This window comes from Strix uralensis, chromosome Z (assembly GCF_047716275.1).
Source record: "Strix uralensis isolate ZFMK-TIS-50842 chromosome Z, bStrUra1, whole genome shotgun sequence".
Lineage (NCBI taxonomy): Eukaryota > Metazoa > Chordata > Aves > Strigiformes > Strigidae > Strix > Strix uralensis.
In genome coordinates this window covers 48,854,675-48,926,599 of record NC_134012.1, presented here as the reverse complement: position 1 = coordinate 48,926,599, position 71,925 = coordinate 48,854,675, and the positions used below count along the sequence as shown (strand labels likewise).

Genomic DNA, 71,925 nt, shown 5'->3' with positions numbered 1-71,925 from the left:
GCCTCTTCTTACTCACTACCCCTTTCTTATGCAACCACTTACCAACTGAACGCTATGAGCTTTTTTTTATTTTTACATTTGAGACTCAACGCTGGAGGATCCCAGAGGCCTTGATGACAGGAAGGGACCCCTGTGATTTTGTCTTGCGGTACCTGGACTCACAGAGCAGTAAAGGCTGATAGATCATACTTACAGGCTGTATTCAGCGAGCCCACTAAGAAAATGGGGATCACACTGGCCTGTTGAATCCGGTCAACAGGTACAAATGGCCTCACCATGACTGAGCACAAAGCTCGGAAGAGTATTTTAGGTACGGGATTGGGCTTTTGGTTGTTACGCCGGTTTTGTGTTTGTATGGGAACGTGTGTGTGTGCGGCTACAGATGCACATAGACATGAATTACACGTCATAAACGTGTTTCTATCACAAACACCTCACCTTCATCAGAAGTTTATCTATAACTTGTTACTTTTATGCACATTTGCGACCTTCAGAACTCTTGGACCCATCCGAGCATCCTGCAGCTACAAACTGTGGTTTCATTAGTTATTGGGATGCAGGCAGGTGTGTCTGGTCAGGTGAGAGGAGATGTTCCTACGGTGTTTCCAATGTTCTGCCTCTTTAAAGGTACATGCGCCTGCCTCCTCCAGCAGGATGGCTTGTCACTCTGGCTTTCCAATGCTACTTCCAATGTTGCAGAGAGTAACTCTGTCTTAATTCTCCAGCCGGCCAGCTCTCCAGGCCAGGCAGCCCCCGCAGCGAGCCCCCGCCGTGTGGGCTGCGCAGGCACCAGGGGGGCCTCGGGGACCGGGGAGGGCTCGCGTCAGTCTCTCCTTTCTTTTTGGTAGTGGTTTCTTTTTTTAACTTTGTACGGGTTGATTTCCCTTGTATTTATGCGAGAGAACTTCACAATCCCCCCCAGCTCTGCCTGTGTCGGGTTTCCGTGCCCTCTCCCTCCCTCGGGCAAGCCTGATGCCAGGTCTGGGCAAACCAGCTCTGCAGCTCTTGGGGACACCCGGAATGTTCTCAGGGCGCTGGTGCTGGGGGTGGTGGCGGTGCCGGTTCCGAGCCACTGAACGCCCCGAGCGCGCTGCCGCTCTGCTGCGGCAGATCTCCGGTGCCTTCTAAGGGAGCAGAGGCGAGGCTGATCCCTCTGCTCCCAGAGGCTCCTGCCACAAACCAAACGCCCTCTCTGCCTCCGCCGGCACCCCAAAATCCTGCCCTCGACCCCAGCCTGTGCACACAGGATAAACCCCCCGGCCTGCGCACAGCTCAGACGGAGTGAAGCACCCAGTTGCTGCCACTGAGTTAAAAAAAGAAAAAAGAAGTTTTATTCTCTTTTTTACGCTGCGGGTGTCGGTGCCGGGGGCGGTGTCTGCGTCGGTGTCAGTATCGCTGTCACTGCGGGTGTTGGTGCAGCTATCGGTGTCGGTGCTGGAGGCAGTGCTGGTCTTCAAAGTTCTTCCACTGTAACCAGGTGCCTTCCATCTCCATTTGTGTTCCCGTGCAGGTGCTCTTAATCCAATAATTCAACAAGTCAGACTGTTACTGAGGCTTCAAAAGTGTGAAAAAGCTCCAGGTTCTCACCCACCTTAAGGTGTAGCTGTTTCCCATCTCAGCCACTGCAAACCCTGCCTAGCGTAGCGTACCGCCTCGGGCACGCTGCTGTTCAGCGCCAGAGCGCATGTCGCTGTGCCAAGTTCAGCAAAAAACTCTGGAAAAAGGGGAGGGAGGGAGGGAGGGAGGGAGGGAGAAAACATTTGGTTGGTTTCACACAACAGGCCCATCTGACAGGCGAGGGGCAGTGAGCAGCGGCAGCAGCACCCTGCCAGTCGGCAGGTCCCGCTAAACACATCGTTAATGCAGAGAGCTCAGCGCTAGCCGAAGGCCGGGCAGCGTCACAAGCACAGAGGGCAGGGCACGTGGGAGGAAAACGCACTCACACAGGCACACACACGCTGAACCGCCTCCCCGGGCTCCGGCTTTGAAAGGACACCGAGACGCCGCGGTAGGTGGGCAGGAGTTTGGGTGTTCACACCCCAGTCCCTACCGTGCGCCTCCCCCGGGTTTTAAACCGGCCAAATTTGGTGTCTTTCTGAGCGGGGCCTGGCAGCACACACCGCTGTCACCGGGCTGGTCCCTTTGCTTCACCCATCCTCAGACCTTGCAGACATCAGGACTTCTCAGCTGAACAGGTTTCACAATCTGTCCAGCTGGCCAGGCGATACAGCTCTGACTGGGGCTGCTCACAGCTGGGCACGTCAGGCAGATCGGAGAGAGCCCTCCTCTCCTGCCGCCAGCTCCAGCTCTGCACAGGTGCCTCCAACATCAGTTACAACTAACTGCTCTCCACTAGTTTTCAACTTCCCTCTTTAAGGGATCTCTGAAGGCCACTGCTCCTTCCTCCTCCTCTTATTCCCTCTGAATTGCAGAAAAGAATCAAGGATGTGGCCTTTTTTTATTTTTACTTTGAGGTACTCGCTCTCTGTACCTCTGAGCATCTGTACCTTACGCTGAGTATCAACAAGCTCCAGGTCTGGAACTCCTCCACCATCCTCAACAGCGGCAACAACTGCCAAGCCCACAGGAGTATTTACTGTTGTCCTGCACAGATCCACTCCCCTGGGAGTACTTACTACCCCCGTCATCATTCCCCTCCATTCAAACAGCAACAGAGAGCCGGTTTTGTCCTTCTCAGTGACAGTCTTTTACCAGCCTTTGGAGGATATAACCCAAAATACTACACGCGCATTGCTGCTGCGAGCACAGATTTGCTCAGAGGACACCCAGCAACTGAAGTTGCTCTCTTCAAAGGGGATTTGCAAAGCCTTTTGAACTTCAGCAACTGCCTCAGTGTGAGGATTTTTACAGCCCTCCAGCAATTCAGCCAGGCTCATCGTGATTATTTGCTTGTGCCACTTTGCCAACAGACAGCGGCAATACATCCTGTCGCCCACAGCAGCTCACAGCACTGTGGGTTTTAAACCACTCCAGGGCTTTTGCTTATTCAGCGCTGCTTGTACCACAGGACAACACAACACTTTTAACCACAAAAGCGTAAAATATAAAAGTAGCACAAATTCAGGAAATGCTACTAACAAATACTGCTCACGTGCCCAGCAGGGACTCCAATGCAAGAGCTGCTCAGCTTCTCTGTTACGGAGAGAAGCCAGCTTCACCGTTTTCAAGGCCAAAATACCTGCAGGTTTGACAAACCAACTGAAACACGAGGCTACAGGCCAAAACCCTGTTTTTAAAGAAGGGGAACCAACTCAGAAAAGCTAAGCGCCCCCAAGGGAAAAACAAACCACAAAAACCCCCTTATGCTTCTCGTGTTACCCTGCAGCAAGTTGGCTGCTTCCCTGCACTTGATACCCTCATCCCATAGCTCTTAAGACCTCTGAGGATGCCAAGACAACCTGTTAATTGGAACACTCATCAATTTGTCACCATCGGGTATCTCTGCCAATAACCTGCCGATGTGCCACAGCTGTCTGCTTCAACATACGTGATGCTTTGATCAGCGTTTGCTACGCTGAGCGTTAGGATTGAAGCAAGTCCATACACACAACCTCCACCCATGTGACCGAAAAGCCAGAGGGCAAAAACTTACCTGTGTTCTTCCCGGCCAGTGCATCGGCCTTTTCCCAAATATCACAGGCATAGAGGATATGGGAAGTGATGCTGACATAGGCAGAGGTGATGTTTGGCATGTCGTAGGGAACAGGGACTGCAGAGCCAATGCTGTTCCCGCTGTAGCTGCCAGCATAAGTCATGCCTGTGCTTCTGCAGGAGAAAGAAACGCCATCATGAACGTTTAACTTCAGAGTGAAAGACATCAGACTATTTGATGCCGGGAGCTATTTGGTACCATCCAGGCCTGCAGGATGGAGTGGAGACTCGAAAATTGAGATGTGTTCAGCTACGTAACAGCTACGTAACTTATGTGTTCAGCTACGTAACAAGTAATTGTCCTTTGAGTGCAAGGCCAAGGTTTTTGAAGCAATATGTGACTCAGAAGACTCCTCTTGATGAAAAAAAATGTGGGTCCAGACATCAGAAAGGGCCACCCATCCACCTCCTAACATCTACACCTACTTGGGGAAGCCTTCACCAGATTATCAGAATGCTTCGTCCAAACCACTTCCATTTCAGACACGCTGAAGCTCCCCACCGATGGAGGCTGGAGCTTTCTGACAGCTGGTCACAGCAGCCAGGTCAGCCTACACACACTTCTTCATAGCCCTAGGGCCAGTGAATGTGGCCAGCTGCCCGCCTTCTCACACAGGCTGGCTTCATCACAGCACTTCTTCACCCAACCCAGTTTTAGTCACTGGTAGGACAGGGCTTCCACCGCTGCTCTGGGGACACCACTGACTTCCCAATAAACTGTGCTGTGCAAGGTGCCACAAAAATAACTGGAATTTCAGCATCACTCTTAAAGACCAACCAAACCTCTCTCAGCCACAGAGTTTAAAAGGGACGGGCATGGAGCCGGGGAGCTCTCTGCCAAATGCAATTGCCACCGCACACAGAAAAACTCTTTCTTGCTCCCTGTCATTCAAACACGGGCCCAGTCTGCTGGGCACCGGGTCAGACACTGTTACGTCACAGCTTGACTTTGACTCTTGCTGCCACACACACAGCACCACTGCTACAGGTACACAGGAAGGACAAAATGCTCAACAACTCCGAAATTAGAAAATTAGCTTCTTTTCCTTAAGTGGTGACTGAGCCAAGGAGAACACTATGCAAGTTCTGCTACCACAGGGTGAAGGCATAACTCTGGACTTCGTAACAAAAAAACCCTTTCCAAGGAGAAAAGACAGGAAGGAGAGAGCAGAAATGCTCCTGCCCCTAACGGTATGATTTCAGGGGGCAAGAAGGAGCGAGTGGCGAGGCACTCCCAAATGCAGGCAGCAACTCAAACCCTCCAGCTCCTGTTTTCACTCACACCCTCGTGTGAGAAACATGACAACGTACGTATTTTTAAATCTTACCTTGCAACACACGGAGAAGGTGCTTGTGTAGATCTGGAGGAACTCTGCAGCAAGGAACAGAACTTTTGTTAGGTTTGTGCTATTCAGCCAACATCAGTAAGTCCCGCAGCCACCCAGCTGGCAGCTCAGTAACACGCGTGCCCTACCTTGAAGTGGTCATTCAGGATCCTGGAGTACTTCATGGCAGAGTCTTTTTTGTAACGGAACATTGCCATGTGCAGAAGGGACTGGCAGCGCATGCTGTGAACAGAAACGCACCCAAGCATCAGTGCTGACGCTGGCTGCTGCCTGCTCAGCAGTCACCAGCCTTGTGGGACAGAGGCAGGCACACGTCAGCTGCACTGCAACGGCAAGGAAGCGCCGAATGTCTCCTCCTCCGGCTCAGCTTCAGAAAAGACTCTTTAAAAACATCCCAAGGGAAAAAAAGCAACTGAGGAAGGGCCATGCCTGGTCTTTTATATAAACATGTGCCCAGCCTCCCGTAGGTGTCACAGGCTGAGCAAGCCCCCGTCCAGAAGAGCCTTCGCTACGTTCAGCTTCAGCCTCAGTTACGCACCTCAAACATGGGCAGACAAATCCCATTCTTTCACCTTTGGAGAAAGCCCTTATGTGCTCTCCAGTTACCAGCAGATCAAATTTTAGAGCCTGTGCCTTCCACATGTGGTCCCCTGTGATATCCCGACTCGCTTTAGAGATGTTCCAGTTCATTCTGGCTTTTATATTGTGATTTCTTTTTCCTTGCAGAATTCCAATTCCCATTTAACTCATTCCTTTGCCCCTGAAAGTAATGGGTCTTTCACTCTATCGAGTCTAAAAACTGAATATGAAGGCACAGAAAAACAGTTACGCACCATAACACAGCAAAGATTTTGTCCTCTGAAGATGCCGTGGAGTCTGTAAAAGATTTCAGCGTCATGGCGAATCTAAGGAAACAAAATGAACAGAATCTTGTCAGCCATCAGTGCTCTGAAGTCCCACCGTTTACGAAAAATCAGCGCGTGCCATTATCTCAAACACCGGTCCAAAAGTCAGGAAACCTGCCCCGAGTTCTTAGTGCTGGCACCGAGTGGTTTGTGCGATCCTGAGCAGAGGACTGTGTCTCCAAACGCCTTGTTTCCCGGGCAGCAGGAACAGACGTGGCCCCTCACTCTGCTCTTACACTGATTAACGGGCACCATGCCTACAAGGAGAAGCCCTCCATGGGCCACCTCTAGGCCTGGGGCCCAGAAGAGGTGCCCCCGCTACTGAAGGTGAAATATTAATTCAAGTGTTTCCGGACAAGACAGACATCTTAGTGGAAATGTTGCTTCTGGCAAAAAACAAGCAAGCCAATCTCCTTTTTGAGAACAAAGCAACAAGAGCATCTTGGAAATACAGCCCATCAAGACCATCAAGACCAGAAAGCACAAACTCTTCTTCAGCACACAGTATAGTTGCTTTGCTTTTCTTAACTGAAATACTACTGAGCTCACATGCAAAAGCAACACCAGATCTGGATGAACTAAAAACTCCTTCATGTCCTTGACTGTCGTAACCAGTGTCCTCTGGTGTACCTCAGCTGCGCGGCTCAGGTGCCGAGTAGGACACGGTGCCTCCTTCTCATCAGCAGTGCTGGGACATGCCAAAGGATTTGTCTCTGGTGCCTGGCCATGGGCTGTCTCGTGCAGCAACCCGGGCGCTGCTCCGTGGGAGGAATCCAGAGCTGCCAGTTGCAAACAACAACACAACTCCCCCTCCCGCTCCAAACACGCTGCCTGACCATCACGCTGTGAAAACCGCTTACTTGAGGAGATCTATGGTGCCTCTGAACACGCTGGAAGCACATTTTGGGTCTCTTGGGTCCAATTCCAAGGCAAGGCCATATTCGATGAAGGAAAGGGCAGCATCTAGGTATTGGAAGGCCCTTCCAGTCTTGTCGGTCTATTGGGAACAAAATTCTCCTGTTTAGACTAAGACAAAAGCTACTTCTCTCAAGTGTACCTGAATTCCTTTTTTCTCCCTAGTTAGGCAGGATTTGAAGAAAGACAAAGATGCAAGTCAGGCCTCTGGGTGATAGTTAAAGGCTTCTCAGCAGAACCCCTAATGTGGTCCCAGTCACCAGCTTTGTGTGCTCTGGCTATTTCTACCTCTCCCTCAATGTTTTCCTGGAGTAATTTATTGCCTTCAGATGTTTTGGCTATTATCGTCCGGTCTTGGAGGCCTGCCTCGGGAGAGGCAGATGGGGCTTGCCCACTGCAGTATTCCCTCACTTCATTTTCACAGGTAAATGGCAAGTGGCAAATGTACATTATCTGAGTGAACCATCATTAGCAAGAAAAGATGTTCCTTCACGCACGCTGTTAAACTGCCCGTAGCGCAGGCACTTCCAAGTCTTGTTCACCAGCAACACAATTACCGTGAGGATCCCGACGGTTCAGAGTAAACTGTGTTGCAACTAACCGTTGCACCTCTCTTCCAAGGACATTGTGGTAGCTCTGCAAAGCCAACAGGCCTGCTGACCTCAGACAGCGCCAGCTCTGAATCCTGTTCTCTAGGCGTGTTCTCTAGGTGTGTTTATAACCAAGGGAAATGTCTGAACACTTGGCACATAAAGACAGCCTCCCCACGGGCGACTCGAACATACTCCAAGGGTGGAAGTCATGTTAGCCAGTGAATCTTATCCCATGCAGGCAGGGATCAGCTCTGAATGCAAGAGCTGGTGAGCGTTGCTAGCACAGGGCCGAGACTTACCATTGCATCAGCTATGTGCTTCAGCCTCCTCGCCTCTTCCAGGTAGTATTCCACCGGGCGCTGTCTGAATTGGGGACAGAGAGAGGAAAAACAGAGAAAAAGGGTAGGAGAATGATCAGTTTTACCTTCCTATCTAGAGGATGCCAGGAGTCCAAACGTCCTGTTTTGGTAAGCCCGTTACAGCCTTATCAAGCACACCTTACAGTTATGATAGTCACTGAATGAGCGTTGTCTGCATGTTCAGAAATGCGCAACAGCTGAATGCGCAGATAAAATGAACTGTTTTCTTAAAAAACGTGTGTCAGAATAACATTTCAAAATAAAAAGCCACCGGAGGTTGCGCTACTGTGAGGCCAGGTTCACTTCTCTGGCCCCATGGAAAGATCGTAGTGATGTGATCTCCTATCACTCCTCAAGTACAATCCCACAGACACATGTTGATTGACACGTACAGTAAACTTTGCAGTGCCAGACACTCATCTCGCACCAAAAGAGCCTGCATTCAAGTTATCTGCTTACAAGAGAGATGGTCGGTCACCAGGGCTCCTCCTGTTGATGGGTCTGAATCAACACCTAGACCGTGATAAAGTCCGACCACACACATTTCTGTGCGCTGGGGTAATCTATTCACCGTGCAAATAGCACACAGCCACCTGTGCACCAACAAAACGAGCAAGGAAAGAGTCACTCTCCCCGAAAAAGCCAGTTGCCGGCCCAGCACTTTCTGACAGAGGAGTTTGCCACTTGTCAAGAATCAGACAAATCAAAACCCATCACTTGTAGGCAGGCACCGGAGACACCTCCTCTCCGATTTAAAAAGGACCTCATTTCCAGAGCAGAGTCCCTCAAACCAAGAACTGCTGTCATGAGACCTTTGCTTTGTGGTGGTGTGGGGGGTACCGCAGACACGCCAAGGCAGTACAGGGCAGGTCAAAATGCGGGCAGCGCACTGGTCTGCAGACGATGGGGTGTGTTTCAGCAGATCTACCAGAAGGACTGCAAATGCTGGGCTGGAATAAATGAGAAATTCCTGGCCATAAAGGCCACCTGAAATTCCAGACAGTCACAATTCAAAAGGCACGCTGGCTGTGTGTCCGTTCTGTCCGTCACACACAAAAGAGACAAAGACAACAAGATGATTTTAGTGGAGGAGGGAAATGCTCCCTACCCACCCATACACACAAATCTCTTTCCTGGACTGGCCTTTGCACCTTTCACCCCTCTACAAATCTGGGCCAGTCACAGGGAAAAGCCTATTGGCCCTGAGGCATCTTGGTTTGGTTAGAGAAAGGGGGAGCTGCATAGCCACGTGCTTCTGGAGCCCCCCAGTTCAGCAGTCTCGCACGACAGCAAGGTGAGAAAACGGAGCTCTGCCATGTCCATCACATCCCTCTCTGTGTTCTCAGCTGGCAGAAGACGGGTCCCACCCAGCACCAACACCGTGGGCACCAGCAGCCAGACAGCAAGTAACCAGTGACAGCAAAAGCAGCTGGGGGAGCAGAGACTTGGTGCTTTCATCACCACCTGTCCAATTAAGAAAACAGCAGTGGTCACCCAGTCAAAATTGATGGACATACAGCTACACTTAGGACAACGGCCTTTCCCAAGAGGCTGCCAGAACTCTCTCTGCTGTGCATGTGCTTGCTCAGTCACGGGAACAAGAGTCACGACTTCTGGGCCACACTTTCAGCTCTTTCACCTCTTTGCAGCGGGAGTCTGAGCAAGCAACTCAATTTGTCTGCAGTTTCTCCGTGTGCAGAGTGCGTTCACATCATCTTCTCACTTTACAAAGACTAAGAGCTTTAAACGCACGTGAAGTGTCATGAACCGGATAAAGCTTTCTGCTGCTCCCCACGCAGGGAGAGAACAAACTTCCCCCAAATAAACATGACAGCAGAACCCAGAAGGAGGAAGACATGGGCAAAGAACAAGATGTTTGTCGACTCCTAGAACGGCTTAGGTTGGAAGGGACCTTTAAAGATCACCTAGTCCAACTCCCTTTTTAAAAGCATTGCAAGGCTACTTCCATTTCTCATGAGAGCAGAAATAATTGATACTTGAACTCTCAAGTCTTACTCACTGAGCATCATAGAACAGTTGGGGTTGGAAGGGACCTTTAGAAGTCATCTAGTCCAACCCCCCCTGCAATGAGCAGGGACATCTTCAGCTAGAGGGCAATTTCTCTTGCCATCCCCTGACGCCCCTGAACTAGCGTGCAGAACAAGCCCTTGCTACTCCCCACAGAGCCGCTGCCACCTCCCAGATCACTGCGGGCAACCATCTGCTGCCAGATCACCACCACCGCAGTTTGGAGAAGGGGAAACGACTCCTGCATCCCCGCAGGCAGGTAGTCTACCACACTGTTTGCAACGCAAACAACAGATCACTCTTTTGCACAAATTTGTTCCCTGTACCCGGTCCGAAAGAGCAGTGCAAATCTCTGCCTACCGGCTTAGAAGGAAAAGCAGCACGGGCACAACTGGCAATTAAATTTCTTGCGGCATGAACACATCTTTTGAGCTACGTGTAATACACGGAGCAGAGCATGCAGCAAGGTAAACTGCAGGATGGACAAGCTGGGGTTTCAAATGGCAAAGTCTTCATCCCCATCTCAGCTGTTGGAAATCAGGACAAATGCCACAACATTCAAGGCTCTTGCAGCAGTGTAAACCAAGTGTGGGAGGATGACCAGCCACTGAAACATCAGCTCATGCTTCAATGATTAGAACCATAATCCTCAAGCTGTAAGGAGAGAGAGGAACATCTGCAACAAATACAAAGGCAAATCAATTACATTCCCACAGCCACGTGGTCGGTTCCAGGATGTAAAGACAAATCTGCAGCAGATGAAGTTTCAGAAGGCACATTAGGTTAGAAGCAAACTCACGAGTATGAGGACCGGAGATACGGTCCTTTGCCTCAACCTCTTAAAGAAAGACTCAGTTTTATGCATCTTTCTGCCATCCCTCCAGTGTATACTCACTTCAAGTTACTGGAGTCCTCATCAGCTGAAGACTGCAATGACTCTGTTTCTTCTTCTGATTTCCTTCTCTTCTGATCAATCTCCTTCTCCACTTCCCTCTAACAAGAAGGAAAAACAAAAGAAAAAAAATCACTCACGTTTTCAAAGTGCATGTAAAGTACAGACCAACTAAGCTTGATCGATTCTGGTTAAAGAAAGAGAAGACGTGATACTGGAATCAACAAAGGGGGAACCCAGAGCACAGCGGATCTAGATTTCAGGCTCACTGACAAGTAATCCTCAAATGACATTTTATCTACTTTTGCTTAGATAGATCAATTATTTTGTAGTGAAGGGGATGCAACTGCTAAACCTCTTGTTGCTCATGGTAATCAAAATTAAGGCACTTCCATTGCTGGAAATAAGCATTTCATCAGTTCGGGATGAACTTTTTTCTCCTCCCTCAGTCTGAATCGTACAGACAGGTATTCAGATTCCTCCTGGGAAAGTCATCAACTGCAAGCAATTGTGTTTTGTGACACACCTTATCAAAGGGAAGGAAAAAACTGCCTTCCCAGGGGAGTCAGATCACTCACATTGCCCCAGATGTGCAGGGCTTTTTGGTTTTATTAACAAGGACCTGGTAGAGGTTCAGGCAGCAGAAGGTGCATGCGTGGACAAAACCGAAAAGCACAGGTGGGGGTGGCTTCTCCCTCTGGACACCCCCACAAACTGCAGGCAAGGTGCTCTCCCACAACAGACATTAGATGGGTAGCGCAGATGGCTGCAGAGTCTGGGAGGCGCTGCAGGTACCGTGCGGCTTTGAAACGGGTTGCAGGGGGAAGGGGCACCGCAGCCCTCCAAAGCTCTGCTTGGGTTGAAAGCCAGAGAAACCCACAGATGCTACACGGGGGCTGGTCAGCCACACGCTGACACAGCCTGCTGCCAGAAGCTCCTCCGGCATAGGAGGGCTGGGGTTTTGTTGTCTGAGAAAACTAGGTATTCCAACAAAAAACATCCAAAAATGTGTTAAAACACCAAAGCATTTGTTAGCTTACAGGGCTTTTCACTTGCTCAGCAGGGCATTTGTGACCAACAGGAGACACCTGTGGACAGTTTTGATGCACATTCCCTTTAGAAGTTGGGTAACACCTTGAGAGAAGGAGCGTAATGGATCCACTCCCAAGCTATGAAGCGGGAACGAACTCTACACGAGTGTTTTTCAACCACCACCTTGGTCCTTGTACAAACCCACCTCCACCTCCACCTCTCACCTTCCTCTTTCGACGGGACTTGTCACCAGTGCCCGTGATTCTCCTCCCCAGGTCCCGCTTCCTCTCACCACGGAGTTCCTTGGCCTCTGCTCTCTTCGGGTGACTGCCGGGAGAGTCTGGCGACTTCTGGTGACTGGCGGGGCAGTCCCTCACCAGCGAGAGCAACCGCTTCTCCCTGACAGACAAGGGAAGTTTGTCCTGGTGGAAATCCTCTCTGGCCACCACGGCAGGCCTGTGGCCACTGGTCCTGCTTGGGGGTTGTTGTGCCCTGGCCTTGAGGAAGGGGACTGAGAGCAAGATGCTCCTGGGCACTGCCAAGCAAAAAATCTCTCACGAGATTGGGGTCCAAGGACGGTTTGGCATTGGCCTGGTGGGAGCTCTCGTGCCTTCTGCTCTCAGCGGGCACTTGCCGTGCCGGCTTCAGGTCTCACACTCACCCATCACTACAACAACTGAAAATCCCATCAGCTCCAGTGTGATCTACACATACACTCGTGGAGGGGAAGAGCAGAAAAGAAGGGAACAGTTGGGGAAATACCATTCTGGTTCCTAGGCCAAACCCAGCATGCCGGGATTATTCATTTCTAACTGGAGCTTTCGGTAAAACCCCACACAACTACAGCCACTTTTCAACAGCAGCTTCAGGCAGTTAGAAACCAAAGCCTGTATCTAACAAGAGAAACCAGGAGCCCTTACCCATCTATCCCCTATATAAAAAGTAGTTTTGGTTTTCCTCCTTATTTGGTCTAGCTAGTAGTTTGGGAACAAACCTGTGCCTTGCAGAAGCAAGTGAAGAAGGTGGCTCTTCAGCAACCTGTTTTGTTCACAAAAACAAAGAGGAGAGGGGGAGAAAAGGTGAGCTTAAGGAAGTCGGAACAACGCCACAAGTCGTGATGATTTAAAGGGATGTCTGTGTGCCTAGTGTATAGAACATCTTAAACTGACTTGGTCGTCACCACTCTCTTCGCTGTCACTGAGCTGCAGGTCGTCCTGGAGCATTCTGAAAGACAACCAGAAGAGAAAGATCAGCCAAGGCAGACACAGTTTCAAGCAGCAGACACTGAAAAACACTTGGTTTGCGCCTGCCAAAACAAACCAGCCTCCCACATCCTTTTTGAGCATTCGGCATGCTCAGTCTCCTCAACCCTGTCGTTACCTAAATGAGGGATAAAATGAGAACACCCAACCTGGACATTTCACTGGCCTTTCCAACTGATCTCAGGACGGTTTGCAATGGAGGTCAGTATCGCTGGCTGCCAGCTACAGTCCTGTGAGGGGACTGCTCCTCAGCGCCGGTTACCTAGCGCACTCACAACACAGCCAACAAAGGTTGCCTAGCACACTCACAACACAGCGGTTACCTAGCACACTAACACAGCAGGGCGGGCTGGAAGAAGTCTGACCCTTGCAGAGCAAGAGGCTAGCACGCTCTTTGCCCCCACGGGCTCCCCAAGGGGCAGAAAGCGTTGTCTCCACACCAGAAGCTGGGCATGCTCATGCTCTCTGCTCTCAGGGGCGGCGAATAATTCTTTTGGCACAGGGGCTCTCTTTTTGCTGCTCAAGCCTCCCGTCACACATACATAAGTAAATGCCAAGGTCAAGCCTGTCTCCTATCTCTTCTCTACACAGTGAACTTCATGCTCCTGCACATCTCAGCGGTAACCGTAACACTGAGCAGTTCTCAAAGCAGTTTGTAAGCGGGGAGGCACGAACCCTCTTTTACTATTGCTAGAGAACAGAGCAGGCTGCCTGCAAATGTTTCCCAAAGCATAATTTACTCCTCTGCCTGCAAGTGGTAACCACTGCTTGCAATTTCAACGCATTACCCAGGTAATACCGAGCTGCCAAACTCTTCTGTTTATCACATCAAATATTTTTGTTGACAATACAGACAAAACGCTGTTTGTGCTGCAAGAGGTGCGATGCTTAAGATGTTTCTGAAAAGCAGCCACATTTGAAGCCCACGATTATAACAAAGGTGTAAGTCACTGAAACATTACTCATTCACACACACCCCCCGCCTCGGCTCAGACATCTTACAACTCTAAAAATACAAAGCTTGCTTAAAAAATGAGGAAAGAGGAAAGATAATTAGGCTACCAGATAACCCAAAACATTCTATGATTCTATGCTCTTCATCCAGCACTTTCTTCTGTAAATACAATTTAGGAAACTCCTAATCCACATTTGTATGATACGGCCTTTATCACGGGATTTTGTGGCTGTGACTCTCTTCTGACTGAAATGAGCAGCAGGTTTCCTGTTCACATAAAGTGCTACTGAAGCAAATCACAGAGGGAGTTTTTCCAGTGTGGTTTATTTGCCTTACTCCTTATGGCTGAGATAGCACACAGCATTTCCCCAGACACTGGAAACATCTTCTTCTGAATAATAAAAAATAAGAAAATGGTGTCAGTTAGGGCTGAGCACTGAAGAAGGGTATCATGCAGTTTCTCATAGTGCAAAGCTCTTACTGTTACCAGGAATGGTATTTCTGCCTTCCTCAGTCACGGGGTTTGTGATCACAGTTTCCATGAAAGGGCCACCTTAGAAAAGCAGTGCCTGTGATTCTGAAGTAATTCTAACGTACTCCAGCAGCTGGAGAGGAGAAGAGCTCTGCGTGACCAGGTAGCTCCGTGCAGACTGTGGCGTGAGTGCCATTGCCTTACAGTGCCCATTGCAGTTTAGAGATGATCAGGGGATGGATACTGCGCTCCTGTAAAAAGTGAGTTCAGCTCACAACTGCTTGCCCATGAAAACAGAAGGTGTCATGTAAAGGACAGAGACGGGTGGAACAGCTCTAGTGCCTGGTTACTGCAGGGGGTGAAGCTGTGCAAAATGCAGAGCAGGGAAGCACACAGGGGCTAAGGGTGTAGCAGAGGTTCTCTCTAAAGCCAATTGCAGAAGAATTTTAAATACAACCTCTGGTATGTCTGAAATAGATTTTAAGGCCTAGTGAAAGGTGTTCAGGACTGAGCTGTCTCGTAATATTACCAAAGCAACCGGGGTGCTGCTCAACAGGCCTGAAAAGTGTTCTTAGCCCGCTTCTTGTATAGTCCCAACCCAAGGCTGGTTTAAAACCCACTCAAGCTAATCCTAGGGAGGCAGTTTTAACACAGGATGCTTAATTGTTTTGCCAGATTAAGAGAATTTAGTATATAGAATCTGCTTGCTCTACCTAAGCTTTGAACAGAACATCCTGAAGTCTTAGAATTGTGTAAGATGAAAATTAGTGGAAGAAAAATGAAGATGGTGATGAACTGAAAGATGACCCTGAAACTGAAACAAGGATTGGAACCAGAAGAGAAGAATTCGGCTGAGACACGGGATCGTAGTGTACTTTCAGCATGCACGTGAGGTGGAGTGATCCCCCGTGTGTCCACTGCTGCAATACAGAACGCCTGCCTTCCAAAACTTCCTACTAAGTCTTAGGGGGTTCTTTTGAGACCAAATTTACCGTAACAGCCTCTTCTTACTCACTACCCCTTTCTTATGCAACCACTTACCAACTGAACGCTATGAGCTTTTTTTTATTTTTACATTTGAGACTCAACGCTGGAGGATCCCAGAGGCCTTGATGACAGGAAGGGACCCCTGTGATTTTGTCTTGCGGTACCTGGACTCACAGAGCAGTAAAGGCTGATAGATCATACTTACAGGCTGTATTCAGCGAGCCCACTAAGAAAATGGGGATCACACTGGCCTGTTGAATCCGGTCAACAGGTACAAATGGCCTCACCATGACTGAGCACAAAGCTCGGAAGAGTATTTTAGGTACGGGATTGGGCTTTTGGTTGTTACGCCGGTTTTGTGTTTGTATGGGAACGTGTGTGTGTGCGGCTACAGATGCACCTAGTGCAAAAGAACAACCTTTGAAAACTCTTTTCTCTTAGGATATTCTTAATAGCAGAAATAATTAATAAATAGGTATTTTTTTATAGAGCACAGGTGCTCTAGGAACAATACTAACAGTTCAATGCAGTATGCACAGGTGCTCTCGGAACAATACTGAAGATAAGTAACCATGATGACCGAAGACTGCATCAGTGAACAGCGGTGTCCGAAGAGGAGTTAGAACGGAACGATAAGAACTAGTCGAAACTGCGGAATATAATGGACTTTTGATATGGATGATGAATTAAGAACTGAAACTTCCTGGAAAATCACCAAAGACTCTTTGTATTGTATGTTATATCATATCTATAGAGGGCGCTTTTTGTCAGCTGTTGCCACTCACTGAGGTGATGGCCCAACTCTGAGTTGTTAATAAAGCCAGACTAGAGATACCCACAGTCTGGTAAAATCCTTTAACAGAATTGGCACCCCAGATGGGACTCTAGGACACAAGAGAGGAAGAGTCAGATATTCCTCTGGACAAAGCCATTACCAATACTCAAATTGCCGGCAAAGAAATAAGAGTTGAGTTCACCTAAGAGGCTTGGGCACAGGTAATTCCAGATAGAATTATACTGGTAAACTCTTGTGTTTAAATTTGCAAAGAGAGAGATCAAAGCAATGTATAGATAATGGGGACAGTACTCAGCGTTGAAAGGGGGACGCCCCTTGCTGAAGTTTTAGAAAATTGGGGAAGATACTTTTGGCACAATCATTACAGAAAAGAAAACTGATAATATTGTGCCAAGAGGAATGGCCATTCCTGACAAGAAATAAAGGAGGAGGGCCAATGGACGTATGGCCTCTGAAAGGAACAGTTAAACCCCATCAGTAAAAATTTCTAAGAATAATTTTGGAGGATTCTGAGACTCAAGATATTGATTATTGGTATATTTGGTATAATAGAGGTCAACAAAGAAAGAAAACCTCTTTGATAAAAACTAAAGGGAGTTTACTTCCTTCAGCTCCTAAAGCTGAAGAAACTGAATTCCCTTTTAGAAGTACTGGCATGTATCCAATGCATTTGGATTACATACCAAACCCTAGAGCGGGCCCTGGTGCAGGCGCCGATGTCTCTCCAGTAACAGTAGTAATGTGACATGAACCTTGGAAGCAAGGTGATTTAGTAGCTTGGCAAGCAAAAATGCCTCGCTTACGAGCTGATGCTGAAAAATGTGCTCATTTGTTATTGGGAATTGTCACTGATTACACCCCTAATTAGAATATGAAAACTTTATTACGAGAACTATTTCAAGCAGAGAAAAGGGAAAAGATTTTCCCAAAAGGTAAGAGAATAACTAATTGGACAAAAGTTTTGGAATGCAATCAAAGATCAGACAAGCACCCAAGTGATTATTAGGGCCAATTGAAGGCTACTTTGATTATGGGGGTGTGACCTGTGACAATTTCCAAGAGCCACTAGCTATTAGTGTTTTTGAGAAACTCATGCCAGGCTGGCAAGGTAAAACATTAACTAAAATCTTGAGCATCGCTGCTTTTGTTTTTGACGGGAGAGATGAAAGCAAAAGCAGCAAGAAGAAAGGTTAAAACCTGAGAAAAAGTGAGAGCAAAAAGAGAAAGAAAGAGAAATTGGGTTGTTGGCTGTAGCAATTACTCAAACCTATAACCCAAGAGGGAGAGGTCAGGGATTTCCCTGAGGTAGAATCGGGGGAAGGGGTGCGCGAGGCAGAATTCCTCTTATCTCTCAATATGCTAATTCTTTAGAGTGCTTCTACTGTGGAAATTTGGAACATATGCAGAGAGAGTGCCCACTGAGACCTGTGTCTGCACAAGGAGGATCCCCACCTGCCAGACCTCCTTGACCTCACTCACAGTAAAGAAAATGATACTCATCTTCTCCGGGAATTGAAAGAACAATGGGACCCGTTGGAATCAAGGTAGATGAGCACGGTCAGATTTCTGCAAAGGTAAATGGTATCATTTTGGATAAGAAATTGGTTTGGGGTAAATTTGTGATCTCTCCCAATTCCCCTACTTGCCTTTTGGGCCTGTACTGAATTTTGACGTTCTCCACATATCGAATGATAGTACAGGGAGTAGTAGGGGAAGAAATAAAATATTTATCTACCCCTTTGACGAGACCTTTTCCAGGAATTTGGAACATTTATCTCCTTGGCTCCAACAGGGATTCAATTGATTTTAATGGGCTCAGAAATAATTGAATTGGGAGGTCAAAACCAAAATGATTTGAATGATATACCATTTGAATTGGCTGCAATTCCCAGAGAACTTTGAAGTAAGTGGGATTGTTAAAATCGGCTGAGCCAAGTGTGATAAAAACAAAAGGAGGGACGACTCCTTCAATTTGGCAATATCCAATTATAAATGAGGCCATTCCCAGTATAGAAAAACAAATTGTACATTTTTTAGAAAAAAAGAATTTTGAAGGAATGTCGTAGTCCTTATAATACGCCAATTTTAGCAGTTAGTAAACATACAGTAGATAAAGATGAAGACCCTGAATATAGATTTGTTCAAGATCAACGAGCTGTAAATGAACATGTAATTGCTTCACATCCTGTGGTACAGATCCTAGTCACAGTATTTCACGGTGCTTGATCTTACAGGACCTTTCTTTAGCATTCCAATTGTGGAAGAAAGCAAATCAATCTTTGCCTTCACGTGGCAAGGGAAGCAGTTAACTTGGACTAGGTTACCACAAGGATTTTACTAGTTCTCCAACAGTATTTTCTCAAATTTTGAAAAATTACTTACAAGATTTGGTTTTTTTCAAAGAAGTCTGTTTTGATACATGTTGATGATTTGTTATTAGCAAATAAAACTAAGGATGATTGTATGAGAGATACTGAATATCTATGTATCCGACTTGTTAAAAAGGAACTCTGTGCATCTCTGTCCAAATTACAGTTTTGCAAACAGCAAGTGAAGTATCTTGGATTCATATTAAAGCCAGGACTTCCTGATTATTCAAAACCTTTTTAAATTGTGATGAAAATAAAGGAACTGCGAGAGGGGTGTTAGTACAAACTTTAGGACCACATGAACGACCTGTTGCCTATTTTTCTTCTACATTAGACCCAGTGACTAAAGGAACTCCTTTTTGCACTAGAGCAATAGCAGCAGCAGCTGAAATAGTAGAAAAACAAACAAAACAGGACAATTGTCCTAGGACATCCACTAACTGTGTACCCCATGAAGTACAGATATTATTAAAAGAGTATGTGGAGAAAACTTTATCTCCTCAAAGGGTGCATAGATATGAGATCATTCTATTATTGGCTAATAATTTGAAATTGGAAAGGTGCAATACATTGAATCCTGCCACCCTAATGCCTTTACCCTCCGATGGAGAAAAAGATAATCATAACTGTGTTCAATTACTAAGTGAAACCAGCAAACCGTGAGATGATTTGAAGGATCAACCTTTGGATAACCCTGATTTGAACCTCTTCACGGATGGCTCCTACTGTTATGAAGAAAGTCGAAGATGTACTGGTTTTGCAGTGACTACGGAAATGCAGGTACTATTGGTGGGACCTTTTCCTGGCACCTTTAGGTGCACAGGGAGCAGAAGTAATTGCTCTTACAGAAGTTGCAAAATATGGACTTAAATATGCTTTTGGTATCTGCCACGCAACTGGGACTTTATGGAAAGAACAGGGTTTCTTAACATCAGCAGGGAAGTCTATGCCTCATAGAAAGCAGATCAAAGAATTATTAGAGGCGATACAATTACCCTCTGAGATTTCTGTCATCTATATAAAAGCACATACTCAGAGGCAAGATATGATATCTAAAGGAAATTCTTTAGCTGACCAAGCAGCTAGAGCTGCAGCACGACAGGTTGTGTCTATCATGTCATTATCACAACATGAGGCGATATCCGAACTTCTGGATATAAATAAGTTCTATTGAAGACCTCCCTGATGAAGAAAAGGAGCAGTGGATCCGGCTTGGAGCCCAGCCACAAGGAGAACAATGGATGCTTAATAACAAGCCTCTTCTTCCAAGAAGGTATTTATTACCGATTACGCGATGGCATCACAAAAAAACTCATGGGGGGCCAGAGAGCTTAGCGCTCCGTATTCAAAGACTTTGGGCTGCCCTGGGAATTTATGCAGCAACCAAAAGAATCTGTGAAGGATGTAAACTTTGTAAACAATATCCTTCTGTATGAATTAAGGCACCCAGTGGAAAAAGACCTCCAGCCACCATTCCTTTTTCAAAAGCTCCAAACTGATTATACTGAAATGCCAAAAAAAATATGGGGTACTCTTACATGTTAGTGATAACTGATCAGCTAACAGGATGGGTAAAAGCTTTTCTTACCAGGAAAAATTATTCAAAAGCAGTAGTAAAAATCTTACTGAAGGAAATAATTCCTAAATAGGGAGTTCCTGAAGTCTGATCATGGGGGTCATTTCACAGCAGATATTTTAATACCAATTTATAATTCCTTAGGAATTTTTAGTCAATTTCATACTCCCCATCACCCCGAATCATCTGGCCAAGTAGAACGAATGAACAGAACCTTAAAAGAAAAATTACTTAAGGTTTGTAAACAGCCTGGCCTGAAGTGGCCCAATGCTTTAAATTTAGTGTTATGGGATATAAGGAATACCCCAAGACAGCCAATTGATATTTCCCCAGCTAAAGTTTTATTTAAATTAATTGTTATTATTTTTAACTATTATAGTCATAATAGTCTGTGTGATTGTTTTGTTTCGATATTACATTGGTTGTTGTTCTTTTATAATACAGAAGACAGAAAGAGAGATGTGGAATTATAAATAAGAAAGATCACAGGAGTGCGATGGGAAAAACAAAAGGAGGGAATTTGTAAAAGGAACAAGCTTTAGAAAACTCTTTTCTCTTAGGATATTATTAATAGCAAGAATAATTAATAAATAGATATTATTTGCAATAGAGCACAGGTGCTCTAGGAACAATACTGACAGTTTAAGCAACTTAGAACAGCTAAGTAATGAAAAGCTAGACACAGATTAAGTATATGTTAAATAGAATATTTTGAGTCTTTCCTCAGAGGTCTAAAAGTGAATTATGATGAAGATTGTTCAGAAGATAAGTAACCATGATGACCGAAGACTGCATCAGTGAACAGCGGTGTCCGAAGAGGAGTTAGAACGGAACGACAAGAACTAGTCGAAACTGTGGAATATAATGGACTTTTGATATGGATGATGAATTAAGAGTTGAAAGTTCCTGGAAAATCACCAAAGACGCTTTGTATTGTATGTTATATTGTATCTATAGAGGGCACTTTTTGTTAGCTGTTGCCACTCACTGAGGTGATGGCCCAACTCTGAGTTGTTAATAAAGCCAGCCTAGAGAAACCCACAGTCTGGTGAAATCAACAGAGGAACTTTGGGCAGAGGTTTTGTGACAAGCACTCCCTGGCGACACGTTTCATCAGAAGATTTCCTTTTGGGGGTAAAAGAAGGATCACGAGTAGTGAAGATGGTTTTGAATCAGTTTAGATCAACAAACATTTGCTTCTTAATACGTGTCGTCACTGCAAGTCCACTGCGCTTGCAAATACCTAATAGCAAGGAATCAATTGTCTGGCCAGAAGCAGAGGCTGCAGCCAGTAAAAGAGAAGGGCTGTGACCAAAGTGAAATTCCTTGTGGTGGTTGGTTATTAAGAATTGCTGAAGGTCTTTGTATAGCTGTCTAGTAATCCTTGAAAAGTATTTCTTACAGATGTTCCTAACTGGGTGCCTAAGACTGCTGCAGATATTGAAGAGGAAAGAGCAATAAAGGAAATATGCTATAAATCTGGTAAATACAAACTTAGTCACTCTTTCCTAAACAGCAGTGCTGCCCGTATAGTAAACTTAGCTGTTTGTTTTGGGTTTTTTTTTTCCCCTCTTGGGGTGTGTTTAGGAGAGTATTAGAGGATTCAGCCCTCTCACAAACACCAACCAACAAAAACTGTGTCTTCACTTCGGGAAAACGAGCGGTTACCCCTGGAAGCTACCGACCGAGACTTGCAGAAAGGCAAGTACTTTTCATCTTCTTGGACAATGTTTACCACTTTTAAAATTACTGTTACATGGAGAAACTATCACAAAGTTTGCCCCTCCTCCCCACTTTTTAAATTTAGTGTCGATAAAAGACAGCATATTACAAAGAGCATAAAAACACTTCAGTAATCTTCCCCCATCTCTCTCTCTCTCTGTATATATACACATATATATAGTGTCACCCATGTCTTGACTACCTGTATCAAATCTAGGTGGAAAAGGCACAAATGGGCTATTAACCCCATGTGTACTTTCCTGAGATACACAACATAGGTCTTGCATCTAGTTTTTCTTCAAGATCAAGATTTGTGTAGCCTAGTTTTAACCATCCTAAGGTAGGAATGTAGTTTCAATTCCCCATCAGGCCGTGCAGGCACTCTTAGGGGGCTATTTATTGCATCCTAAGACAGTGCCAAAGAGAGGTGAGACCAGTCCCTTTCCCAGAGGTGCTCTGTGCTCTCTGCTGGCTGTCTTGGGTGTCTAGAATATGAAACGCAGCCACACATCAAACTTTTCTATAACTAAATTGAGATTAAATAAATACCCCCTTCAAGTGCCTTCTAAGAGACAGTAACAAAAGAGTTCCCTTTTTGTTCTGAATGCTAGGCTTTATCCAACATAATGCAGGACAAAGAAATACAAATTATAACATATACAACATATACCAATTAAGAAGTATTTACCTCCTGTATTTTGTTTCTCCTTTCTTGAGCAAGTGGCATGACTGAAAAAAAAAAGAAATTTGTATTAGTTCTTTTACTGAATAAGCAATAGCATAATTCCACTTGAGGAGAAAGCATTATGTTCTGACTATAATAACACATCAGACTCACCAGTAGATCAGTCATCAGAAATTTCTGGACAGAAATATGACCTACTACTTTCAATTAAAAAAAAAAAAATTATTTTCACATTAGTGTCAATTTCAGGGATAAATTCTTGATAATACTCTTATGTAATGGAGATTTGAGTAGGATGATGTGCTAATAAAAAATGGAATGGAAAAACTGTCTCAACTTTGAACCATACAGACATACAAAGCCTAAGCTGTTCAACAGAACTGGGCAAAAATATTTTCTTCTTCTTTCTGCTTTTAACACGTTTGTATTGAAATAGTTTTGACAAGCTATTTCTGTTGAATATTTATATATGTTTAGACTATAGACAGGAAAATCCGTAAGAAATATATGGATATAGCTTGTCATATTTATCTGTATTTATAATTAGATACATTCAGAGAAAAGCATAGAGGTGTTTCCCCAGAGCATTTCTTCAAGTGAGTTCTCTTGAGGTTTTAGGTACAATGATGACACGCACCTTGAATATGCCACATATTCGATCGGGTAGGATCCATAAGTATCATTCATGAAAAGTGAGAAGCTAAAGAACAAGCAGGTGGCTGTAGCTGGTTCCTTACTTTGGAGCCATGGTCTTCTTTAACCTCTGCATTATGGTATTTCCTTAGAGAGCACGGCAGACACACACCAGGTGCTCGAGTTACACTTGGCAGTATCCAAAGAACTAACCAAAGACAGAGAAGCAGAGAAAATGAGAGGTTAAAGGAAATTGCACTAAACTAATCACGAGCTCCCAGAGGTGGAAGGAAGAGAACGGCAGTGCCCTTCCCTGTGCTTACCCACAAGCAGCTAAACCGTTCTTTCTCTTGCCTTTCCAGGTGATGGCAATACAGTTCCTACAACATTTAATAATGCAAAAAGAGAAGGAGAGCGTTCAGGAAGGAAAGTAGCAAGTGAGAATATTCCCAGAACAGATCGCAGAGCCTTTGAAAATGGAGGTAATATACTTTAGCACTGGCTTCTCATTGCTGAGCATCATGTGGTAAATAAAATAACTGAATGTATTTCGATTGGGCTACCCACAAAGAACAATTTTTTGATCTTGTTTCCCAGCCAGTATGTCAATTTTTGAAGAACAGCACAACAGTTTTGTTTGTTTTTTCACTTTTAGAAATTCACACTTCAGACCTCAGAGTAAAACCAAGTTACCAACAAAGGGGTCAAAGGAAGGATGATGAAACTGATTCTTCTCGTCTTTATGTGACACAAACTGGAAGAAAGTCTTCTTTCAGCTCTCCAGAACCTCGAAGATCTGCATATGTCGTCTACTGTAGTGTCACTGCCAATCAAGAACCAAAGTTCAGTGAAGCTACAGGTGGGCTCCTGCTTACACTGGGTTCTTAAAATGCCTCAAATGCACCTGTCTGTATTGTGCTGCTTTCGACTGGTCCCTGCAGGTGAAAATTCAGTTATTTATGCCTGAGAATGGGCAAGAGTAAATTTGATCCAGCATCATTTTCACAAACAGATTGCAGCAGTATCCATAGACAGAAATGTGAAGCTTTATAAACCTTTACTATCTGTCAGACAGAACAGCCATGAACACTAACTTAGCACCTTCATAGCAGAAAGACAGTTCTCTGTCCCACAAGGAGGGATGAATGCAATGATGTGCCACTGTGCACAAATATACTGATCCCCACTTTTTACAGCATCTTTTATGTCTTATTCAAACTTCGGCAATCAATTTAAATGTAGCATAAATTTTTGCAATTTATATTACTTTTGTTCACATTGTTTATGTTGGACAGAGGACTGAATTCACTCTTCCTGCCATTCATTCAGGATGATATTTTCCTTCATCTCTTTCCCATCTTTGAAATACTCTACTGTCCTCTTGATAGCACCTGCTATGTCATAAATTTGACAAGATGCCTACAGGTGGGATTCCCAGTCTTGTATCTTTCTTTCTGGCAATCTGTTCTGGATGTAACCACAATTGTACATCTTTTGCTTTACTGGTCACCATTTTTGTCATAAAAGCAACCATTAGCATTTTTGCTACCTTTCTTTTCAGCAGTACCCAAGCCACATGGTCAGAAATGCCCCAAGCAAACGAATCAGCTTGACACAAATAGAAGACTTGGGACCCAAATGCGAAACTATGGTAATACTTACATGCAGTGTATAAACTGAAAATTTTAGGATTATTGTGGAATTAATAATTTGAATTAATGGAATTAAGCTGGAATTAACAGAACACCAGAGTATTAATAACATTCATTTTTAAGCCCGTTTTACAGAAAATGGTTAGTCCTTAGGCAGCGTACTCTGATGCAAAATCAACTGCCCAGCACAAAAACGGAATACTGCCGTGCACCTTGTAAGAGCTTTCTTCACAAGCAGGGATAAGACAGGAGATTGGCTTATGGACTCATTCACTCTAAAAGCAATTGATGCCTTTGGGCAGATTTTAAACAGAGGAGCATCCCCTTTGTTGGAGTCAAGGATGTCCATGGTGGGATCACCTCATTCGGAAGGTCCTGTGAGCCCCCTGGGAACGCTGCGAGATTACAAATGAGCTTTAAACGACTAGAGAGGGAGTCTGTATTGAGTACTAGCTGGTATTTCAGAGGTGATGTGGGATTCACCCGATGGTCCTTCAGCTAACGTCATACCGAATTCTCCTATCAGACTCACAGAGTCTTTCCTGCCATTGCAGCTGTGATTAAGAAACAATGTCTATGTGTTTTCTACAGACAAATATATGTCAGGATACTCTAATGCACCGACTTGGAGGAGAAGAAACCCACATGCAAACACATTCTCTCAGTTTAAAACCACCATTCAGGTAACTGTTTGATACAATTCCATCTTTTTAGTACCTCATCACTTTATAATAAATACATGGGTCAATGAGATATTAACAGTTCCCGTGAGGTGTTAACTACTCTTGACTGAAATCAGAGGAACAGACAGGGATCAGTTCTTTATGTCATCAAATCCTTATTTAAGATTTCCTTTTCACAGCCTTAGCGGCACTAAGATCCACAAAAATATTAAAAACACATGTGTGTTTTCCAGATCACGGGTGCATCCCCTATTATATTTCTTAATCCTCTTCTGTCTGGTTGTCTCTGTCATTAGGGCGCCAAAGAGGAGTCAAAGGAAATTGTGGCTATTCTACATTTCATGCAGTGGGGCCCTAAAGATTGTATTTCTGTTTTTTCACATACTCACTGCACGAGAAATCCCCCACACTGGTTGAAACTAACACTACTTGAAAATAAGTCCTGAAATAATGAGCCAAAGATCAGAGGCAGAGGGCTACTGAAGGAGAGCTGAACTTGCCCTGGTATTACGTATGCACATACATCGTCTGCTGCTGAACTGAAAGGCCCGAGGGAAAGAAATGATTTGCTGCTTTCACCTCATACCTGTTAAAATATACTAATGTTTTTCCAGATGGTACTTCTCAAAGGTCATCAGACATCTCCTGTAGGTGAGCCATATCAGACTGCAAACAGATTAACAGTGGTACCACCTGTATTTTATTAAGAAGTTTGCAAAGCTTCCAGCCTGAGATCTGGCATTCCTGAACAAACTGATATGGCTAAATTTACAACATTAACTCCCAGCATCTTAGCAGCACTGATACTTTAATGAAGCTATTTATTAATTAAGGTAGCAAAATCCATCTCAAGTCAACACCCAAATGAGAAAAAAATTGGTTGGTGTAAAATAAAAACTGAGCAAAACTTCCCTGGGAATTGTAGAGATTGCTTAAAATAGAAGGATTTTGACAATTTCTTCCTAATGAAGATATCTGCTGATAAAAGCTCCCTTGTAGCTCAAGACATTATGGAAACATATATCTTTATTTTTGAAAACAATTGAATCTGTAAGTTATTTAACTGTCTCTGCAGTCCCTAGGGGTCAGGGCAGTCACAGGAATGGGCTCGAACACCTCCCTAGAGCCACCCTTTGGTAGTGAGCGCTTTATTCCAGCTCTCCAGAGCCAAAGCCTCTCTGCAGTGTTCTGCAACGGCTTTAAATTAAGAGAAAAGGGTGCAGTAGGCTCATTATGCTTCCTCATGGCCAACTCAGGGGAGAGGAACAACCACTTATATTCAAAATCGTTAAAGAGCTATTTTTTGTCTCTTTAGAACACAGTGATGACATCACCCTACTTCTCCCTCATCCTACATGTTCTCCAAAAGCATTTCTGTTCCCTCCTGAGCTGGAGAGCCCTCACCACAGCTTCTCCTCAAGGAAACAGTCTTTGAGAAGAGCTGTTCCCAGACTGGGAGTCTCATCAGAGCTGCTCTAGAGAAAACCAATCTCTTAATTCCCATGTAAACTCCAGGCAAACAAGTAGCAAAGAGTTAATGTCCTGAAAAGAAGGGTTCCTGATTTTTTATATATATTTTTTTTTTAAATGTACACTATTTTACTCTTGCTAAAAGTAAATTTTCCATGTTACGTGGCTTGTTTCAGTGACCTCCTTGCACTGTAAATTCATAACCTGTACCTCATTTTCTTAGAATCTACAAGTTGCAATGCCTGCAATTTGTGGTCCCTGCATGCATAGGATACGTGTGCTGACTGAAGCTCTACGGGACAATAAACTATGACTTCTTCAAGCAGATTACCAATCCAGACATTCCAATAACCCATTTCCAAGAGTGACCAGAAGAGTGTGCTTTGGGGAAACTACAGGTGTTTCCAAAGCAGGGAAATAATGAGTAGTACATGCTCATGGAAAGTTTCTTTGTTTAGTAGTGATCTTGTGGCTTGAAGTGAGTGATTTTTATTTTCTTTCCAAATATATTTTGTTCCTGCCTAATAGAATTGGAACCGTGAGCTCTACAGCTTTTTTTTTTTTTTTTTTTTTTTGTATGTGGTGTACTAAATGTATTTTTTTTAAATCAGGTTTCAACTTCTTGACTTTCCTTTAAATGATGTGCCCTTTTTCTATCAACAGGCAACTACACTGAAGACAGACAAATGGTATTTTTATTATGTTTAAAATTCTGACATTTCAAAAGGTTATAATTTAATATTTCATTTTGTACAGGTCATGTCATTCCATTCTGCCCCACCTGTCCCCTCGTCATTTTTGTGACATCAGAGCAGTGTGCTATCTCAGGAATTCTGAGGAATTTTATGATGTCACTACAGCTGTGTTCCCCTGAATCCCGTGAGGGCTACTTTCCACAAGCTGTTGCCAGAGAGCTGAGAAATTTCAAAAATTTATGGGATTTAAGGATAAAGTAAGGAGTTCCCCAGGTTAGGGGTAGAAAGTCATAATTGTGCATATTAGAGTGCTCTGGGGAAAAGGTGCATTCCCAAGCACTCCCAAGGGGAATTTTTTCCTACACACCTTTGCCATCAGGACAGTGGGCTTCATGAGGATATGCTGCTGCGTCCTTTCGCCTGCCCCACATAGATGATGGCTGCACATCGCTGTCCCTATGACCATCCCCCTCAATGAAGTGTGAATTCTGCTCCTGCTCATCCATTCCCAGCTCTCTTACAGATGCCATCGCAGTGCCTGCTGCCTGAATCACTGCTGACCACCACAAAGGCCTAAGGAAGGGTGAGGGAATGACAGGCTTACTCCCCCAGCCGCAGCTTACCTCTGAGAGGACACCCTGATGGCCTGCTCCCAACCCACACAGATCAGGAAGATGGGTTAATAATATTCTCACAGTCTCTGCAGTTATTCTGCCCCTTGTTGATCAGAGATTGTGTCTAGAAGATGAATGCAGCATCCATCTTACGGGGCAACACTGTCCTCAGAACAGGGGATGACCAGCAATGGATGCAGGAGGAGCTTTGTATTCGGGGGGATTACAGTGGATGATGCCTTCTGCCAAGAACTAGCACCATGACTTTGTCATTGCTCAACAACAGCATTTCAGGAGCAACAGTTCAAGATGGTGGCTATCACCCTGCACAGCCTTATTACACCCAACCTGGCTGCTCAGCAACTGACCATTTTGGGTAGGGAAATGCAAATGAAGACAGCAAAAGCTACCATTGAAGTATCTGTAGCCACTCTCCAACCCTATGCTTACGGATAGTGTTAATGGGAAACATGAATGAGATCATCCAAGCTTTCTGTCACTGAATTACTTCTCCCTGCCTGAATTATTTGGATTCTACTGATACCATGCACTCCCACTCCAGCACCTAAGCCACAGGAGCAGACCTAAACTGTGAGGTCTACCATTAAGTTGCTCTTTGGCCTTTGGAGGACTATTGGTGCAGATTCATGGTTGTCTTAGAAGGCTTCTGGGGAAAGACACAGTGCCTGCACCCTTTGGTTCACCTCGGATTCAGGTCTCTGTGTGCCTACTCATTTCCTTTATGAAGAGGAGTATGTTAAATGAACAATGTGCTCAAGCCATACTCATGAAATCCTGAGAGACTCAGCTTTGAGGGGATTTAAAATTTCCTGTCTTTCTACAAACACAGCGCTATTGGATCCAAAGCTCCCAGAGCGCTGGAAAGTTTGTTTCAAATAGCTGCTTGTCCCTAGAGTGGCTTTGCCCTGGAGTTTTGAACCTGAATAATCATTTGCCCTATGCCTGAGGAGGCCCATCTCCCACAGATCTCCCACAGAAAGTTGGGATCCCAGAGAGCCTGCTTGGTGGAGATAAGGCATGTTTCTAATGGGAGGAAAGTCCCTGACAGGCAGAAACCTTGGCTGTGATTCCATTGAAATAATTTTTTTAAATTATATATTCCCACAAAATACCTCTGTTTTGACAAATTCACATTTTCTACTGGAACTAAGCAGTTAGAAAATTCCCAGCTCTCCCTAAATTCAATTTAGTGAATGTATTATCCATGGCACCCTAAATAGTACCTCTCAAAGCTGAACTGTTCCAGTCATTTCATTCTCCACATAATCGATGTTTTCCCAAGCCTCTCTTCATTTTTGTTGTCTGTAAACCCTCTGCCACTCCTTTTTTGATGAAGTGATCAGGGCACAACAGCGGTTCAGAGGAAGCTCTGTCACTGATTTATATGACGGTGTTTGCTTTCAGTATCATTTTCAACACCGCTCTGCTTGCATCCTAAATTCTGTTTGCTCTTTTGATCGATGCCGTGCATTGAGCAGAGACTGTTACTGAGTTGTTCAGAGAAGTATCCAAGCCCTTTTTTCCCCCCTGTGGTGGCAGGTAATTTAGAGCCCTGTAAGGCGCATTAGTAGGTCAGATGATTATTCCCAATGTGTCTCATCTTTTCTTTCTGAGCCCTGCGAGGCAGACAGGCAGTGGAACTGCATCAGGCTTCCCCTGCAGGAACACAGCTTGAAATTTGGTCTGGGCCTAGGTAAGCACACTGCACCAGCAGCTCCGGGAGAGGCACGGACCTAACGGAGACCTGTCCTCCTGTCACAGCATGACCCTGCCTCGCTCTCACGATTACACACTACAGCTGCAGGTTAACAGAGGAGCAAATACAAAGGAGAAGGCGACATGTCCTCAGTTTTCTCAAAGTATTGTGCCTCAGAAGCCTAGGTTTTACTGCGGACTGTATGATGTATGAAGAAATTACTTCCTAGTATTACCCTAAAAATTATCTGATACATAATCGGTCAGCGCCATGGCTCAGGATGAGAACTGCCAAGACAACTTCCCTCATTTAAATTGCTAATCCCAGTCCTATAAAACTGCCTGTGGCCTTTGCTTAAATGTTCTCTTTATAAGGGACCTGAAGGCCTCCTGAAAAACTAACCCCTTGGCTGCTGTGGAAATGCTCAATATCTTGGGCTTTTGCTATTATTATGTTTGACCACCTGTCTGCAAGCTCTGCTGTGAGTTGAGCACACCAACCAAACAACACAGGCTGTCTCCTAGAGGCAAGTACAAAGAGGGGAAAAGATGCAAAATATATTGTAACATGGAAAAATTCTTTTAGGTTTTTTTCCATTAAAAAAAGTTTAATATTAGAGTGGTCAGCCCAGAAAGACATTTAAATGGATAAATTATTTAGAGTTCACGGATGATTTTCTACATCCAGTAGGCAAGTGCTGAGAGATCAGTTTAGCCTCTTGGGCTTTTGCAGCGTTAAGTTTGCTGCTTGTAAAACAAATAACATGGATTAAACTAGATTCATTTTTTTGGCAGATGAAGCAGCTGTCTTCTGTCAGGTTCCCTGCTCAATCCTTCTTGACAGTGCTCGCTCTTAAATTAGGAAATTTGTCAGCTACTACACCTACTACAACACTGAAGTAGGAATGATTCTTTGCATACATTAATAGCAACACAAGTTATATTTCCAATTCACCTTTCAATTACTTACTAGAGGAGTACTGTCCAGGAGAGCCTGCTCATCACAGCTTGCTCAATCATGTCCTGGAAGGATGATTAAAAGCAAGCGTCAGAAGAAACTCTTCCTCCTAGAGGAGGGGCATTACACTTCCCACCCTCTTGCAAAAGGATGTAAATACAGTAGAACTCAATGTTACCTCTGAATAACTCCTAATATTAATGGTCAACCCACCAAAAAAAAAAAAAAAACCAAACAATCCCCCATAGTCTTACGAGCTACCAGCACTAAAAACTCAACCAGGCCTCCAGAAACATGCTTGGTTTTATTCTTCTTTCCCAAGGAATGATCAATATTGAAAATGAGGAGGAGCCAAATTAGCTTCTCTATGACTCCTGTGCAAATGCCACTCTTCTGATTAATTTATTAACAGCACCCTGGCAAATGCAGGGCCTGCAGTCAGGATTGCTGAGGTGCAGCTCAGCAGTTTATCAGATAAGCTTCTTAATGAAGCACAAGAAATGGCAGTATCCTGCTCAGCCTCTCTGCTGTCTTGGAGGGGAGTGCATAAGCATTGCTTATTTTGCACAGGTTTTTTGTAGCTGAATGAAATGTAACCGCAGAAGTGTGAGAGTGATTGGGTAACTGGTGCCCTCCCTGTAAGGTGACACTTCTGTACCATTCCGGTGCTTTTCTGCTCTCTGATTTCTCCCTCTCACCTGCCCCCAGGATTTTCACTTACAAATGCAGAACAGCTACACTATCCAGAGGGGAGTTTTCTTTGCAGTGTGAGCTGTGAATTAGACAAAGAGAAAACTCTAGGTAACTGTAAAAGGCTGCAGCAGTTTACAGTCACTCCAAGGCACCATCTGGGGTGTGGAGGTACCCTGCAGTATTGTTTGAGGTGAGGTCTCAGTCTGACCTTCCACAAACTGTGAGGAGTGAGAAGTGATGAAGATTTAGCCTCATTTCTGCAATAAAAAAGCAAGGTAGCCATGTTAATCAAAGTGTAGCCAAGATAACCAAAGTGCTTGGTGTGGGCCAGGTGGACAGAGACAAAGCATGAATCACAGAAGTTACTTGGGAGATGTGGGAAGCAAAATAGTCGAGGAAGACTCATCCTGGGGGAAAAAATCCACTGGATAACTCCCATGATGTACTTACTACCTGACCCTTTGGCAACTTCTGCTTTATACAGTCCCCAAGCATGAATAGACACCTGGGCTGCCAGGTAGGGACAGTGAAAATGCATCAGGGGAAGTCCTCAGGAGCAGCTCGATGGGAAGCTGTCAGACATGAAATGTGAGAAAAGCAGCAGAGCTTCTGTACCTATTACAGAAGCTGGAGGTGCATCCTCTTTCTTAGCACTGCGAATTGCCTTTTGCATTTAGCTTTCTGTCTGCAAAGAATGGGAGCATCCTTCCCTCTGCACCCTTATTGCACAGGACACTGCAGGTGCTCATTCGAATGGTGACCTCTGTGATTATCAACCCCAACCCCCTCCTGTCTAGCTGGTGTGTGTCACCTGTTTGCACCCAGGGGTTTATTAACCCGTTCAGGTTATGTTCCCACTACTCGTGTTAGAATAATATTTGAGACATGCTGTTCTAGAAGAGTTTATGAAACTAGAAGTGTTTGGTTAAATAGGGAGAAAAAGACTGAAAATGGAAGGAGGAAAAAGTCTCAATAAGATCAAGAAACGAGTGAAAATATGTGCATGACTGAGATGTACAGGACGAGTACTAACAGGTGAAGGAGTTGTAGGAAAACTAGTCAAGGGGAGGAGGAAAAACAGTATTGTGAATTTGATGCAAAGAGGTGTTATTTTATGGCCACTGAGTTTGGACTAGATGCTTACAACTACAGCTTCTAGCCTACAAGGGGCTTTTCTGTGTTATAAAATCAAAAGTTAGCAAAAGAAAAGGATGAACAACTCGAGGTTTTTAAAAGAGTTTTTTCTGGAAATGCATCCTGAAACTGAGGACTTCTGTGGGTTCTTTGATACTTAATAACGGAGTACTTCATGTGACTTGGGAAGAGGGGCAGAATTAGGCAAAGGTGGTGGGGGTTTTGTTGTTTTCCCCTTGTAGTTGGCGGCCTACTTTTTCATAGCATTTATAGGAACTTTGCTCTATTCTTTAATGAAGGGTGATGGTGAATACCGAGTATAGTATTGCCAGTGAGGATGGATTCATTAGTGAATAAACTATTAGTTTCTGGGGGAATAGCAGCTGTTAGAGATGAACGGAACAGATCCTTCCTTAAATAATTGTAAGGCTACTGAGAATGTTGCAGGATTTATGATGTTAGATAGCATGGATACAGTGAAGTGGATAAGGTATTTATTCAGGAAGGCAAATGCACAACGGATTTGTTTCTCCCCCATATATTCTGCAGAACTCCCTCTTCGCTCTTCACCTTTTAAACAGTCCTAGCCTGCCAGCCTTACTAAAACACTTCTATTTTTTAAATTTTAGATTTAACAGTATTAACCATTTAAGATGTTAATAACTTGCAAGTCTTTCAGTGGAGTCTGTTCTTTCATGTTAAGGCAGGAAGTCCCTGTTTTAGAAGGTCTTTAACTGACAACCACATAAATGGTGTCAAGGGCTTTTTCAGCTCAGCTCTGGTTTTAGCTTGGCCGACATTATGAACCTCTGTATTTGTGCTTGGGTTTAACTGGAATTAACTGTGTTCCTGTTACTGAGAAACAACCACAGAATAGTAAATGGAAAGTGGAGGAAATTTCAGATGCACCAGTTTAAGGTGACAGAAATACATGAATGCATGTTCAACTATGCTGACTTTTACTGTGGTTATTTTACTGACACTATTTTTGTAGAATGAAGTAGAGGGATGTTAGATTTGTCACTAGTCTCTTCAAGGAATCCTTCACTCTCAGTATCTCAGTTTTGCCTTAGTTCTTCAGCATCTGTTTGTCCTCTGGCTTTGGAGCAAATCAATGTATATTATAGATTCCTGCTCTTAAAGCTTCACAGGATTTTTTTTCATATCTATATTATACAAGAAATAACATACTTGACAAAGAACTGCTGAGTTATTTGCAATTTGTTCTCTGTGTTCTACCAGTGGGAGAGTAACAGGACTTACACGTGCTTATGTTTATTAAAACCACTGAAGCTTGGACAAGAGTTTCTAATGTGTTTTTGTTGTGAAAAATTTTCCTCTCGTGTCCAACTGGAATGTCCCCAGGAGTAACTTGGACTCATTAGCCCTTGTCTTTCCAATGGGGCTCCTTCTAAAAAGGGAGTCTCCATCTTCTCTGCAGCCACCCTTTAAACCCTGGAAGCAGAGCAGCTGCACAGGCTGGCACCAGAGGATCTCTCTCTGCTGACCTCAGGGACTGCCTGAATGACTGACAAGCTGAGAGAGATCTGAGGGGCGAGTCACCTGCAGAGAGCAATGCCCGGCTCAATCTCTCACACTCAAATTGAGAATTAGCACTGGCTAAAGGATGCTGGGTTTTGAATCCTAGTCCACACGCCTGGATTCTGTTTCTCTAGCTCAACCAAGAGGCAAGTCCCTGCACCCATGGGATCATGGAAAATGGAGATGAGTATACTCTTCTTGATACTCATGAATAAATCTCCCTACATAATAACCAAGCAGAATCTGAAATTGTAGCCTCCTCCTCCAACAGGCAGAGGTGCTAACAGAATTTAATTGCACTGATATTTAATGAATATAAAGCAGTTTTATGACAATTAGAGTATCTTATTCAGCCAAAAAAGTACAAATGTTAAGCAAGCAGCATAGGATGATGGCTGAAATTACAGCCCAGGGACAAATCTCAGGTCAAACCTAGAAGAGTTCTTACCTGACCAAATAAGGAAGTTTAAAAAAAAAAAAAATTGAAGCCACACACACACAAAGTTAACTTACAGCTTTCAAAGAACACCATAAAATCCTGCTGTATACTCCTGGGGGGGAAGAAAAAAAAAAAAGTCTCTCATGAAAGAGTACTGCATGAGAAAGTGAAAAATATTTGGGCTGATTTCAGGTTTCGGATCATCAGATAAGCTTCCTCTGACAGCACTGAGTTACTGGGTTTAAAGCACTTATTATGGTCACTCTTGCTTGTCGCAATCCAGCTACCATATTTTCAAAGAGCTGCATGGGTATTTAGCCACATACCTCCTATTAAAGCTAAATTGTCTTACATAAAAGAGCCATTGTGTGTTTAACTACCCATGCAGCTCCTTGAGAAATTTTAGACTATATTCACCTTACACTCTCCCCTTTTCCATGAAGCAGGGAGGGAGGAATCGCCCTTCTAGAGCAATACTGCTTGCAAACTAAGTTTTCATGCATTGCATTAGTGGCATTCACTACTGGCAGACACCTTACTACTTAAAAAGTTACAGTCTTCACAGCACTATAGAGGTACTTGAGGTGGCTACAACTAAACTGTGCAAGTTTGATTACATACACAGGTTTTCACCAGCTGAGAATCTAGTTCATAGGTTTTCAGTGACAAGATCTATAAAGTTAGCAACAGGAAGAATGGGAAACTCAGTGTTTGTAAAGCACGACATTGAATAGGCTATTTGTGAATGGTCACACTGAACACCTTGTGCTTTATCACTCATCATTTATTTTAGTGTGATGTGACTTAGCCCACATGGATATTGGCAAAATGTGTTTTACTCCCTAAATTCCTTCACAAACATTTGGAAGCACATTGCGTGTTACCCCTCTGTGGAGTGAGTGTTCCAAAATAAACAAAGATCCCCTCACATCAAAAACCAAAAGCACCTTCAAAGAAATCTTTCCTACTGCTCCATCTTAGCTGTTGTCAAATGGGAAGGAAAAGCAAAAAGAGCAGCAACAAGTTTTCTAGCAGAACTTGAAGAACTAGTTGAGGTTCAACATGTACCACTTCAGTCTGAACTTGGCTCCATATCAAATCCTGTTCACATTGAAGTAGCATGCTCACTCTCCTAGTGACTTTCACCCAACACTTATCTTTTACAGTAAAGCTCTAGTTCTAAAGTAGCCTTTCATCTGTGTTGTATTATGCACAGTTTTAGTTGCCTACATAACAGTTGGTCTGTATCGTTTCCACTCCTGTTTAGTATTACCAAAAGTTTTGTTTTCTTCTTTTGGCAGTGCAAAAGAAGTACACTTGATTCTGTTTACAATTTCCTAAGAGCAGGCTGTGATCAGAGATAATAATCACTTTACAAAAGATTGAGAAAATTAATTTACATTGCTTCAGCCTTTTTCTCCCACCTCCAAGGACATTCACCGCCACACTCCTCTGACCACCGTTTTCATTATTAAGCGGCTCAGTGAGGATGTTACTCTGATTTAGAGAATGCTGCTTTACTGGAAGCAAGTTCCAAAGAGCCTCTTTCCCCCTGCATTCAACGTGTTAAGCATTCACTATCAGCTCGGGGATTCACCAAGAACTCAGAAAAACCTGTTCTCCCTTTCCATCAAAGATTAGAAAAGGTAGGGGTTTCTACAGTTACAGTGACCTGGGTGCAGGAAATCCCTTTACCAAGAATGAACTCTGCTTCACTGAAATTAGATTCTCCCTATCGCTATTTTAAAAGTTCTCACAATCATCTAGCCAGCATTAAAGGGAGTCCACTAGTGACTGTGCAACCAGCATTTTCTGTGCTCTGTCCTCTGCCAGGAAACTGAAGGCTTTTATCTGTTCAGCCAAGAAATATTCACTAGACTGAAAGTCTACTGTATGCTTTTTGGAAAGCTGCACGGCTGGAGGTAAAGGCTGAACAGCGCTGAGATTTATTTTCTAATCTTTTTCAAGTTCTGGACTTCACCCTGGGGGGGCCCTTAAGGGCTGTTCACTACAGTACAGTATGAAACTAGCAATATGAAAACCTACTTATTCTCCATCTAAGTTGTTGAAGGCAATTAATACTTTTATCTTCCTATGTGCTTCATTGACAGGGTACATAAAAGGAGAAATGGAATGAATTCATATATAGTTTAAAAAAAAAATAAAATCCATCTATAAAGTTAGTCCCAGGAAAGAGGTAAGGCAGCCTACACATTAGTCTCTTGCTTAGTGAATTACACAGAAGACTTCTACATGAGTAAAAATAAACACCAATTCACTGAGCTGCAGAGTAACAGTTCCAGATCTGTGTCTATGTTATCACTTTAGATCCAGCCTTTCAGAGAGACCTTCACTCAGCAGCGACATTCTACCTCAGACCGTTACATGATAACAAGATTTGCACAGCACAGTTAGGAACCAAGTATTTGGCCAGTAGCTTCTTCCTGCAGGCATGACTAACTAGGGCTGCAGATCACATACCACAGAAACATCTGAACACCTAAACACATTATTTACGCCTCAGAAAATTAATTTTACTTCCTGTTTTTTGCCTCAAGAAATTGTGGGCATTGAAAGAAACCCTAAAGCAAAAGCAGACAATTCATAGATAGTGTTGCACACATGTGGATGCCACATCGAGGACAATTCTCACAGCAGCAAGACCACTGTAGTTTTGCTGCTAGAAGATCGCAGCCCTGAGCTTCAGAGCTGAGCTCTTCTCTTACTGTGCTCCTCAGGCAGGTGACCTCGAAAGACATGGCATAGCCAGGAGGACCACATGCAGCAGAAGTTAGGTTAGAGAAGGTAGAGTGTCACAGCAGAGCCCACTTGATACAGCATGGCACATGGAGAAAGACCTCATGCCCACTAGAAAGCCCTGCATAAGCCTCTGGAGCCCAAAATTTATACTAGAATCTGCATCTCAGCAGCATCACACTGAAGTGACATGGATACAGTACACCAATCACCAAACCCTAACTCAACTGTTAAGATGATGATTCATGAACAAAAAGTTCTGCTTAACAGTACCCACTGCTTTCTAGGATCACTGCAACCAACTGTATTTCTCCAGACTGTAGAGCGTATTCAGTGTCACTATCCATGTACATTACACAACAGTCCCCAGAAACATTAAGAACCTGCTGGTCATTCCTCAAGGGAAGGAACCAGCAGTTTAACAAAAAGCATACTTGCACTTATGGGGACTACCTGGCAAATTCACAGGCACACAAAGACCACCATTCTGCCCTCCACTTCCCCTCAATGGTTGTAACTGAACATTTTTTTTTCCCCACCCAGTTTTCAGCTATCTTAAAATGTCACACTATTTTCATGGCCATGTTGAAGTGACCAGAATTCTTTTATTTCTCAAGATGTGTATGATTTTAGCTGTGTAACTCTTTCATCTCTTTAAGTGCTGGTCATTTGCTCAGGTGATACAGCAAATCATGTAACACTAAGCATTAAAGAATGACTTTTTGGGGTCACGCTTGTCCCTGGTTTCACACTAGGATAAAATATTCAAGTTTGGCAAATGAGAGCATAATTAAAAGCAACGTTGCACAAAGTAGTATTATTTCCTAAATATCTGAAATAATTAAATATTCCTGCACAAAATAGCAAAGAACACCACCTAGAAACTTCTCTTTGAAGAGTGGACTGAGCCATCCCAGAAAGGGGTTACCATATCTAGTTATCACTGATTAAACAAGAGCTCCTCAGGGAAAACAGAGCGCTTCAAAGATGGAAAACTTCTCTGGCAACAACTTCCTACTGCATCAATTTTCAACCATCTCAGAAAACAGTATACACAGTACATCTGAAATCTTCACAGCAGTCTTCCCTCTGAACACCTCCCTTTCATTACATTGCTGCAGACAGCAAGCAAAAGAAGGAAGATCTTTCAGACTAAAATGAAATTTATTAATAGAAAAAGACCAAATACACATTATTTAAGAGGAACCAGGTGGGTGAAAGTACAATAAAGACATAAATGTGTCTGCTAGATATACAGCTGTGAGCTCCCACAGACTGGGGGCTTATTTGCACAATTGCCATTCTCTTCTTTTCTCACAGCATAAAGAAAACTTAAAAAAAAATGGAGTAAGTTCATTTATATCACCTGGAAATCCTTTGTATTTTAGTAGACTTGATGTACCTGAGAATAAACCCTGTATTCAGCCACTCAAAACCTGTCAGTGTTTCCCCACACCCTAGAACACCCATCCCAGGCCGTATATTCCTGCAGGCAGCCCCTGAACTGCCTTATTTACAAGCAGTTGCATGAACACCACGCTCGTCTTTCCCACTGTTCATTTTTGTTCCTCTCTCTCTCTTGCTTTCTATTCTCTCACTCAAGTTTTACCTGTATCTGAGAGAATACATCATAGATGTGTAAGAACATTTTTAACATCATTGGAAGCACTTTCACATTGGTATGGGATGTTGATTCTGTCCCATACATTTGCCTGCCAGTCATCATGGCAAAAGCGATTGACTCTGCATAACCACACGTACAAACACTGATAGGCAAGAAGTCCTAAAGGATACACACATAAACTACAGAATTGTAATAACTTTGTTCTGTAACGCTGCTCATCTTTTCCAAACTTTTCAGCCCATTACTTGTCATTCTCCTATGCTTCATCTTCTCTTCTTTTTCAGTTAGCTTTTTTGTTTTTTTTAAAAAAAAGACTTGTTTATGATAAAGTCAGCATTACTTCCTTGCTTACCTTGCACATGCCAATTCCCTGACTGGGCAACCAATCAAACAGAAAAGAACAATTATTTATGATTTACTTTATCAACTACAACAAAGAAGCCCCATGAACAATGCCCCGGGCTGGGTACGGGTGCCAAAATCACAAAGCTCTCTCTAAAAGAAGATGAGACCTGGGTATGACTGTACTCTTCTTTTTCAGCTCCTCTCCAACTACTCTAAATTACATTTTTGCTTCAGAAGAATATAGTGGTAGGCTTTAGTTAATTTTTAGTATTTTTTTTCCTCTAAATTTGGAGGTATAAATGCAGTGGAAAAGCCAAACCACTGTTTATGCCACACTATGACTTTCAAAGCTCTCATCCCCTTCATCATTCTGTAATACAGTTCATGTAAGCCCCGTGAGTTGCCCCTTCATAATTACCGAGGAAGAACAGCACAAACACACAAATAGCAGATGGGAAGCCCAGAATGGAAGCAAGCATACAGAGAACATCAGGAGAGTGTCTTCATCTTTCAATTTCTCCCTCCCCATTTCAGTGTAAGGACTATGGGAACAGACTATGGGAAAATAGTGACTGTGAACAAACAGCAGCAGAACCAACAGCCTTATCCTTGGTCAGCTCCAGGACCAGCAGGTCTCCACAAGAGCACAGCTCCACCCAGACAACGCTTACCCATGTCTGGATGCACTGCCTAGCCACACTGCCATCACAGGAGCAATTATTAAAAGGCTCAATATAATTTACTTGTGTTTTACGTTAGAGCAGAATTATTTATTATTTGTTTGATGTTATTTTTTGTTTCCCCCCAAACAATGGGCCCTATCAAGAACAGGTTAAAACAAGCACACCTACACAACCTCCCTAGAGCCTTGCCAGCTAAAGGGCTGAGCCTCTGCCTCCTCAAGCACAGGAGACCAGCTAGATGAAGCTGGCCAGCTGAGAGTTCCCTGCCATGGGCTCAAGTTTACAATTCAAATTGACTACTTTTTGACAAATGTTAAGTTTCCACATGAAGTTGAACATCAGGCTATCATGGAAAAAGGCAAGAAAAAACTTCAGCAAGGTCTTACTACAGAGCTAATGGGTACGAACATTTCTCCAAGTTCTCACACAGAATTGAGGTGTTTCAGCAATTATCAGTATCCATTCCTCTCTTTAGAGCTTCCCTGCAAGCCATCAGAACTAGATGCGATCTCTGCACTAAATGAATGAATTAATGGCAAAGACTCCTCAGCATGATAAGAGACAGTGCATCGGGGGTATTAGGATCAGGCTTTAATGCCCAAAACCAGTCTCACAGCCATGCTTGAGCCATAATGGAACTAGAACAAATACCAGTGCTACACAACATCAGCTGTCCAAGGAGTTGGGTCCCCACCCCCACCCAAAATAAACTAAAGAACAACACAAAGATTAAACAGGTTAATTCTCTTTCTCTATCAAGAGAAGAATAAGTGTTTCTGCTCTCTATTTAAAGCTATTCATAAACAAAGATACAACACATTTATCTGTAGAAACTTCCATTCAGGTCAGAGAAAACCCTTTTTAAACATTAACAAGTTATACCTCTTCAGCACTTCCTATAATATTACCTATAAAATGAAGGTAGTATTGTAAAATTAAAAAAAAAAAAACAAACCACAAAACCAAAAAACACAAACAGAAAAACTACAGGAGGCATATCCCATTGAATTTGGGCAACCCAACACCTACCACAAAAGGTTTTTTCTTTCTTCAGGTGTTAGCTAGCAGAGATCACTGTTCTTCTAGTTTAAGATTGTTTCTCTAGAACAAGTGCACTTTCCACTCAACTTTCTTCCCCAAAAGGAAGCACCTTAATGGTAAACTGCAGTGGCAAAGAATTTTATGTGTGTAATACCTCTGGAGGGACCAGAGTTCAAATCAAATCTTTACAGAACCAAAAATATCAGGGCTGTCTATAGGAGATGCAGACACTTCAGAGGGACACTCAAACTACCACCTTAGCTTTCCCCTTCAAGTGAAACCCCAAGATATTGAAGAAACCTGCGATCCATACGCCAGCTGCTTATCCAAACGCCAGCACACACAGAGCTTGCTAAGCAGACCCTTTGCTTGCGCTCAGCTATCAAGCATCTAAGGTCCTGTCTGCACTTCCACATCAGTGAATATCTCCAACATACTGTCGCTGTGTCTGATGGCTGCTGGTGGAATCAAAGGAGGCCCCTCTTCTAAGGTCAGAGAAGATTGTGATGTGGGCCAAAATGAGGGAAGAGGAAAGGCCAGTGGTGGATTTGGACATGGTTGCAACAAATACACAGCACAGTGCTTACACAGTGGAAAAGCAAAAAAGGCTTCAACACCCCCTGCTATCATCTCACTAGTTCCTAGACGTTGAAGGCTGTACCCCACTCCCACAGGGCACAATAGCAGAGTCCTTCAGCTGATGGGCTCAGGTAAGCCAAGTAGAGAACAGCTAGAAATAACACTGCCAAGTGATTACAACTGGTTGTAAATTCAAACAGCATTTTGATTCATTAATCTCCAACAGCTAAAGACAAACCTAAAGCAAAATCAACATGATTGTAGACTAAGCACTCATATCCTGGGTCTGGTTTTCAGCCTGACGAGAGAGAATGAGCTGATCAGAGACACACTTCATTGAGAGCAGCCAGATTAGTGCTGCTTCAGCAAGCCTGCAGTTAGTTCCCATTAACTGACCTGTTTTAGAAGCTGGTAATTACAATTATTATCAGTACATATAATTAGTATGGTATTATAAAGCCATAATTAACCTTAGCTTCAATTTGAAGTGAAACCTGTCCACCTCCTGATGATACTGCATGTGCCCTACAAGCCAGTGCAAGTTTCTCTCTAGTCTTTTTGTGGTGGTGTCCCGGTGATGAGCTGTGACTCATTTCCCATTAAGGGGCACAAGCATTCCAGACTTCCCTGGGAAAGCAGCAGAGCAGAGGTACTGTTTTGCTGGCTCAGCATACAGTGGCCAGTTGAAATCCTACCAGGTGACTGCAGGGAAGCCAGGAGCCCACTACAACTGGCAGCACCAGGAGCTAAGAGCCATCAGCAGCAAGCCAGCCGAGAAAGACACAGAGCAACACCAGAGTGCCAGAGTCACACCTGCCAAGGCAAGCTTAGTGCTTCAGCAGCAACAGTCTGGACCAACTGAAAATATGAATGGTTTATGCATTCACATTTCTGAGTAGCTTGTTAGAGTACCAATACCAACATTCTGTAGAATTATGTCGCTTAAGTAGACTGATGAGATTCAAAGATAAAGGAAAAAAACAAAACCACAAAAAACTAAAAAAAAAACCCTTCAACCACTATTTGTTTAAATCCACCCATCTGAAATCTGTCTTCAGCAAACCCACCTTCTACTGTTCACTGTTATCTCTTACCATATACCTGCCTACATAATGCGATAGATCAGTAAATCTTGAGAACATTTGCTACAAAACGCAGCTTTCCAGTATTGAATTTCATGTTATTGTTAGCTGATATTCTTCAGGGCCTACATGCATATATACAAATTATCGCTGGCAAAAATCTCTAGTGAAATACGGTACATTACACAGATAAGGTCCTCCACATTTGTAAGAAAAATCCAAAGTTTGAAGAAAATAATTTTGATAAATTTTTCTCTGTTCTGGGGATACTATTTGAATATCACACCAATATTTTCTCTGTAGCAGTTTCACCTTTCAGTCAGATTTTGTATGTTGATGCAGAAAGGTTCAGGTACAGTAGTTGGTACATAACTTCATGCATATACAAAAAGTTCCTCAGAACTGCCTTCAAAAATCTGCTTAAAGTTTAATCATCTCCTTTAATCATTACATTTTAATATCCTAACATTCTAACAAGAGTCATGAAGCACTTTGCCAAATAAAATACAATAAAAGTCCTTCTGGATGAAGTTTTTCTTTTTAATGGCTTGCAACACATAATTCATCTGAGAAAAAGCTACAAGGTAAGAAAATGACAGACTAAAGTATCACACTTTCCACTCACACAGGCACATTGCTTATTGTTAGCATTGTTGTATGACTCCAGCAACACACTCCCTCATAAATATCAGCCCCTCAGAGACACCCCACTTAGTAAAAGAACTATCTCTTAAACACAACCAACAGTGCCAGAAGGTCAGCTGAAAGATGGGACAGGCGTTAAAGCCCGGATCTAAGCATATAATCTTCCCCATACCCCTGAGATACAGAGTTCAGCCTGTGACACAGGCATCATGAAAATATTTGCCGGTGGTAATATTAATGTGCATCCCTCTATGGGTAAGAGCTGATCCTATAAAGCTGATAGTTGTATTCTCCCCATCAGAAAACCCCCAAGCTATCTCACCAATATAGAGATTCTCAGTACTTCACTAGAATTCCCATTCAACTCTGCGGTTACGGGTGCCTGTGTACAGCTACGACAGGCAGACACGCACACCCAGCTGCACAGAATCACAGAAGGAGAAGAAAAGCAGAGAAACTGTAGAGAGAGATTATAAAACTTTCTTAAACCAATATACTGGAAAAGGATGCAAGTTCTTGGGTACACTGTAAACCAGCCTAAATCCAGACCGCTGTCTGTCATCCACCTCTCCACTCCACAGCTGTGGCTCTGCTTCTCCCCTGCACCCCCAGCAGTGTTCAGGGGCCTGCACATATTCCAACAGTCAGGAAACAGCTCTAGCTCAACACCAATTCAGCACAGACTCTGAGCGAAAGGAGAAAAATCACCTCAGCCTGGGTTAGACCGGTTTAATTGCCACAGAAGTACCTATGAAAAGACAGTTTAAGTAAGCGAGAAGGATCTGATCTGTATAAGGTTCAGGATTTACCTTGGGGATATTGAAAGAAACCATCTCCTCCTCCTCTCTCCTCACAACATGTTCTTTCTTCTTCCCTTGGGTCAATATTTCTGACCACAGAGCTACATGATCAGACACCTGAACTGACTTATCCAGCCAAAACTTGACACAGCAAAGACTTAAATGTAAAAGATTAGCCTAAACAACCCACAGGAATTGTGCACTGAGCAGAAAGCTCGGTAGCCTGCTTTGAATAGACAAGAAGAGTTGCTAAGGGGGGAAAAATAGGACAAGATTGCCCCCTTCTACTGAAAAGGGACAGGCATTTACAAGCAAATATCCCCTGTGGAATACAGGGGCAGCAGCTGAAAAGGGGTAAGAAACAAGGACAGCAAAAATCTATAGAAAGTACATAAACAACTTCTTTTAGCCAAGAATAAGCATTTAGACTGTTGAATTTTAGAAGTTTATCAAACACATGCTCTCCCAGAAGTGTTTTCTAAAACACATCACCCTACCGTTAAGTCTACAGACAAGATTAAAATACAAGATGCACAGACTATAACATATGAAAACACACAGCCTGTGTATTTATATTTATAAAGCGCATCTCCATAAAAACAGTGACACCCTCTAACAGACTAAAAGTACTCAGGTGTCACCTCATTTATATTACAGAGAATATTTATTCCTTTAGACATACCAGCAATTTACAAAGCTAAGCAAACAAACCCAAAACACCCCCCCCACCCTATAGGACTCTAAGAACACAGATTTCACTTTTTCAGTATGCTATCTGGATAACACATATGCACACCAAAAAAAGAGCCCCAACTAACAATATTTAATTGGTTATTGGGCATTTCTATAACCCAGGCACTACACAGAACTGTTTTAAAGTTAATAGAATACCCACAGCAGAGGAAAGCATTACCTTGAAACAAACTTCCCAAATTCTACACACTCTGAAACATAATAGTTTTTAATCACTGCTACACATAATACTGTGGAAACGATGTAGGTGGAATGCAACAGTCACATCTTAGAAAGAATTTTACGTAAATAGCTGGCAAAAAACAGAAGAACCTTGTTTTCTATGAAAATACATTACTGACAGAGTAGCCAACCCAATCTGTCTCCTCAGTTCTGTCCTTCCAGACACTCTCAAGTATCTTCAGAAAAATACCAGAAACTAGAATTCATAAACTCGAGCAAAAGAGCAGAAACACTATTGAACTATTGCTCTCATAGCACTTCAGAACTATCCCTTCTCCAGAAATCTTTTTTTTTTTTTTTTTACCTGAACCTTTCTGCAGGCTGGGCTGTCAGCGGGGCACTGCCATCTGAACGCCGCGGTGCAGAGTAGCCTCAGGGAAGACTTTCGGTAGCTTTTGTGACGGACTCTGTGGCCCAAAATGCCAGACGGCAATAAGCTGTGGGGAGCTCAAACATCCCCCGGCTGGAGCAGGAACAGGGCCGCTGGCGGGGCCACCTCTGGCGGGACACGCCGGCCCCTCCCCGGTGGGCCCCGCTGCAAGGGCTCCCTCAGCGCCGGGCTCCCCGCGCCGAGGCCCCGGCGGGGCAGCGGCCGCCCGAGGAGCGATTCCCGCAGCTGCCGAGCGGGATGGCGGGCGGCGGGAACGGCCGGACGCATCTCGGCGAGGCGCTGAGGGTCGGACGAGCCTCCCCCGCGGCGTCCCTGCCTCACCTGTCCGCCCCCTCCCTCCGGCACCCTCCGGCTCGGGCCGCAGGAACACCCGCCCGGCACGGGCGCGCCTCAGCCCGTTCCGCGACCGGCCCCGGCCCCGGCCCCGGCCCTGCCGGTCCGGCGAGCGCGGCCCGTCAGTCCCGATGGGGGGGGGAAGCCGCCGCCGCTGCTGCTGCCGCCAGCCACCGCCGCCGCCGCCGCCGGCAGCTGCGGGTCCGCGCCCTGAAGGAGAGGGGCGGGGGGCAGCGTGTCTGCCCGAGGGGCTTTTCCCGCGCAGCCCCGTGAGGGGCGAACCTGCCCCCCGCCCGGGAAAGCTCCTCTCCAGAACTGCCCGGCCTCTACCAGGGGCAGGCAGGGAGCGCGAGTGGCTAGAGGCTCTGGGGCTCAGCCCGGGGGTCGTAGCCCCTGGTTTGGGGCGGTTCTGGGGGCGGCTCTGTGCTAGCAGGGCTCTGCGCTGGGGTGTCCCGGCCCCCTCCCAGCGGCCTGGCTGGCTGCGGGCTGCTGCTGGCTGAGGCTCCACACTGGGATGAGGGTGCATATCCAGCTGAAATGGGGGCGATGTGGCTTTCTCTGAGTGTTCCTAATCAGGTTACTGTGCGAGGGATAAGTTTGTCAGGTCTCATTCAAAACCCCCAGTTTTTTCCTGATAAGTGAAGGTTGACAGTTGGAAATGGATGCTGAAAAGGCTTCTAAAAGTGGCTGAACTGCTGGGTCGGTTTTGCTGGGCTGTCCAAGCAAAGTGAAGTTCATGTCCTTTCCCCCTTCCAGCCGGTGTATCCTGACCCTGCAGCAGTAAATCGAGGGGTGGTCACACAAATGTTCTTCCCCAGTACCTGCTCTGCCCGTGCGGTGACACCGATGAGCAATCTTTAGTTTGTAGGTCAGGCTGCATTTGATTCCGTGGGCTTGTTTATCGCTGCCCTGGAGTCGTTCAGGGCAGAGCTGGTGACTGTGCAGTGCTGGCTCGTACTCACTGTTGACACTGACCTTTGGCCTTCTGCATGTTTTGTCTGGAATAATGTTTTTTCAGTAGCAGTCTGGCTGCCGTCTGGCAGTTCCTGTCTGTCTCCTCGGTGAATTCTGTTGCAGGCTCCTTGTTTTCATGATGCCTGGGGCAATCCCAGTGGTTCTCCTGCACTAATTTCTATAGTCACTTTCTTTGGGTGGAAGAGTAAGGTTCCACTGTAAAAACGTGCAGATGGGGTCAGAGTTGGGCTTTGCTAAGGTTTGCAGAGAAAATGGGTTGTATTGCCCTTCCTCTTAGTTCATTTGTATGGTTGAAGCATAATTCTTCATCGAAGCTGAAGCAAGAGATTGCTTTGAAATGTTTCTTCTGCCAGCAGATCTTTGATCAACAAACCAAGAATCAACAGCTTGTATGGATTTTAAAACCCTTCACAGCTGTATTGCATCGGGGGGGTGTGTGGTAGCGGGGCAGGGGCTCCTGTGAGTGACTCTTTATCAGGGGTGTAGTGATAGGATGAGGGGTAACGGTTTAAACTGACAGAAGGTAGAATTTGATTAGCTATCAGGAGGAAATTCTTCCCTGTGCAGGTGGTGAGGCCCTGGCACAGGTTGCCCAGAGAAGCTGTGGCTGCCCCCTCCCTGGAAGGGTTCAAGGCCAGGCTGGACGGGGCTTTGGGCAACCTGGGCTAGTGGAAGGTGTCCCTGCCCAGGGCAGGGGGGGTTGGGACTGGATGATCTTTAAGGTCCCTTCCAACCCAAACCATTCTATGGTTCTCTGACTAACCCATCTAATATTTGAGGCTGACTGGCTGTGAAGTGGAAAAAGAGCCAGTTTGAATAATGGCATCATTAATCCCTTTAGCCTTAGGGTCTGGATGTGGACTCTGACAAGCGTGATGAGTTGTACAGACCTTTTAATGCATCTCCCCCTTTTGCTACTGGTGTTTCTGTAGAGACCCTTGATCCATTCAGTACAGTGCTTCCCTCCTGTCCCGCTCCTTTCTCTGTCCTGATTTCAGCTGGTATTGCAAACTGTGGTTTTCTTCTCCATTTTTCCCTTTCTAAAGCAAGGGTTCTGTGCAAATGCTGCCTTTAATTTAATGTTGTCCTGCCATATCAGTCCTGTGCTGCTTCTGATTGCAAATAAGTCTTAAACACGCAGGGCAAGCGGAGGGTTGGAGGCACAAATTATGCCTTGCTGTAATTGGAGTTCTGGGGGCTCCAAACCCAGGTGCCTGGTGTCCTGCTCAGCCTAACTGGGCAGTGAGCTGGCTAAGCCAGGTTTGAGCACCCTCTGCATACAGAGCTTAACTTGTGCTGCTTTATATGCTGACGTACATCTCTTGGGTTTAGACTAAACAGATGTATGTACAGCTAAGCCTCTGAACTCTAAAAACTGAACACTGTGTTAAGTGCATGAGGCTCTCCTAGCAAAATTAGGTGCAGATTGTTTGATATTTCCATTCATACTCTTCCATAAACAAAAACAAGGCAATGCTGAATTTACTGCATCAGCTCTTTAACAGATCACTTTGTTATATCTCCTTCCTCTACAATCAACTACAATGCCCTTCCAGAATCAGAAGCACAGCAAATACATTTAACTAAAAGAAGCCAGTGTTAAATGGTCTTGTTTAATGTTAGCAGGAAGCTGATGGGAATATCCTTAAATGAAAACTGATACGAAACTGAAATGTGTCCAAAAGTTCTGCTGTGTGTAGTGTCACCCTTAGTGGATTTCAAACCTTTTCATTTCCTGGTGATCAGTTCTAACTGTCCAGAGCAATGCAAATAAGTTCTATTAAGATGGTAGCAACTTAGATCTTTTCTTATATTCACAAATATTCTTGAAAAAGTAGTTGTGACTTTTAAATTAGGTCAAGTTATCTAAAAATCATAAGCAGAACAATTTTTTTCTCATTTATATTAATGCTGGGTAAAAGAACAGACATTGATTTGGAAACCTGTAAACTGAAGGATGTTTTCCAGGAAGGTGGTGTTTGTTTCTTTTTTTCTTTTGTGAAGTTTTCAGTATTTTGTTTTCTCCCACAGCCATTCTAAGCTGCAGAACCAGCCTCAAAAGCACTGTGGAATTACTTCTCTGATTAGCTTGGCTCCTCCTAAGGAGATGGATTGCATCCATACTCAGAAGATAGTTGAAGCAATGAAGCCATCTGGGGTATTGAAAGATGGGGGAGAACTGAATCACAGGTATAACATGACTGTCAAATTTGTTAACCTCTTGGGTTTTTAGGGCAAACTTAACATGAGTTTTCTGTACAGGCTGGTTCTTCTTGGTAAACTGAATAACTTTGTGAACGAATGGATTTCAGAACTTGGTGAGAGCAAGGTAAGGACTTTTTTATATGTTCTTATCAAAACAGCTGAAGCCTTTTTCTTTCAAAGGCCATACTACTAGGATTTATGTTGAAGTTCAACTTCTAACTTTTCTTCTTAAGTATTGAGTAGAACTGTAGTAACTGCCATTGAAATAAGGAATTAAAGATACTTCAGATCAAGATCTTGAAGTGTTTGGGGCACTGAATAGATGTGTGAAGTGGCTCTATCAGTTGACTTGCAGCAGTTAACAAAGCTGAAACAAGGTATTGTGGGGTGAGATAGATGGTCAATGGCACTAATCTTGCCTCAAACAGCCTCCAGCCCCCAATCTAATTTGAAATGATTACACTGGACTTGCCCTTTATATATATCTCTTAGATCGTGTTAATTTATCTGTGTCTGCTGTGGGGAAGACTAATAATAGGTCTTAATTTCTGTAAATTAGTGAAAGGACTTCTACATTACTCATCTCTTTTTTTCTTTTTTTTTTTTTTTTTTGAGTTGCAAGCACTCACTTCAGAAAAACAGTAGCAGTCTATTAGACTAACAACTCAGTAGGGGAGTGAGAAGACATGGTTTATGGAGGCTGTAGTCTTTCTAAAAAACTTCTATGCTGCCTGAAGCTGCACATAGATCAACGTGTATCTTATACTCTAAAGTAAATTCTTTCTCTTCTACCCACAGAATCTTCCCCCTTCAACAGTAACGAATGTTGGTGGCAAAATATTTACATTTGGATCTTACTGTCTTGGAGTACACACGAAAGGTGGAACTTTAATTGTCTGGTGATAGTTCTAATGTTTGAAAGTGACTTCCAACAATAACAAGAAATGGAGTCTCTTTGCAGGTGCTGACAGAGATGCTGTTTCTGTTGCTCCTAGACATGTAGAAAGATCAGATTCTTTGAAAAACTAAAACATCAGGAGGAAATAAAGAATCTAAGAGCGACTGAGCTCTCTCATTGATAATTGTGCAACTTCTACAAAAAGAATATTCATGTTAAAGACTCATATTGGTAGTGGATGTCTTACAAGCCAAAATTTAAAAAGCAGTTGTTTCTGAGTACCTTCTAAAATACTGTCCTGCAGCATGAGAAGTCAAGCTTTCGGTTCTTTTCCACAGTGACTGTACATCACATAAGAATCTTTGTGGTACACTTCTCCCCTGCCTCTGGTTTGAGAATGGGTCAGCTGTATCAGAAAACAAGGTTGTCCCTAGGAGCCTTGCCTTAATCTTAGGTCTAGTAAGGGGCAGGAAGAGGAAGGGGCAGCCTGAAAGCTAAGGCAGTTGAAGGTGATGTGGAAAGGCTTCTGTCAGCGCCTTCGCCGTGGTGTCCCTCTGGATGCACTTTAGAACCTCTAGTTCATTCTCCCCTGGTCCTGTTCCTCTCTGGCCACTCAGCCCGAGACGTTGCAGAAGGGACACACGCTGTCAGCTTGACATCAAGTGAGTAGGGGCTGCGCTGTGAACGTGCAGACTGCTTTGTAAAATCACCGCCGGGTGATGTATTGCGCACCTCGCCTGTGACACTGAGCTCCTGAGAAGCGTTCCTCTTAGCCTGGTCTTCCTCGTGCAGACATTTGGAAAGACTTCATGTGCACAGCGAATGAGCCTTTGCTGGGATGACTGTCCCCTGAGAACAGACTCTCAGTGGGCTGTGGCACAGTTCTGACAAGGGGTCTGCAGCACTGAAAACTGTCCCATAAGGTATCTGACAGCCCCTCAGGCACGGCAGAAAATCAAAATAAGGAAGACTAGTGCGCACTGTCAGATGTGGACAGAACTTTTTCTATTTCTCTGGATGTTAACCAGTGGTAAGATAGCAACAGAAATCTCTTACTTTTCTTCCTCACTGCCAAGGTAAGTGCCTTACCAGCACTGACACTGATGGCTCGTTGTGCACTGCTGGTTCATTACAACACAGGATCAGCCTCTGAATCTCCTGGCTAAGGAAATTTTTAAAGCCAGTATTAGACCGTACTAGTGCCATACTGATTGTAACTTACAAATTTAGCAATGTGAATTCTGTAGTTTATCACAGTTTAGGAAGAACATGAAAGTAGCAAAAAATGTTTTCTTACACAGTCATCCGCTCCTTTACAGGCAGTTGAAGATGCGTCTGTACCAGTTGTCAAGTTTGAGTTTGATGGCTTTGAGGTAAGCGTTTTGCTTTTTTTCTTCCTTTGGAACAGGAGAACTTCTCCAGGGAGCTGCGACCATGCTGTTTTACAAGGTTATTGGTACCTTAGAGTGTATTCAGGAAACTGTAATTAAACGGCCTGACCACAGCCGATCCCAGGAGAAGACGCTGCAGTAAAATGGGAGCTTATAGGAAAATAAGCCCCCAGGGAGTTTGGCAGGTGGGGGGACATTAGAGACACCCCTTTCTGCCCTGTGCTTAGAGTGGGGGAGCCTGCTGGAACGGCACTTATCTGCTAGGGAATGTGCAGAGTGGGAGCAGAGGCAGGGTCCTTGCTGACTTCTCCCAGCGCTGACAAGCTGGCTTTCTACAGAGGGATGGGTATGGGGTAGTTCACTGTGTGAATCCTGTCAGCAGACTAAATGCTTTGTTGCAAATCAGAAGTGAAGTGGTCATGAGACAATCTGGGAAATGGCAAGTGAAGGTACTCGTGACTCCTGCCTGGGTTTGTCAGCTGCAGGAATCCCTGTATCTTGACTGCCTCTTACACGGTGAATGGAGACCTGCGTGCTGTAGTACCTAAGCAAGTCACTGCTTGGTACCACTCTCATGAAGTCACTTGTTCCGTGACCTTCTTGTGGCCTTTGTCTGGTGCAGACATTCACAGAATAACTTCCTTGCCTCAGACTGTGCTATGAACCAGATGCTTCAGGATCAAAAGGGCTTACTGAATAGAGAAAATGCTCTCTCCTTTGCTGAAGTACAGCTGAGGTGGTTGAACTTACGTCTTAATTTTATGATTAATTTTAAGTTCCCTTTTAATGGAAATTCTAAGTTCAGAGTAATCTTTTTCAACTTAAAAACCCCTTCCTTTCCCTAGCTTAGAAAGGGGGTTTTGTAAATGAAGGGTTTTGTAAATAAAATATGGAACTTCTAGCAATTTTCTTGAGTTTTTTGGCAAATAAGTCTCTTGGGAGATGTATCTATAGTCACATAGTTCTAAATGCAAATGTTAACCCCTCTTTCTAGACTTGACTAACTGTCCCCCACTGGTGTGCTGTTCACAAACAGTGCAGCATTCTAACTAACGGTTGGCACTTTTTTTCCTCTTAAGATTGATCTGGTGTTTGCAAGACCATCTGTGCAAACTGTTTCTGATAATCTTGATCTCAGAGATGACTGGCTGCTGAGAAGCCTGGATGTATACTGAGCTTAAATGGTGAGCATATTTACACATCTTTAAGAAGAAAGTGTTACTGAAGTTGTCTAGAATGCACATGACACAACTCCAGTTTCTGTACAAGGGGCATAAGCTGATCTCCTGTGTACTTGAGATCTGAGGAGGTGGTGAGTGGGCTTAAATGTAGATGTTTCAAGGAGCTGTGTGTTTAGATAGACCTGTATTTCATGTTTCTTGGATAAGGGTGTGTGCATTGTTCCAGTTTGCCACAGAGACTGCTTCAGGTGAATAGGTGGAGCACTTGATAGAGAAAAATGTGTGGTAGTTCATAGGAAAAAATAAAGATATTTAAGCCTAACTTAATTGTTTTTATTTAATTTAATTTTAATTTAATAAGTTTAATTGTTCCTGGCTGTCGAAAGAAACCTGGCTTTTGGAATCCTCTAGAAAGGCCTTGTTAAAAATGGTTGGCGATAATCTATAAACTGTGACAAAGCTGTTGAGGGCTCCAGTTACCTGGAGGGATACTGAATGTTATGTGTAATCTATAAACATACTACAAAGCGAATAATCCAAACTTGTTTTCATAGATTTGAACGATAAACTGTAAGCTATTGATCCAGCGTAGCATAAAACAGACCTGTACCTGTTACTAGGAACTTCTGTCCTTCAACTTTTTTCTTAGAGTTACCGATGAAATGCTACATCTAGTGCCAAATGAGGAGAACTTCCGGCTCACGCTCCGTGCGATTAAACTGTGGGCAAAACGTGAGTAAGGTGATTGTTTGTAATCTTTAAGCTTTTCAGAGGCACCTCATGCTTAAGAAATAAGACCTTTAGAAGTACTTCAGCCATGGATAGCCATTTAAATGACAGTTTTCAGACAAAAACCTGTTTTTTAGTTTAGATTCAAGGTCTGTCCATGGGGTAGAGTGAGTGTGGTTTTTAATGGGAGTAGAGTGAGGAGAGGAGGGGAGTGCCTACAAGACAAGGTGCTTTACTGCTTATCAGGAACCTGACTACAGATGGTAAAAAAGCCAAGTTAAGTATAAAAGCTTGATCCATAAGGAATAAGAAAGTATTGTTTGTGCATGTGGCTAGAGCAAGTGCTAGAAGAATGGCAGAAATTTTGTCTTAAGGGAAGTTGGAGTGAAGCAGTAGCTGTAGCAGTGTAGGCAAATTTCAGAGTAGCGGTATTTTGGGAAGTGGTGTGGTAATGATTCTTTTTCTCATCACGGTTAAGGACCAACAGTTTTGACCTCATTGCACTGCAATAACAACTGACTTTGAGGCTGAAGTGCACTGAGTATTCTATAGATTGTGAAGTTGGTGCTGCAAATCTGAAGGAGTATCCTTGGGTATTGAAAGACTGCAGGCTAACTCCAGTGTATCTGCTCTAGGACATGGCATTTACTGCAACCTGCTGGGATTTCTTGGTGGGGTTTCCTGGGCAATGCTGGTAACAAGCACATGTCCACTCTGTCCAAATGCTTTGTCTACTGCTCCTGTGAACAAGTTCTTCTTTTTTTTTTCCAAAATGGTAAGAGCTATTGTTTATTTTAATTTGCAGAAAGAAGCAGTAACATTTCTAGAGGTAGTTCTTCATATAAGATTTACATTGACAACATTCAGTCCTACCCTGAATTATATGGCAGAGTTTTAGATGGACAGTTACTGGCTTTTCTTGTATAGGGAATGGCCAAATCCTGTATTGCTGACACAACCCAAAGACACTATCTTAATACACCACTATAGGACCCTAGGGTGTGTAAACATTGAATTCAGAAGCCTTTAAACTTTCTTCTAACCTAAACTGATGCTAAGCACAACTGTTTTAACATCCGAGATGAACGCCTCAGACCGGTACCGTGTAATGGGGATCCTTGCCCCAGGCTCTCCACAGCAGAACTCTGCACACAAGCGATCTGCATCAACGCCAGCAGTAATGGGAGAGGAGTTCAAACATGGTAAAGTCCTTCCCGTGCTTGTTAACTGGTTAAAAAGTGTAATTCTTGCTATATGAAACCACATTATCTGAGTTGGTACCTAAGCACAACTCATAAGTGAAACGATCCTGTCAGCATAGCACTTTTTGCCATCAAAATACTTGATCAGCAACAGTTCAGTGTTTCAAACAAGAAGACATCAGAGCAATTAAAAAGTGAAGAGGGAACATGTATCTTGAAAGGCAATGCCCGCAGAGGCAGTTAATTTGGAGGAAGGAGAGACTGGAAGAGATCTCCAGGCCCACCAAAAGGTGACTGAGCTCCATAGTGAGCAGTCAGGGCTTGGCTGGTTGCTTCCTCCTTTCTTTATTTCCCTTGGAAGACTCTTGCAGAACCCAAATCTTCTAAGCATTAAGAAGTTTTCTTCCAGTTTGCAACTTAAAGTTACTCAGGGTCAGGCAGTCACATTTTTTCAGGTGCCCACACCCCTCAGCGTTAGTAACTGTTCTCCCTAAGTGTTATTTCCCTCTTCTGCATTTACAGCAGTCACCTCACTCTTCTCCCACTTGCTTTTCTGGCCCAAGCAAATCCCGCACTCCTGACGTCAGCACGCATGTCCATCTCCCATGTCCCAGCGATCCCCGCAGCTCTCCTCGCCAGTTCTTCCAGGGACAGTTCATTGTTGGGGAATGGCTTAAGGAACAGGGACATGGCTCCTTAGACGACTTGACCACTGACATTTAGCATGACTAGGCCGCATTTAGCATATGTTAGGCCTCACTTGACATAAGTTAGAACATAAGAGGGTAGGACAAGGACGGAGCGACCTTGACAAAGTGGTAAACAACTTTTAAGGCAAGGAGCCAGAGAAGGGAGGATTTTGAACGGAATGCGAAAACCGCAGGGGGGCCGAGGGGGCCGAGATATTATAATGCTGCTTCTTAGATATCACCAATTAGATGATGATACATATACATATTAATGTGGAAGGAGATAAAAGGGATCGTGTATCCAAATAAAGTTGGAGCTTAATTCGTGCCTTGCTTCCTTCACTTGTCGCAGTTCATCTTTCCGGTGCGTGAAGGACCAGCAGGGCTACCACGTCAGACGAGCTGTGCTCTCGTCAGTGGCATTAACTCTCCTCTGCAGTTCCTGAAAACACTGTGCCTGACACATGGCAGTGCAGCGCTGTCTCATGCCCCCATCACGCTGCTGGCTCCCAGATGCTCTCTTGTGCTTCCCTTGAGCTCCCTGTAGGTCTTCTTCCCCCTCCTCAGTTTTGGACAGCCAAAGAACATCCAACATATGACTCTCAAATTCTTCCCACTCTTCTAAATAACTTCGTGGGGGTCTCATCCTTCTGCCCTTCAGATCAGTAGCTTATCATAACAGGAGAATGATAGCACTGGTTTTCCCCAAGTAAGCAAAAACTTAAACTGTTTGTTTAAATATAAAAATTAAGAGGAAGGAAAAAATAACGGCCAAGTGGAAAGTGAAAGTTTAATTTGGTGCTGAAACAGCTTGAATACTTCTGCTGCAGCTGTAGCAGGGGGCTGGCACTTAAATGTCTGATCAGGATAAAAGCAAAAATCCTTCTGCTAAGGTTTCAAATTATGAAATAACTTCATCTAAGGGAAGACAAAATGCATATATGTAGATATTGCGGTATGTTCATAGTGCCTTCTCAGCACAGTGCTTCTCTTACGGCACGAAGAAATTACTAGTGTGAAAAGTTAAGAATTTTAAGTGTTATTTTGAAGTAATTTACAGTTAAATCAGCAGTAGTGAGAAAACAGTCAAGAATTTGACTTGCAGAATGGGAGATGATTCGTGACTTTCCCCACAGCTTTTCCTGTGAATGACGTTTACAGCTCTCTCACTGTGTGGCAGTGCCAGGCTTTGTCAGGGTCGGTCTGGTCAGGACCTCAGCAGGCTCCTTGTCCATCACTGCGATTCTTCAGTCAGCAAAGACAGAAAGCAAGCTAGGCAGCACTGCCGCCATTGGCCGAGCAAAGCCCCGCCCCCATCCGGCTCCTAGCAACCTGGGCAGCAGCACTGCTGCTATTGGCTGAGCGAAGCCCCACCCCTGCCCGGTTTCCTAGCAACCAGGGCAGCACTGCTGCCATTGGCCGAGCGAAGCCCTGCCCCCGCTGTGTGCTAGTAGCGCCCGGGATGCGACCAGCAGTGGCAGGGCAGCGGCAATCATTTGAGGAGGAGGAGGAGAGTAGTGAGGAGGTGGCGTGTAATGAGGAGGAGGAGGAGGCGGCGATCAGTGAGGAGGAGGAGGAGGTGATCCGTAAGGAGGAGGAGGAGGCGATCAGGGAGGAGGAGGAGACGGCAAGCAGCATCAGGACCCAGCAACCCAGCTGCTGTGGTGAGTGGGGCCGGGGGGGAGCTCTGGGGGGCCCGGGGATGGGCTTGGGGGGCTCCAGGCAGGATGCTCAGGGGGGCTCCAGAGGGCCCTGGGATCACTCCGGGAGGACTCCAGAGGGCCCAGGGCCTGTCTGGATGGGCTCTGGGGGCCAGCAGGGGCTCAAGGGGGGGCTTCGGAGGGCCCAGGGCCGGCTCAGGCAGGCTCCGGGGAGGGGGATGGGGTCCGGGGGCCGGTCTGGTTGCTGTCCCTCCCACGCGGTCCAGGGGGGAGGCAGCAGGGGGGACATGGGGGCTGCGGTGCAGTCGGGGTCACCCCTTGCACGTGAACTGGGTGAACTGGGTGGCCGTGCTCATTTCACGGCCCCCGGCCTTTCGGTTCTGTAAGAATAAGGATGCAGAATTGAGCACTACAGACAGCTGGAAGCCCTGAAGGTGTTTCCTGGCGCTCGGCGCGGGCAGAGCGGTGGTTCTGGGTGAAGGGTTTGGCCGGGGGGAGCCGTCGGGCGCAGGTTGTCACCTTGAACCCGGCTCCTCTGCGCATCCCGGGGCGTGTGTTGGGAGCAGGGCCGCTGGCCTCAGGCCTTCCCCTTGTTGTTGTCTGGCTTCAGAGCTGCAGGCTGTGAGTTTCAGAGCAACCAAACAGTGAGGTTAGACAAAGGTTCAACAGTCAGGTGAGACAAGGAGTAAAGGAAGTAGTGTGAAGCTTTTGAAACAAAACCCAGGTGAATGTGAGCGGTGGGTCCGTGGGGCAAGGTGAGCGGTGGTCTCACTGAGGTCAGATGGCCAGGGCTGAAGGGGTCCTGCAGATTTTTCAGCAAAGATACGAGGTGATTTGGAGAGACTGTGGCCTCTCCCTCCCGTGGTTATCACCTGAGTAAAATGGTGCATGTGCTTAAGGGTTTGGTGGGCTTGGAAGAGACCAATTAATTATTGTTGGGCTCCAAAGCCCCGTCAAAATGTCGCCTGCTGACTCGGGTCAGTTTTGTTCAGTAGTTGTGTTCCGGCATGGTTTCTGACAAGCACGGCAGTAGTAGCTGAGGTTAATAACTGTGGAAGCTGGAGCAGTTCCTCGAGGTGAAGTCCCTGAGGCGCAGCGCGGGGTGGCGGGTGGCCCAGCCGTGGGCAGCGGCTCCCCCTCGGAGCAGGAGGGTCAATGTACACGTGTCAGAGCCCTGGCTCCTCACACAGCACCAGCCTCCTTTTGAGGAGACGGGGGATTGTTTTCCTGGCTTTTCATCTTCTGAATAGATGGCCCTCGGAGAGAGAGGAACCCACTGGCCGTATTCGCTTGGCATAAGCTTGGAAGCACCAAACAAAATAAACATTTTTGCTGAAGAGTGTCATAAAGGCAGCAGTTACCTTCTGGATGCCTGTACTGGCACGTAAATGGCAAAATCCCGTTCTCTGTGATGGACTTGCACCATCTTTTGAGTCCGAGGCCCACATGGGGCCTGTTAGGCCATTCCCGGCTGGGACTCACAAAGTCCTTGCCGTCAGAACATAATGAACATATCAGAACATAATGTTTTGATGTTTAGGTTTTATAATCTGTTTTCACTGCTTTTGGTTGGGTACAAGTGCTTTGTTCTAAGTTCTCATCACCTTCATTTCTTCTTCTAGAACTCGAACCGAGCCAGTGAGTGGAACATCAGCCATGCCATGCGTGCATTATAAGTTCTCTTCCCTGCTGCACTACGACACGGTCACCTTCAGCGGCCTCTGTTATAGATTAAAAGTAATTTAGTGGGAAATAACCACTTCTCAATTTTTAGTGATCAATAATAAATTTATTAGCAAGCGGCGAGTGAGCAAAACAGCGCTGGGTGTGCCGGGAGTCTCTGCTCTACCAGGACACACACCTGACCCGGCAGAACCGAGTCCCTTTATAGTGTAGGCTTCATCCATATTCATGATGGGCGTACCCTGAGGGGTCTGCAAAGTTGTAAACAAGTTTTCCCGGGCTTTTCTCAGGTTTCGGCGGGCTTGTCTCAGGTTTCCGTCACAGAAGGGGGGGATGACTCAGCACAGGTGTTTTTGTAGTGGCTTGAAGATGGGGGCCATTTTAGCTCCCTTCTAACAACTGATTTTAACAATAGAAACTATATACATATATCTTATTTCTTATTTACATAAGAGAATTACAAAACTGTTCGGCCACAACATCCTGACTACAACTTCTTTTTCCCCTTGAGATTTGAATAACAAATACCATATATGTTTTATTACAATTCCCCCCTTTTCTTTTAACTAATTTTGTTTTTCAAATCTCCTTAACACATCACAGACTTGTTAAATATACATGGTCCGAAAGTTAACCCAATTAATAATAACACTAGGGGTTTCATAAAATGGAGGTTTAACATCAAAATTGCGATTCCTCCCATAGCCCAAATGACCACTATAGTGAGGAGAGTTGGTGGGTTCATCTTCCAATTACTAGCTAATTGTACAAACGTGTCCCCTTTCTGTCTTGCGACAGGATTTGCATGCTCAGATCTTTTCCTTCCCCATACTTTCCAGTTCTCCTTGCCACAACAATCACCTGAACTGGTTGCTTCGAGGCCTTTCTTATTTTCCCCTCTCCATACGTCTCTGCCTCCTCCGCCTACTCCATTCATTTCTTAGAGCAGCGGGGCTTTCCATCTTCTCGGCAGCAGTTGTATTCTGTGGGGTTAGGGTCTTGTTATCGACACCTTAACGCCTCCCAGTTCCAGGCTTTCACTTGTGGGATCGTACAGGGCACTTGGAGCATTTGGAATTTGCAAAGAGTTTGTACTATGTTCACGTTATGGGGCTTAGGTTCATTGGTATGCACACAATTTTTCCTGTTGATGACTGGTTAATTTTCTTTCTCTTTTATAGCACTGGTCACAGTATTCCTTTGGGGAATAGCTGTGGACGCAGTGCGCCCACCAACTTTCCTCACAAGTAGTGCATTTAAAACACACAAAAGGATAACAAACACAGTTAGGGGTTTTACAAAATTCATTTAGTCCTTCTTCCTTCGCAACACTAGCTTCAGATCTCCTGATGTTTCAGCTACTTCCCAGTGATCAGGCGTTAAGGGTCCTTTCACTCTGGTAGCATGAGTCCATCCCTTTTCAGCAGTCCGGACAGCAGTCTCTGTTGTGAGTATAACAAGAAACGGTCCCTCCCAACGAGGGGTAAGAGAGGATTCTTTCCAAGTTTTTATTAACACCTTGTCTCCAGGTCTTATGGAGTGCATACAAATTTCTAATGGAGGTCTCTGTACTACCATCCCTTTTTTGCGTAGTTCTTTTCTCCTATTCATGAGGTTTATTAAGTATGGTTGCAAATTGTCTTTTTCCAATACTGGGTGATCAGTGGGAAATTCCATATCATAGGGCATACCATATAGCATTTCAAACGGGGATATTCCAGTATCAGTTCGGGGCTGGGTCCGGATATTCAGGAAGTGCTAGGGGTAAACACTTAACCCAAGACATCTTTGTTTCTGACATTAATTTGGTAAGTTGTTTCTTGATTTCTCCATTCATTCTTTCTACTTTTCCTGAGCTTTGTGGATGCCAGGGAGTGTGGAATTCCCACTTGGTCCCCAGGGAAGTCAATGTCTCTTTGATTACTTTAGACACAAAGTGGGGACCCCTGTCCGAATCAATTACTTCTATATTTCCATACCTAGGGATGATGTTTTCCAAGAGTATTTTTATCACAGTATTTGCTGTAGCTCGAGCAGTGGGAAAGGCCTCCACATAATGAGTGAGATGATCTACCAATACTAGGAGGTATTTGTACCGTCCTACTTTTGGTAGTTCTGTAAAATCGATTTGAATTCTTCCAAATGGTCTGTATGCCAAATCCCGTCCCCCTTGAATCTTTTCTCTTAATTGGTACTTATTAATTTTCTGGCAAGTTAAACAGCTTTTTATTATTCCCTTAGCAACATTATAAATTCCTATGCACATGTATTTAATAGCAAACTGGTCTACCAATGCTTGTACTCCCCAGTGAGTTTTAGTATGGAAATCCTTCATAACTCTCCAAGCCATTGCCTTCGGGAGAACCTTCCTCCCATCAGGTAATGCCCATTCCCCTTGTTTTTCATTAATTCCCATTTGTTTCAATTTTTCTTTCTCTTGGTTAGTAAACGTGAATCCTAATTTGGTGGGGTCTGTTCTTTCGTTTGTGTTTGATTCTGTTACCATCAATGCTAGTAGTGCAGCCCGTTTTGCCTCTTGATCAGCTAGAATATTTCCCCTGATCTGTAGTGAGGTTCCCTGTTGGTGTCCTCTTATATGCACTACTGCTATTTTCTTAGGACCTCTTAATGCTTGGAGAGTCTGGATAATTAGAGACTCATGTATTAGCCCTTTTCCTTGTGAATTAATGAGTCCCCTTTCTTCCCAAATTTTTCCAAAAGTGTGAATTACTCCAAAGGAGTACTTAGAGTCTGTATAAATGGTTCCCTCTTTTTCCTTTAAAATCTCTAACGCTCTTAGTACTGCATATAGTTCACAAGCTTGAGCCGACCAGCTAGGACTCAGTGGTCCTGATTCTACTACCTCTAGGGTGGTTCCACTAATAACTGCATAACCTGATTCCTTTTCCCAGCCCATTCTTGGGTTAATAACCCAAATGCCATGCCGTCTTCAGTATTGGCAAATAAATAAAAGGGCCTTCTTATATCTGGTAAACTCAATACTGGAGCGTTGACTAAGTCAGTTTTTAATTTTTCTAATTTTTCCTCATCGTCTGGGATTCATTTAAGCAACCTGTCTTTTGTTAATTTCTGGTATAAAAATTTAACTTTTGTACTATAATTTTCAATCCATTGTCTACAGTACCCCAGTAGTCCAAGGAGCTGCCTAACCTGTCGTTTGTTTTTGGGAGCCTGGAGAGAAAGAATTCCATTTACCCTCTCTGGGTCTAATTTCTTGCTCCCTTTACTAATCCAGTGACCTAAATACTTCACCTCTTCTTCTACAAATTGCAATTTAGATTTGGATACTTTTAATCCTTGGAGGCTTAAGAAATGTAACAACTTAATGCTTTCCTTTCGTACCATCTCTGGGTTGCCTCCTGCTAACAGAAGGTCATCTACATATTGTACTAAAGTAACACCTTCCCCCAAGTTATAATCTTTTAAGATGTGTTCGAGGGCTTGTCCAAAGAGGTTAGGGGACTCAGTAAAACCCTGAGGCAAAACTGTCCACCTCAGCTGTTGTTTCCTAAAGGTATCTGGGTCTTCCCATTCAAAAGCAAAATAATTTCTACACTCCTCTTTTAGAGGACGTGCCCAAAAAGCATCTTTCAAGTCTATTACGCTATACCACTGATTTTCAGGACTCAGTTGACTAAGTAAAGTATGGGGGTTCGCCACTACAGGAAATCTGGTTACAGTTCTTTTGTTGATTTCTCGTAAGTCATGCACTAATCTATAACTCCCATCTGCCTTCTTAACGGGCAATATTGGAGTATTAAAAGGTGACATACAAGGTTCTAATAGCCCTTGATTAAGGAGTCTCTCTATTTCAGGCTTTAAGCCTCTCCTGCCTTCTTGCAGTAAGGGATACTGTTTGATTCTAGTCGGGATCTCTGGGTTCCTAATGGTGACTTCAAAGGGGGTGATATCCAATCTACCCACTGTCTCTGGGGTATACCATACTTCTGGGTTAATCTTTTCTTCATCCGCCACTGTGAGGGGGCATAATCTGACTTTGAGTTCTTTTTCTTCTACTTTCAGATTAATTCTCAATTCTATAATCAGATCCCGTCCAAGTAAATTATAATCTGCTTCTGGTAATAATAAAAATGTTCCAATCACATATTTGCATTTTGATTCAACAATCACATCATGAAGAACCGGGGCCTCAAACGGTTCACCTTTAGCCCCTATTACACTGATTTTTTCTGATGATACTTTACAGCCTGGAGGCAGAGCCTGAATGGTAGATCTTTCGGCTCCTGAGTCCACAAGGAACTCTACCTCTTGTCGCTGAGGACCCACTTTAAGTTTTATCAAGGGCTCTTTGTTCTTTGGGTTCCCAGCACATAGAGTTCCTGACCCCACTAATCTTCAGAAAACATTTTCTCATCTTGGATTCTCCTCCAGCAAACCTTCTTCACATGCCCCTTCCTTTTGCAATAAAAACATTCCACTTCCTTCATATTAAAGCAGGCAGAACCATTCAATGAATGAAAATCTCTGATCCCAAAGAAACCATAGTCTCCAGGTAGTCATCACATAAAACATCCATGTTCTGCACAGCTTTATTACATGCAGGTACTGGGGAATGCACAGAACAGTTTTCAGGCTAAAATAATGTAGTTTGCTGCATGTTTGAGTTGTTACACACTCTGCATTGCCTCCTCTCAACCTGAAACTCCTACTCCTGGGTCTAGACATTTAGAGCAAGGGTAGTTTAAATCTACCAAGACTGTTGCCCATGTACTTCCAGATGCAATCAAATAAAGCATCTGGGCAGCTATACCACACACGCAGTGCACGGTGTTTACATAGCGCATCACAAATTACAGAACTGGTAAGCTCTGGGCCATGGCCTGTGAGGAGAAAGTCTGCAAAGGGCACAGCAGCATCCTCCTTCTTTGGAAAAGACACAACATTTATGAGCTGTCTAGTCAGTGTGCTACAATTATGTCAGTTCCCTGTCTTTTGGCTAAGAAGTACAAACCAGATTAGCAGCTCCAAAAGAATGTGGTCTGGGAGCAAATTAGCTTGAACTTGGCTCCCCAGCCCATATACCTGCCTGTATGCTAGAACCCTGATTTTTTTTTTTTTTTTTTCTTTTCCAACTCCTGCCAATGATGTAAGAGAGCTGCCTGCTTGAAGAACAGGCAGCCAGATTAAGCTGCAGATCTGCTCACTTTTTTCCCTCTTGGACTATTGCTTTCACTCTGATAATGTTTTACTCTGATTTTCTTATTTAAATTGATTCATCAGTGTTAAGGAAAAAAAAAAAAAAAAGCTGCTGAAGCTAGCCAAGGGCTTGTATCTATCACAGTATTTTTTGATCCTTGTCTACAGTCCTTAAAATACCAAGAGGATAGAAAGTTCTAAGCTGTCACCTTCTGATCACCAAGTCAAGCAGGCAAAGGTATACTGAATAATAAACGAGTTATGAAGAGGTGAAACAACATTTAAATAGATCATTATCTGGGTATCCAAACTGATAACGAGAACAATACCACCACTTCAAGTAGGAATCCACCTAAACTTTTTGAGCTTCTCTCAGCAATTCCTCTCCCTTGCCAATCTTCTATCTTTTCTAGCTTCTTCCTAATATTTGCCCAAGACTTAGCCACAAACTGAGTCTTTAATAATGCCTGCCCCACAGGGGTGGCAGGATCTATTCCTGAGTACAACTATTATTAATATTCTGCCCTTGGGGAACTGACTCTCTTAATTCCTTGAATTATGATAATTCTTAAATTTGCCATGTGGGTTTGGTGGCCTGGGTCTTGATTATTCCAGTTGGGTTTTACCAACAGCCACTTCTGATCTGCTGTGGGACCCGCTTGATGTTGCTGGTCCCAAAGTCTTATACCTGCCCTCCTGATCATATCTCGTTCCTCCATAGTAAATAGAATTCCTAGGATAGATTGTCCAGGTATATAAATCTGGGCCAAGAAACTGGTCCACCTGTTTGGCTACGCCAAGCGGGTCCTCTAATAAGTTCCCCATTTCTTTTTTAAAAATATCTCCAGTGTTGAGGGGAACAGTGACATACCCCGTTCCCGGTTCCCCTTGTGCCCCCACTCCTGGCACAAGCATTTCTCTAAGGGGGTATAATCTCCCTTCCTTAACTTTGCTTCGGGTAACGCGCTGAGGGGGTCCGGGAGATTCAGGGTCAGAATCATTGGTTACAAGTATGAGCGGGTTAGAAGCAGGGGGGGGTGCTCAGCACAGAGCCCCCTCGAGACAGTTTACTGCAGCCTGTCTCTGAGCAGAAGCCTAAACGCTAATTTGGGGCCGCTCGGTGCCCCCTGCTCCAGCCCCAACCCCCACCCCGGGGCAGCTGGGTGCTCGGGACAAGCCCTCCCGGCTGGGGAGTGGGCAGCTCTGCCCCCCCCCCTCCCCCACGCTGGGCCAGGCTCCGCGACACTGCTCCAGGGCTCGGCTTGGGCACGCTGCTCGGGTCGGGCGGTGGCGCCCCGGGAACAAGCCCTGTCCCAGCTGGAGCCAGCAGCGGGAGGAGTTCAGCTGCCCCCTCCCATGGATCCAGAGGGCTTGCTTTCCCTCTGTCCCATCTTCCAGAGTGCGACTCACTCGCACTCTGGGATTATCAACCTCCTAGTGGGATATCTGGCAATTCTTCCTTGCCCCCACCCATGGATCCAGAGGGCTTGCTTTCCCTCTGTCCCATCTTCCAGAGTGCCTTCTTTCACACACACACACGCTCCCCTTATTCGTGACTCGCTCCTTCGCAGGCTACGAGAACTGCACTACTAAAGGGTCCGCACTCGGGTGATCTCTTCGAGACCTCTCACTCACTCGCACTCTGGGATTACCAACCCCAACCGAACGGATAACTGCACAAACGCAAATACTTACTCCTCCCCGGAGTCTTCGATCGGTCTTCGTGCACAAAATTTAAAGGGTTCTTCAGATTCTTTTGCTCACTCCCGAGTCCGAATTAAAAGGGGTTCGGATATCCAGCGTTTTGGCCATGAGATCCTCAGACTGGGGCTATCCGAAGATAGGGCGCCTCCCCTATCTGGGGTTTCGCACCAAAAGATCTGGATCCGAGTCACGGCACCAAATTTGTTATAGATTAAAAGTAATTTAGTGGGAAATAACCACTTCTCAATTTTTAGTGATCAATAATAAATTTATTAGCAAGCGGCGAGTGAGCAAAACAGCGCTGGGTGTGCCGGGAGTCTCTGCTCTACCAGGACACACACCTGACCCGGCAGAACCGAGTCCCTTTATAGTGTAGGCTTCATCCATATTCATGATGGGCGTACCCTGAGGGGTCTGCAAAGTTGTAAACAAGTTTTCCCGGGCTTTTCTCAGGTTTCGGCGGGCTTGTCTCAGGTTTCCGTCACAGAAGGGGGGGATGACTCAGCACAGGTGTTTTTGTAGTGGCTTGAAGATGGGGGCCATTTTAGCTCCCTTCTAACAACTGATTTTAACAATAGAAACTATATACATATATCTTATTTCTTATTTACATAAGAGAATTACAAAACTGTTCGGCCACAACATCCTGACTACAACTTCTTTTTCCCCTTGAGATTTGAATAACAAATACCATATATGTTTTATTACAGCCTCCACATCTCCCTGGGCGACCTCAAGCATCAGATCATGGGCCACCAGAAGCTGAAGGTGGCCAACTGCGAGCTGCAGATAACCAACGCCCAGACCAGAGAAGGTGCGTGGGGGCGGCGGGCACGGGGCCTCAGGCACTGCCCGGCTGGCGGCGGCCGCGGCCTGCGGGAGCCACACTCTGCTCTCTGTGGCTTGTCCCCACGTGGCGTGAGTCAGCCTGGGGCCCGTCCCGCCGGCGTGCGGGGAACCGGGAGGGCAAGCGGCACCAGTGATTCAGTGGGGTGGGAAGGGACAGTGCGATTCGGCCACCATCGGTAGCTGTGGCTTGTGTGGGGACCTCACAGAGCCGTTCCGATCTGTTGTTAGACGTGGAGCTGGGCGTAGAAGACTACCTGGTCGATGTGCAATGTCTAGTGCTTGCAAAAGCCCAGTAGCCACTTACTGGCCATCACTGGCAGTAAAACAAGTTTTGTGCTAGAAGGGAGTAGGAATCAACAATGGTGTTGGCTCCAGCTTTGTTGAACATTTCTGTTGGAGCTCTGCTTGGACAAGTGTGAAAAGTAGCCCTGTTGAGCGTGATGTCGCTGCTCAATCTGCAGATGTGGAGTCGTGGCGAGGCAGAGTGACACTGGTAGTTGCCAGGGCCCCGCAGCTACGTGGGATGTTGCTGCCTGCGGGGAACAGTCTCCTGCTGGCAGATGCCAGTTTAGTCTGAGAGCTGTTAGACTAAGCTGGCAGCTGTTAAATTCAAAGCGAGCAAACAGAAATTTCCAGGGACTTCAGGAATAATGCTCCAGCTTTAGTCCTTTCCTATTTAAAAACAAAACAGTTAACTTTTAAGTCTACATTGTTTGACTTCACCAGATTTCATCATTGACACAGATTTCATCACCAAAATGAACTCAATTAATTGACGTGAAGGAAAAATAAATGTATGAAAGCCAACAGGTGTCAGGTCCTGTGGTGGTGCAATTCTTACCCCCCCGCCCCTCTTTGTTGGGCTGCTTGGTGCTAGGTGCGATTCCACCCACATCCCCCCAAGCTATACACCAGTCTGTGGAGATAAGGACTGACAATGTTAAGGAGCCTGGCTCCTGCCCCTCCCGATTGCTCGGAAATGGTTAAAATGGCCCATCAACTCCTAAGGGCCTGGCACACCTGTGCCTGGGATGTGGTCAAATGGGAACAATAACAGAGTCGCACATTAATCAAATTCTTTTGTAACTGCTGGAAGGCAGAAGGCACCAGAAGGTATTTGACAAAAGTCAATTATCTTGGACCCTATAAATGGCGACCACCAGGGAGACCCTTTGAGCTCTCCTGGATCGCAGTGGGCCTGTGACCAGCATCTCCCCTGAGCTGGGACGCCTCTCAGGTACCAAACCCTTAAGGTGTCGTCTGCTCCAGACGGAAGGCCAGGGCGAAGTCCCCCGCTTGAGTCTCAATTATCGCCCGTTGAGGAATGCCAAGGCATTGTGAGTATTTGCTCTAAACTCAAGAGGGAAATTTTCTTTGAGCTAGCTTCTCTTTACTCTGTGTGTGTGTGGGTACGTACCCTTGTTTCTGTGTGTGTATGTCTGTTCTGTGTCCATTCTACTGAATCCGAACACCTTTGTTTCTGTATGTTTGTCCATTTTGTTATGTGCATGCATGTGTATATATATATATATATATAGGTACCGTTAAGTAAGTTAGTGTGAATCTTGTCATTTTAGAATCTGAATAAGTCGCTTTTCTTTCCTTTAGTATTTCTGAATTATTTTATAATAATAAATTGCTGTTAGTTATTAATAAACCTAGATTTCTTACTAAATATTGCCTTGTCAATACTTTCATCCGCAACAGGTCCCTTCACAGAACTACCTCGGCAGCATACTCCGCTGTTTGCAAACCCTCTTCCACAAATTCTCTGCCTCAGTGACCCAGCTGGTGGGATACTTCAAGTCCCACATACAAATATGTGCCGTGATAAGTGTCCTGTGCAAATAAAGCCTTTACTTCACCAGGTTATTGTCACTCTTCAGTTTTCAGTTGATCCATTTAAATGTGTACTGATTGACTTTTAAGGGGAATTCATTTTTCTATCAGTCTGGTATTAGATGGCTGGAGGTCTCCTCCCTGTGCACTTCACAAGCAGATTGAAAACAAGCATCCCTCTCTCTATCTAAATATATCTGGATGCAAGGACAGTCTGTTCAGAAGGCAGATGTCAATGCTTCTCTTCTAATGGTCAATGAATTGTCATAAAATACAAAAAGAGGACCCATTCCTCTTTTTCCATCGTACACCTGTTGTGCATGTTCCAGCTGACCTCTGCAGGCTTGCAGAATTGGCGAATAAGTGCACTGGTTGCTGTCCTCATATACAGAGCCTCCCTCGAGGAGAGGTGCTGCCACTTGCAATTTTCTGCAGACCTACCACAACCCTCAGCTGGGCACAGGCGTAGCAAACTCCTGCCTTTTTGTGGAGCCACCGTTACTTATCCTGTGCCTCTGAAATCTCAGTCCAGTGGTTTGTGATCTGGACCAGAAAGAACACTCTGCATGACTCCGTTCAGCAGGTGGAAACAGCTGCTTTGGGATTCCAGAGCTGCCGCTGGCATCATCTCCCCGTTGCTTGTCAGCCTCAGTGCTGTTTGAGCTCCTCTGACATCAAAAAGTCCCATCTCAGGCCTTTCCTGACAGGTGGCTGTGTCATGGTGAGATTCCCCATTTGAGCAGAGCTCTAGGCGTTGGTTTCAGGGTATGACCTCTGTAAAAGCTTTGGGTTTTGTCATTAGTACTTTCACAGCACCTTTGGCTTTCGGGCCATTGTTCTGATTCTGCCTCCAAAGGTAAGGGCTTTTAATAGGTAAAACCGTAGGCAGATTACAGGACATGGCTGCTGACAGTGTTTTAAAACATTTAGTCATATCCAGCTTGCGTAAGTACAATATATAAACACTTGTCATGGAGATGTCTTTACATTTGAGGCTCACTCATGGAGAGATCTTCACATTTGAGGCTTACTCAGTCAAAGTGCCTCAGGTAGCTCCTCCTCTTCAAAAGACAAACACGGTGTGAGCCAAGGCAAAGCATGGAGACCTTCAGGCACACAGTGGTTTCAAAAGGCTTTTCAGAAGACTTGTCTTTGTAATTAATTTCATTTGAGTCTCTCTGCTCTGCAAAAAGTGGATTGAAAGAATTCACATCCCTTTGGCTTATTCAAACTAGATGATTAGCTTAAGAGAGGAGATACCACTTTAGTTGGAGCCAGTTCTGCCCTACGTGTGAAAGCAAGCTCAAAAAACCCCTCAGGTTTCTGTGATCCAAATTCTAGCACTGCCAGTTCCGTTTGCATTCGCATGTACAGCACTGAGCAGCTGACAGTGTGGCTGTCGATGGATGAAGCCCCGAGAAACAGAGAGCTGGCGGCTCTCTTCTGTGTTCTGTCAGTCACCAGCACTCGCAGCACAGGGGAATCGTTTTTAGTGAACAGCTCGGAAAGCAGCGGCGCAGAGTTTTCATGCTTTAGCCGAGCGTCTGCTTTGTTTCAGGGCAAGCTGGTCAGACTTTAGACTCTGGTTTATGCAGGTGGGACTTTGCTGTGGTTTGTTTCTCTCCAAAGATCTCTCGGGTTTGTAGCCTAACAGAAGCAAAAGCAACTTGAACTAGGTCAGGAAAGAACCTCATGCGTGAGCAGACTCTCCTTTAGTGACCTCTGAGACCATTTTGCTGCTGGCATCCAAGCTGTTTGAAAAGAATGGAAAAGGTTTTGCTGCTGGTGTTTGATTCTCAGACCTGAAGACTTCTTGAGAGGTTCTGTTAGTGTGTTGAGATGACCGAAGTGCCATGTTACATATAAAATTTTGCTTTTATGTCTGTGAAGGGTTCTCTCAAGTGCTATGTAATTACATATTAATATACATTCTTACGAACTGACTAATGTTTTCTTCGGTATTGGTGTTGTTTTCAGAATACACAGATGATAACACCCTGATTCCTAAGAACTCCTCGGTGATTGTCAGAAGAGTCCCTGTTAGAGGAGTCAAAACTATCAGCAAAACACGAGTTATGTAAGTACCCATAAAGCATTGTAGTCTGTGAGGGGTTGCAGTGTGTTAACTTTTTGAATGGAGATTAGTTTACAGAGGCATTCGGAGTGTATCTTTCTTCTTTCTATTGCTTCTATAGTAGAGAGATACGCACGTTCCCCTCTCAGAAGAGTCTGTCAGTGTTTGACTGTGTCTTGCATTTGGGGGAGGCGGGGTGGGATATGGCAGGTATTCTTATGCCTCAAATCTGGCTTTCTGGCATACTGGCTACAGAGGAAAGACCAAGGGTCGCTATTTGGATGGTTGGTTATTTAAGAGCACAAAGCTGTAGCACAGACTTCATCGTTTTGATGCTTACACAGCAGAGTCAAAATATCTGAGGACTTCCTCTGGCACTGTTGTGTTCTAGAGCTGTAAGTCTGACAGTAATTGCTGACAAACTAGAAATGGGATTTTTTTTTTTTTTAAGTTGCACTGAATGTGCCAAGAGAGAACAGTTTATGTATACAAATACATTTCCACATTCACTAGACTATCAGAACATAATGCCTTGATGTTTAGGTTTTATAATCTGTTTTCACTGCTTTTGGTTGGGTACAAGTGCTTTGTTCTAAGTTCTCATCACCTTTATTTCTTCCTCTAGAACTCGAACCGAGCCAGCAAGTGGAACACCAAAAGCGGTATGTAAAAACACAATCTCACACTTTTTTTCTACACATTGCACTTAATTCTAAACAAGGCAGCCTCGTATTAATCTCCCAAACATTAACTTAATCTGTTCTGCAGTAAGACATAGTACATGTTGTAGAGACCATGTATTTGATTCACAGCACAGTGAAAACTGAGTAATGCCATCATCTGCACAGTTCTAGTGTGAATATTGGTATTTGTGCCTAGTGATGCATTGTGTTTCATATTGAACATGCTAGAATATTTCCTGAATGACTTTGTGTTGTACAGATAATGTAAGATTGGTTTTAGATCAGGTAGGTTCAAGGTTTGCACAATTCAATTGGTTCTGTGTTCTGCATCTGTCTGTCTAGAGCTAGTATGTTTGTATAGGCTGTCGTGTGCTCTTTGTTTCTTGCAATTAAAATTGTTTGGAGTGTATTTTTTTGCCATTTTCACATTGTATCACTTAGCTTTTGTTTTTAAATACTTTCTTTGCCTAACAGTTTGGGAAGATGTTATCAAAACGCACTGAGAAACCATTGTTGTTCCACTTGGTACTGTTTCTTACTTTTGACTTGGTGGTTCCAACAAATCCCAAAATCAACGTATCCCATACATTTTCAGGACAGTTCTGTGCAGCTAAGATTCCTTTTTGTGTCCTGAAATACTTGGGTATTTGTTCCTAAAGCTGTATAACTGAAGTGATATTGTTTGGCCTCCTCTGAGTACTTAAAGGTCTCTAACGGATTGCTGTGAGTTTAAATGTTGTTGCTACCTGAAGTGGCATTCCTAAGTTCTGCATTTGATCTTTCCGTTTTATCCGATGAAACGGTTTAGTTTCATAGTTTGTCTGGAAATGCAGATATCTAAAACCCAGCGCACCGAGTTTAGCTGCTTCTCATGAACCACATAGGCCCTCTGAAGCTGTCATAGGTGTGGACTTTGTTTTGAACCAATACAATT

General features: G+C 44.5%; 1 protein-coding gene and 2 pseudogenes across 1 annotated transcript; all 3 read left to right on the top strand.

Annotated features, from left to right (window-relative positions):
* The first annotated feature begins 19,329 nt into the window (after positions 1–19,329).
* LOC141938259 (uncharacterized protein C12orf50 homolog) lies at positions 19,330–33,078 on the top strand (annotated as a pseudogene).
* A 13,708-nt stretch (positions 33,079–46,786) lies between these two features.
* LOC141938258 (poly(A) polymerase gamma-like) lies at positions 46,787–55,692 on the top strand (annotated as a pseudogene).
* A 2,945-nt stretch (positions 55,693–58,637) lies between these two features.
* On the top strand, positions 58,638–71,209 carry LOC141938120 (E3 ubiquitin-protein ligase RBBP6-like). The gene is made up of 4 exons (XM_074856634.1): positions 58,638–58,726; positions 66,257–66,360; positions 70,212–70,311; positions 70,934–71,209. Exons 1-4 carry the CDS (start codon positions 58,638–58,640, stop codon positions 71,016–71,018), a joined length of 378 nt encoding a protein of 125 aa, XP_074712735.1. The 3' UTR covers positions 71,019–71,209.
* Positions 71,210–71,925: the final 716 nt, after the last annotated feature.

What these genes read in the sequence shown, in the direction of transcription:
- LOC141938120 (XM_074856634.1), top strand. Translation starts at nt 58,638, where the DNA reads ATGCCATGCGTGCATTATAAGTTCTCTTCCCTGCTGCACTACGACACG. An exon ending in TATAGATTAAAAGTAATTTA is followed by an intron (nt 58,727 to 66,256) that starts GTGGGAAATAAC and finishes GTTTTATTACAG; the next exon opens with CCTCCACATCTCCCTGGGCG. An exon ending in CAACGCCCAGACCAGAGAAG is followed by an intron (nt 66,361 to 70,211) that starts GTGCGTGGGGGC and finishes TGTTGTTTTCAG; the next exon opens with AATACACAGATGATAACACC.